The sequence below is a fragment of the Rattus norvegicus genome, chromosome 1 (genome assembly GCF_036323735.1).
Source record: "Rattus norvegicus strain BN/NHsdMcwi chromosome 1, GRCr8, whole genome shotgun sequence".
NCBI lineage: Eukaryota > Metazoa > Chordata > Mammalia > Rodentia > Muridae > Rattus > Rattus norvegicus.
Genome location: NC_086019.1, coordinates 81,260,330 through 81,332,418, shown reverse-complemented (window position 1 = coordinate 81,332,418; position 72,089 = coordinate 81,260,330). Strand labels below are relative to the sequence as shown.

The following is a 72,089-nucleotide window of genomic DNA, read 5'->3' as shown; positions in this document are numbered from 1 at the left end:
AATTCAAGCTTTTGGGCTAGTATTCACTGATCAGTGAGAGCATAGAACTGTTGTTGTTTTTTTTTTTGTGATTCGATTACCTCACTCAGAATATTTTTTATTTCCATCCATTTGCTTATTAATTTCATGAAGTCATAGTATTTAATAGCTGAGTAGTACTCCATTGTGTAGATATACCACATTTCTGTATCTCTTCCTCTGTTGAAGGACAACTGGGTTTATTCTAGTTTCTATTATAAATAAAGCTGCTACGAACATAATGGTGTATGTGTCCTTGTTATATGCTAGAGCATCTTTTAGGTATATGCCCAGGAGCGGTATAGCTGGGTCCTCAGGTAGTACTATGTCCAACTTTCTCAGGAACCTCCAGACTGATTTGCAGAGTGGTTGTACCAGCTTACAATCCCAGCAAAAATGAAGGAGCATTCCTCTTTCTCCACATTCTCACCAGCATCTGTTTTCATCTGAGCTTTTTATATTAGCCATTTGGATTAGTTTGAGGTGGAATCTCAGATTTGTTTTGTTTTGCATTTTCCTTATGATTAAGGATGCTGAACATTTCTTTAGGTCCTTCTCAGCCATTCCCTTACGAATATTGATGCAAAACTACTCAATAAAATTCTTGCATCCTGAATCCTAGAACACACCAAAATGATCATCCATCATGATCAAGTAGGCTTCATCCCAGGGAGGCAGGGATACTTCAATATATGGAAATCATCAAAGTAATCCACTATATAAACAAACTCAAAGAAAAAAAAACACATGATCATTCATTAGATGCTGAGAAAGCATTTGACAAAATTCAACACCCCTTCATGATAAAAATCTCGGAAAGATCAGGAATTCAAGGCCCATACTTAAACATAGTGAAAGCAATATACAACAAACCAATAGCCAACATCTAACTAAGTGGAAAGAAACTTGAAGCAATTCCATTAATACCAGAAACTAGACAAGGCTGTCCACTCTCTCCCTACTTATAATCCTCGAAGTCCTAGCCAGAGCAATCAGACAATGAAAGGAGGTCAAAGGGACAAAGGAAGAAGTCCAAATATCACTATTTGCAGATGACATGATGATATACTTAAGTGCTCCCAAAAGTTCCACCAGCGAACTAAGCCTGATAAACAACAAATTGGCTGAGTATAAAATTAACTCAAACAAATCAGTAGCCTTCTTCTATTCAAAAGATAAACAGGACAAAATGGCAACCAACAGATTGGGAAACATCTTTCCCAATCCTTCATTTGATAGAGAGCTAATATCATATATATATATATATATATATATATATATATATATATATGTGAATATAGATATATATATGAATATATATATATATATTCAAGAAGTTAGACTCCAGAGAATCAAATAACTCTATTAAAAATGGGGTATAGAGCTAAACAAATAATTCTCAGCTAAGGAACATTTCAGCATTTCAGTCTCTTTTTTTGGGTTATTTTGCTCTAAAATTTCTTACAAATGGTGTGTAGTACTCACATGTATGTGTTTCAATTCCTACACTTAAGAAAAAATTTGACTAATGGAGTATATTTAAAGAATAGTATGTTTATTACTCTTTGAGAATGTCTGATATGTATATATATGCACTTAGATCATAGTCACATGGTAAATCCTCTATTCATCCCACATTCCCAACTTTATACCTTCACATCCTCTATTATTTATAGTACACCAAGTCAATTTCTATTGATTATACAATCATACATTTTTGAGGCCACACACTGGATCATGGTTGACCCACTAGGGGCCACATCTTTATAGAAAACAGATATTTTCTATCAATTCCAGTAACTTTCCATTGCTCCTCAGTTAGTGCTGGTGTCTCCTAATCCCCACCCCTAATTTCTAGAAAGTTTCCTACACTAGTATTGTGCTTGCCTAATATAGGAATGTACAACTGTAGAGAAGTCATGAATGCAGTGGTCCTGCATAGCCAGTTGTTACTGTTTTCCTGTGATTCTCCATGATGTCTGGCTCTTATACTCCATTCATCCTCATTTTCATGATTTTACTTGAACCTTGTGCTGTGGTGAATGGTAAGAATATCCATGTCAGAGTCACTCATTCTCTGCACTGATAACCATAATCAACAGCACACAGAAAATTCTTTGATGAGTTCTGAGTGTTGTATTGAACTATGGCTATAAATATAGGAATTTAGAGGATAGTTTGACAAGCGTTCCTGTAGAGCAGTGGTTCTTATCATGTGTGTGACAACTATCAGAATATACATATTTCTGATGGTTTTAAGAATCATGAACCAGAAGTTTATTTTCCCTCTACCTCAAAACATTAGTTTTGCTACTGTGTGGTCTCTTAAAACTGTTGGACACATTTGTTGATAGGATGGACTTGTGAATGCTACATTTCATTGTTTATATGACTGTGAGGGTGTGTTGGGAGAGAACTCTTTTCTTCTTTGAGTTGCCTTTGTTTGGTTGTTTGTCAACAATAAAATAAATAACACATCTATCAGATGGCATTACATATTTCCTAAATTTGGTTGCCTTTCTGATAGCTAGCATTATTTGTGTGTCTGCCTTCCAGAAAACTTTTTTCTTCAATTCAATATTCTGAAAACAGTTTCTATAAATTTTAGTAGCATTTCCATTTCCATAATACAAAAATTGAGAAGTTTTATTATTTTGGCTAACTACTGAATTTTTAAAAAATGATATGATATGAGATAACTTCAAGCTCATAGAAACATTGCACAGAGTTAATAAAACACTTATCTATCCAATTTTACTTAGATTATGTTGCTGCATAATACTATTTCCTGTGTGGGGGTATTATGGAAGCTGAATGTTTGCCTGAACAATGAGGTGTACAATGATCCATATGTAGTACTATTGTAGCATATGTCACAGAAAACTTGCTATACATATCCTATAAATCACACATTACATCACATAACCCTGGTTGAGTTATTAAAACTAGATAATTTTTTTCTACAAAACAGCATTATCTTATCTTTTAGAACCTATATTTTTATCACAATGGTGGTGTGTGTGGTAGAAGAAAATAGAATATTCTCATGAAAATTCTAAGCAAAAATAACTGCAGCATTAGCAACTTTGATTCTTTAAAATATGTTTACACTGAAATCATGGAAAAACACTTCATAATAAGATAAGACAAATTACTGTCCAGAAGAAACAAAAATATGACCGTAAAATCCTCAGACATTTTAAGGTGGTCACTAAGTGACATTTTGGTAATATGCCTAGAATGCTAAGAGATCAAATATTTGAATCAGATAAGATTAAAAATATATTCAGTTTTATACAAAAAATAACAAAAAATATTTCTTGTTCTATGAAATGATAAATGGGTACAAAACTAAAGATCAGGTATCTGAATGAAACAAACTTGGAAGTGTAGACAGATACAGACTATCTAAATCCAACTGGAGGAAATTTGATGGTATCAAAATTATTTAGAAAACAATAAGTCAATCCCTCATAAGAATGTCACTAAAGTCAGATTTTGAGGGTTTCCCCACCAAATTCCATGTTATATATGTTACAACATGGAAATGTTGGAACTTTTAGAAAGTCAGTGGTAAGCACATGGTTTAGTGGCATGTGCATATTCTAGGGGACTGAAGGAGTCCACAACAGTCATATTTCTTTTTGGTAGAAAAATGGTGCTTTTCTTCTAGGAAAAGTTATTATAAATTAAGGAGAAAGGAACACCCCAGATATATATTTCCCTAAACATGTAAATTTATGCAAAGAACAGAATTTAAACACAATTAAAATATTTTAGTTAACCTTGTAGAAAGTGGATGTTATAGCACATGAAATGTAATAAGAGTAAAATGAACAGAAAATGTCACAGGGGATGATGACATGTTGTAATTACTTTATATTTTAAATTACACATTAATTAAACTTCATAATGATTATATTATGATACTTTCATTCATTTACATTATGTGATTATGTCATATTTATCTTTAATTACCTCATTATATCCCCATTTTACTCTTTCTGGGGTTCTTTTGATCTCAGTAATTCATAATTTGATTCCTATTTGTGCCTTGACTTTGCATGAAAGAAAATGTAATAATTGCCTTGTGAAGCTAATATTTTTAAAGGAACATGTTACTTTATTTTTCTGCAAAATTTGCAAGCAAATGGTCACATTTGAAGATATAGTAACAACATACTAGAAGCAATGAACAATGGTTAGGGGATGGAAATCTGCCTCACTGGGGAAAAGCTCATCATGATTTTGCAAAAAAGGAAAAAAAAGAAAGAAAAAGAAAAAAATGGAGTTCTATTCCTAACAAGTATACTAGGTGGCTCAAACATGCGTTTAACTAGTTCTAGAGGATCCAACGTCTCTTCTTGTAGCTGTATGCACCGGGCAATGGCCATGGTATGTGTACATGCACTAAGGCACAACACACCACATAAAATAAAAAATTAAACTATGATTAAAAAAAATTCAGGGCCTAGGAGATAGCTTGGTGACTGATAGCTCTTCTAGAGGACTCAGGTTTTATTTCCTGCACTAAAGTTTGTACACAAGTGTCTATAACTCCAGTTCTACTGAGTTTAAGGCTATTTTCTGTCCTCTGGAAGAATATTATGTGTGGTACACAGACAAACATGCAGGAAAGATGAAGATATGAGCACATGTATGAATATATTTATATTCATAATGTTTGGTCTCACAGGTGTAATTTTTATAAAAGTTGAGAATTACTGGATAACTCATATAATAGGATGATTCTATGTATTTGAAAAATTGCTTATAACTAGATAATAAATACTGTAAGAAACATTATAATAAAACAAATGAAAAAAAGTCTTTTAAAAGATGATTGATGTTCACAAATCCTGCCTAGAGAGAACTGGTCTCCCAGGAGTGCTCTCATTCCTAAGCCCACAGGTGAGATCACTGCATTCATCCCAGTTGCAAAGAGGGAGCCAACAGGAGTGTACAGGGCACAGGAACCACAGAACAGCTTGGAACCAGTCCATTTGATCTCCATCTGTTCCAGGAGATAAGGCTGTCCCACAGGCCTTCATACCCAAATTCTTCCCAGAGAAAGCTGGTCATTCCTCACATTCATAAAAGAAAGTTTACAAAAACTCAAAGCATGCACTGCATCACAAACAATAAAAGTGGGAGATTTCAACACCCTGCTTTTATCGATGGACAGATCATGGAAACACAAACTAAACAGAGACACAGTGAAACTAACAGTAGTTATGAACAAAATGACTTTAACAGATATCTATAGAACATTTTATCCTAAAACAAAAGAATATACATTCTTTTTAGCGCCTCATGGTACCTTCTCTAAAATTGAACAAATAATCAGTCACAAAACAGACCTCAACAGATACAAGAAGATTGAAATAATATCATGTATCCAACCAGATAACCACTGACTAAGACTCTTCTTAAAAAACAACAACAATAAAAGAAAACAAAACAAAATAAACAAGCAAACAGAAAGACGACAACAGAAAGCCCACTTACACATGGAAGCTGAACAACACTCTGCACAATGATAACTTGGTCAAGATAGAAATAAACAAAGAAATTAAATACTGTTTAGAATGTATTGAAAATGAAAGCACAATATACCCAAAGTTATGGGATATAATGAAAGAAGTGCTAAGAAGAAAACTCATAGCTCTGAGTGCTTCCAAAAAGAAACTGGGGAGAGCACACAATAATAGCTTAACAGCACATGCGAAAGCTCTAGAACAAAAAGAAGCAAATGCATCCAAACGGAGTAGAAGACAAGAAATAATCAAACTCAGGGCTGAAATAAATGAAGTAGAAACAAAAAGAGCTATACAAAGAAACAACAAAACCAAGAGCTGGTGCTTTGAGAAAATCAACAAGATAAATAAACCATTATGCAGACTAACTGGAGGGTACAGAGAAAGTATCCAATATAAGAGAATCAGAAATGAAAATAGACATATAACAACAGATACTGAGGAAATTTTAAAAAAATTATCAGATCCTACTAAAAAAGCCTATACTCAACAAAACTGGAAATCTGGATGAAATGGAAAATTTTCTAGACAGATACCAGGTACCAAAGTTAAGTCTGGTTCAGATAAACCATTCAAACAGTCCCATAACCCTTAAACGAATAGAAGCAGTCATTAAAAGTCTCTCAATCAAACAAAACACAAGACCAGATGGGTTTAGTAAAGAATTCTATCAGACATTCAAAGAAAACCTAATACCAATACTCTTCAAACTATTCCACAAAATAGAAATTGAAGGAATACTACCCAATTCCTTCTTTGAAGCTACAAGTATGCTTATACCTAAACCACACAAAGACCCTACAAAGAAAAAGAATGTCACACCAATTTCCCTAATGATTATCAATGCAAAAATACTCAAGAAAATCCTCACAACCCAACTCGGAAAACACATCAATTCGATCATTCACCATGATCAAGTAGGCTTCATCACAGAAATGCAGGGATGATTCAATATACAGAAATCAACCAATGTAATTCACTATATAAATGAACTCAAAGAAAAAACACATAAATATCTCATTAGATCCTGAGAAAGCATTTGACAAAATTCAAAACCTTTCATGATAAAAGCCTTGGAAAGATCAGAAATTCAAGGCCCATACCTAAACATAGTAAAAGCAATATACATCAAACCAGTAGCCAACATCAAACTAAATAGACAGAAACCTGAAACAACTCCTCTAAAATCAGGGACTAGGCAAGGCTTCCCACACTTTCCCTATCTACTCAATATAGTACTCAAAGTTCTAGCCAGAGTAATAAGACAAGAAAAAGAGGCCAAAGGGATACTTACTGGAAGGAAGTAGTCAAGATATCACTATTTGCAGATGATATGGTAATGTATTATGTGACCCCAAAAAACTACATCAGAAAACTCCTGAACCTGCTAAAATAAACTTCAGTAAAGTGGCTGGATATCAAATTAACTGAAACAAATCAGTGGCCTTTCTCTACTCAAAGGATAAGCAAGCTGAGAAAGAAATTAGGGAAGTGACACACCTCACAATAGTCACTAATAATATAAAATACCTCGGTGTGACACTAGCTAAGCAAGTGAAAGATCTGTATGACAAGAACTTTAAATCTCTGAAGAATGAAATTGAAGAAGATCTCAAAAAATGGAAAGATCTCCCATGCTCATGGATTGGCAGGATTAATATAGTAAAAATGGCTATCTTGTCAAAAGCAATCTCTAAATTCAATGCAATTCTCATCAAAATTGCAACTCAATTCTTCATAGAGTAAGGAAGAGCAATTTGCAGATTTATTTGTAACAACAACAACAACAGACAGACAGACAGAAAGACAGACAGACAGACAGACAGAATAGCAAAAACTATTCTCAACAGTAAAAGGACTTTTGGGGGAATAAACCCTGACATCAAGCTGTATTGCAGAGCAATAATGATAAAACACTGCATGACATTGTTACAGAGACAGGCATGTAGATCAATGGAATAGAATTGAAGATCCAGAAATGAACCCACACTTCTATGGTCATTTGATCTTTGACAAGGAGCTAAAACCATCCAGCAGAAAAAAAGACAGCATTTTCAACAAAGGTGCTGGTTCAACTGACAGTCACCATGTAGAGAAATGCAAATTGATCAATTCTTATCATCTTGTACAAAGCTCAAGTCCAAGTGGATCAAGGAACTCCACATAAAACCAGATGAACTGAAACTAATAGCAGAGAAAGCGGTGAAGATCCTTGAACACATAGGCACATGGGAAAATATCCTGAACAGAACATCAATGGCTTACACTCTAAGAACAATAATCAATATATAGGACCTCATAAAATTGCAAAGCTGATGTAAGGCAAAGGACACTGTCAATAGCATAAAGTGGCAACCAACCAATTAGGAAAATATCTGTACCAATCCTACATCCTACTGAGGGCTAATATCTAATATATACAAAGAACTCAAGAAGTTAGACTCCTGAGAACCAAATAACCTTATTAAAAATTGGGGTACATAGGTACACAAATTGTTCTCAAATGAGGAATATTGAGTTGAGAACACCTAAAAAAATGATCAACATCCTTAGTCACCAGGTAAATACAAATCAAAACAACCCTAAGATTCCACCTCATACTAGTCCCAATGGCTAAGATCAAAAACTCAGATGACAACAGATCCTGAGGATGTGGAGAAAGAGGAACACTCCTCCATTGTTGGTGGGATTGCAAGCTGGTACAACGACTGTGTAAAGAAGTCTCATCATTCCTCAGAAAATTGGACATAGTATTACCTGAGGACCCAGTTATACTTCTCATGGGCATATCCCAAAGATGCTCCAACATATAACAAGGACATATGCTTGACTATGTTTATAGCAGCCTTATTTATAATAGCCAGAAGCTAAGAAGAACCCAGTTGTCCTTCAACAGAAGAACGGATACAGAAAATGTGCAACATGTATCCACTATAGTACTACTCAGCTATTAAAAACAATGACTTCATGAAATTCATAGACAAATGGATGGAAGTAGAAAATATCATCTTGGGTTAGGTAACCCAGTCACAAAAGTATACCTATGGGGTGTAATCACTCTTAAGTGGGTGTTATCACAAAAACTCATAATACCCAAGATACAATTCACAGACCACATAAAACTCAAGAATAAGGAAGACCAAAATGTGCATGCTTCAGTTCCTCTTAGAAGGCGGAACGAAGTACTCACAGGAAGAAATTCAGGTTCAAGGAATGGAGCAGAGAGTGAAGGAAAGGCCATTCATAGACTGTCCCACCTGGGGGATCAATCCCATATCCAGCAACCATACCCAGTCACTATTGCTGATGCCAAGAAGTGCATGCTGACAGGAACCTGATATGGATGTGTCTTGAGAGGCTTCTGCCAGAGTCTTACTGATACACATGATTTCAGCTAACCACTGGACTGAGCAAGGGGACCCCAGTGGAGGCGCTAGAGAAAGGATTGAAGAAGCTGAAGGGGTTTGCAATCCCATAAAAAAACAATATGAACCTACCCAAACCCACCCCTCTCCAGAGTTCCTAGGGCTTAAACCACAAACCAAAGATTACACACAGAGGAACCCATGACTCCAGCTGTATATGTAGCATAGGATGTTATTGTCTGGCATCAATAGGAGGAGAAGCCCTTGCTCCTGTGAAGGCTTGATTCCCCAGTGTAGGTGAATTCCAGGGTGGTGAGTTGGTAGTATGTGTGCAGATCAGGAAACATCCCTGTAGAAGCAGGGGGAGAGGGAATGGAGGAGGGGGTAACCAGGAAAGGGATAACATTTGAAATATAAATACATAAAGTATCCAATAAGAATGAAAAAAAATGATGATTGACATTTTCAAACTGCAGTCTTGTCATTCTACAATATATAATATGATAATACAATATACAAGAAGATGAAAATTACCTTGGCTCAAGCAATATTTGGAGGAAGATATTTCTTATTATAGAAGGATAAAAACAGGGTGCAACTAGACTTGAAATTGCTGATGAGAACAAAGGGGAAATATATTGGAAAGCATATTTCTAGAAATATAAATATACTCATTCCCCATATTCCTGAGTCTTTGGAGTAGCTTGTAAAGATTACATGTACAGAAGAGATTGAGTAAGAGAAGACAAATGTGCATAGCAGGATGAGGATAGTTTGGGTGGCTCGGTCCTCTGGAGAGACTTTTAGAAAATGCTGAGCACCATGGATATGCTTGACTTGTCTTTTGTGACTGTAGAGGATACTTACCATGGAGATACTTGAGCAGGCCATGAGACTCAAACACAAGCCATCAGAGAAGCAGAGTAGAAACATATACAGTGCAGTTGCCATATTTCTAGAAGTAAACCATGAGCAGTATCCATAATTCACTATGTTAGTTACATTTTTGTTGTAACTGGGTCCTAACACTCTTGCTGGAGTCAAGATGTTTAGAAGCAGGTTCACAAGCCAACTAACTGAGCAGGAAGGACCAATGTACTTGGTGGCTTTGTGTTTAAACATCATCCACTTGGAGGTGCTGGGGCTGATTGTGATTGCTTGGAAACAACTCAGTAGGCACATAGCATACAGGGACATCCCCCTCACTATTCGGTAAATATAAAGTATCAATTTACATCCCATATCATCCAGGAAATCTTTAAATCCCAAGTCTGACAGTGTCTCTGGAACGCCTTTTGAAATGATAGTCAAGCAGTTAGCAAAAGTCAAGTGCTCTATAATCACGTCTTTGGGCATTAAACGCTTTCTGGTGACTATCATTAAGACATAATAAAACAGTATTATATAATTACCAAGAACTCCCAAAGTAATGTGAAAGAAGAGAAATATTCCCATTGCCAAGTTTTCAGGTGTCATTTTCATTCCTGTTAAAAATATAAATAAATTTATTATCATTGAGACTCTGGAATTAAACTGAGTGTCCATTATTTCATAGAGTTAACTTAAAGAATATAATTATCACTTTATTGAATTTATCAAGCTCTTTCACTGAAAAATGTTTAAAAGTTTTCTCTTTACATAAGTACATATTCTCCATTATTTCAATAAAAAATATTAGATATGTTTACAAAAATTTAATGATTTCTCTGGATGTTGTGGTTGACCTCTTTCTGGCCCATTTGTTAGTTGATTTTATTTTGTTTTTCTTTGTTTTGTTTTGTTTTGTTTTGTTTTTCAGGAAGTGTGGTGGCTTAGTGCCTACATAAGCCCAGGCATAAGAAATAAGTAAGTAAAGATCTCTGAAACACAAATCTGGGGTAGACTCAATCTTGGCCAGGGACACACACACACACACACACACACACACACAGAGAGAGAGAGAGAGAGAGAGAGAGAGAGAGAGAGAGAGAGAGAGAGAGAGAGAATATTAATTTACAAGCAGCTATACCCCATACATGTGGGGCAAGGGAGACATGAAACAATTTTCACAGAAGCCTGGAGAGTCATGGACCATAATGATTGAAGTGGCTGTTAAAATGGAGGAAGACAGATTTGAAGAAGATTTGAGATCTCTTGTTTACAGAAATGTTCCCAGGACAGTCACTGTTATACACAAAGAATGATGTTCTCAAAAATCATAAAAGAAAACAGGGAAGCTTAATGTATTTATTTCTTTTGACTAAACACAGTGACTGGGGTCAGCTTTCAACTATAGCAAGTTTAAAATATGCCATTATTATTTCTGAAGTTCAAATGAAATAATTAAAATTCATCATGAAAATATTTGAAAATAACATTCAGAATATTTAAAATATTTAATTTTAAAAAATTATCTTATTTTAAATGATGTGTGTTTTAAAATTGCATGTAATTATGGGAACAAAGTGATGGGGTGCTAATAAGAGTAGCAAAGAGAGACCATAACATAGTTTATAAATATGTATTAAAACATACAAAATATCATCCCGAGTGAGTTAACCCAGTCACAAAAGAACATACATGGTATGCACTCACCGATAAGTGGATATTAGCCTAAAAGCTCAGAATACCCAAGGAAAAATTCACAGATGATATGAAGGCCACAAAGAAGTAAGACCAAACTGTAGATGCTTCATTCATTCATTCATTCTTAGGACGGAGACAAAAAAACAAAACAAAACAAAAAAAAAAAACAAAAACAAAAACAAAACCTCACGGGAGGAAATAAAGGGACAAAGTGTGGAGCAGGGACTGAAGAAAAGGTCATCCAGAGACTATGTCACTTGGAGATCCATCCCATATGCAGCCGCCAAACACAGTCACTATTGCTGATGCCAAGAAGTGCTTGCTGAGAGGAGCCAGACATGTGTGTCTCCAGAAAGGCTCTGCCAGAGCCCTGCTGATACAGATGAGGATGGTTGCAGCTAACCATCCAAACAGAGGATTACAATATGACAACAGCTATATAATTTTGGCCATATATCCCAAGGAATCTATTTACTACCACAAAGATACTGGATCCCAATGTAAAGTACTACATTATTCACAATATCAAAGAAGTGATGTTCCTCCTAGAGGTTCATCAGTAGACAATGAAAGTGTGCTATCTAGGCACAGTGGAATTCCATTCATCTGAAAAGGAAAATGATATCATGAAAATTTCAAGAACTAGATAAACTTGCAAAGAATTCAGCAAGATAGCACAGAGTCATGGGAAAAAAACCCACATGTTCTTTCTGAAACAAGGATATGGATCATAATGTCAACATGTGTGTAAGTATTGAAAGAACGTGGATATAGGCTGTAAAACTAGAAAATGGGTCAGAGGTAAGGGTAAGAATGTTATGGAATCAAGAGGAGGGTAATACGACAACGTGTCTTTAAACTATGAGTAAAAGAGAATTAAAATCGGGGTCTTGGAGAGGTACCTTCATAGTCATTTCCATAGCAGAATCATTCCAGCAGCTGAAAGATGCAGTCAGTCCACATGTTGTTTATCAACAAAGACACGCATGATGATAACATGGTGTACACAAACAATGCTGTAGCATTTATTCTCAATGATGAAAGTTGACACATTCTAAAACATAGATGACCATAACAGACCCTATATTAAATTTTATGACAACTCATGCTGACTATTAATTGTGGTAACTACAATGCTCAATTCCAAATTCACAGAAAGTAAAACAATGAGGCCAGTAAGAGTGCTCAGCAGGTAAATATGCTTTCTAAGAGCCCAATGACCAAAGTTTAATCCAGAGTCTCAATCATGGATGGACAGACACAGTCCCCAAACATATCTTCTAACCTTCACACATATATGCTGTCTTGTATATACATGCCCTCCCCAACAATAAATGAATTTCATAATGAATGTTTAAGAAGACATTTGAATGATGATCAACAGGAATGAGAGTAGAAAGTAATGTTCAAGTATTGAGAGTTTTGTGTTTATGATGAAGATCAGCTGCAGAACAATAGAACCATTATTCACTCAACTGAACTGTATACTCAGACTGGTTAACATGACAATTGTTTATAGTTTGACATTAGTTCCAATGCTAAATGTAAGGGGATTGTGGTTAATACATGAGGAGTTCTGGTAACTAAGAGAGCAACACATGTGGCCATCTAAATTCAAAACTGTCTTTGTTTAATAAGTTAGTGATATTGAGTCTAAGGTCACAATGAAAAGTTTATATTTTTGTCTGTAAGAAAAATATGTCTATTAGTTAGGAATATAATTTCTGGAGTTTTGTTGTTTTTATTTTGGGTGGTTTTCACAGTAATCAATAATGTCTGAAATTCTAGATATTGCCAAGAAGTATGAATAAAGACAAGCATACCTGTGTCTATTTTCCAGAAGTACCTAGGGTGAAGTAGACAGGCTTCAAATGCCAACAGCCCTGCATCTGTATGTTCTTGCACATAATGTGAGCTGGATATATATAGCTACCAGTTTCTGGCTATATTTTATAAACTTGGAAGTAGAATCAGGAAAAAATTTGTCATATTTCCAAAAAGCCAAAATATCAAGACATTAAATATAATCCTAACATGTAGGTACTCCATATTTATAATTCATTCAATTTTTACCTAAATCTTCAAGCACCTACAAAATTTTTTTATGGTAAAAGCATCATCCTATAATTCTATAATTGATGAAACAATTTAATTTACTCATATCAGTATTCTACTTCACACATTCCTATGATCTTATTATTGAGACACAAAAGCAGAACGCAGAGCTTTCCAGATATATGTCAGTAACTGAATGGGAGGAAGGGAAAGAATAAAAGCACCCCAAGATATTTAGCATATTATTTGGAGGTAGCTCATGACTTTTCCAGTTTTTGCAATTCTGTGGGAGTAATCCCCAGTGTGATCTGTAAAGAAAAATACAAATTCCAAATAAATCGTTCTTTCAAAGCTAAGAACTATATAGAGTCATGTGAAAAGAGATAGAAATAAGATAAAGAATATGGAGATGATAAAAAAGATAAAGTTTGAGGCAAAGTGATGAAAGGAAAGAAGAAAATGTGATAATGGTGATAAGAGCCTCAGTAACAGCTTATGTGAAGAAGAGGATCATACAAGTTAGGGAGGACTGGACAGAGTGGACTCTGCCCGGAGTTGAAAATATTCACTTTCATCAAAAGCTCATTCAAGTTCCCTTTCCATAAACCAATATCAGATCCCTGATTTCCTATCCTACCTTTTCTGTCACCTTTCTTTGTCCTACCTACCTTCCTTCCTTTCTTCCCCCACCTCTCTCCTCTTTTCTCCCCTGGTTTCACTTTCTGCTTTCCTTTGATTGTTTCCTTCTTTTCAATATAGTATTTGAAGTATTTCAGAATACATATTTCAAGTGCAACTAATATAAAGAAAGGTACTTGGGGAAAGAAAATGAATACTATGCATCAACGAACAGGAGCATGGCTTCTTCAATGACTGCTTTTTAAAGCATTTAGCTCTTACAATTTCTATGCATTGGTCACTCACCTTGTTGCTCAATGATGCTATGACAGTGTGTGTCACCATGAAAGTGGATCTTTACTAAAGCAGTACTGAAACACTAGTCCTGATTTAAAAGTTAATTTTCTCCTGGTGTTTCTTCCCAGCAGATAGATGATTATCAACTCAACCATGACAGTATATGACAGTATTTCCACAAGAGTGCAAAGTAAATTTTAAACACCTTGGTCCTGAATTCCTGGTAGAAGACAAAAAAGAAGTGCAAATTACATAAACAACTCCAAGTACTTGATTAGGAAGCCAAAGGGGAACTTTCTGTCACTCCTTGAAGCACAAAGTTTATGGCAGAGAAGTGTGTAGAAGGAACAGAGCTTCATTGCTATTAACTTATAAGCAAGTTGCATGGCCTTGCCTCTGGAGAGACTTTATCTCCTACCCACCATCATACACAGTTTAAAAGTCTCATTTTTATTTTTCTCTAAAACCACTCTGAACTGGTGTTTATTAATATATCAAAGCAGTTGCTTGCTGTCAAATGCTCATAGCGTTGTAAGTACTTATAACAGAGTCCTGGCTTATCTCACTACTTCTCTCTCCTGCCCCATACCCTAAACCTTTCTAGTCCGTGAGTTTGTCTTTCATCCTCTCAGCTTCTCTTTTCTATAATCCTAGACATTTTGACCATGTATTCTTGAACTCTTGGTGCTCCTTTTGGTCCTCTTGCTCTTGGTTCTTTTTAAGAACTTAGTTCCCTTGGCCTTTCTTCTCTTGCTCACATTTGTCTATTTCTCTTCCTATGGTCAGGTTCAATTTCTACTAGCCATATCTACTATTATACGTTCCATACCTGCTGTACAACTTTACAAATGAATCTAGCTGTTATCGCTTTCATATCTAATTTAAAAATCTTCCCCTCAAAGAAACCTTGCAGTAGTCCTATCCACATTTTCTTTCAAAAATTTCCAACTATCATAGAGTATGAGAGAAAAGAGAGGACATGAGTGTGTGTGTGTGCATTCAGTCCTTCAGGTCTAGTTCTCCAAATGACCCATCAGTGTTGTGTGTGTCAAACTTTGTTGATTTCCATGCTATAGAGCACTCCATTATGTGTATATAAAATAATTTATATTAGAAACTGATAGGTAGTTCCTCTTAGTGTGAGCTATGATGAGTGAGGCTGCTGTGAATTCTGCTGTTATTGAATCCAATTATACATAGGCCTGCATAAGGAATAGTTTTCTGTAAGTACAATTAATTATTGGAATTTGCCTTTCACAGTATAATGACAAAATTTTAAAACTCTTGCAACAGTAGCCACATTTCTATTAGCAATACCAGAAGGCTGTTCTTTGATTTGTCTTTATTGACTCTTAATGGTGGTAGAATTTTAAATTGTTTTCAAATATATATTTTGGAAACTAAAATTCTATTTTTATATTTAAGGCCCTAAAACATAATGGAATGGAAATTTTTCTTTATGATATTTCTTTATGAAAAAATACATTGTCTTAAAAGTACCTACCATGGAGTCAGCTGAGGAGTCAAGAACACTTGTTACTTTTCAGAATACCTGGTTGATTTGCCAGAATTCACTTCTTGAGATAAAGGCACCATGCTCTTATTTATTTATTTCTTCAGTCTGTTCTTTCCAGTGTCTCTATGTAAAAGGAAATACACTCAAATGTTGGGTACCATAGAAACACAGTGGGTATTATGTGGTAAATAACTGTGGTTGTGTTTGCTTAGAGGTTTTTTTTTTCCTGTTGTTGTTGGTTTGTTTTTTATAACATTTTTTCTTTTATTGTGTGTTTTATTATTTACATTTCAAATGGTATTCCCTTTCCCTTTTTTCCGATTATAGGTCCCCTATCCTATTCCCCTCCCCTTCTTCTATAAAAGTGTTCCCTCCATATCCATTCCTTTCCCCCTGGACATTTCCCTGCACTGGGGGTACAACCTTGGCAGGAACAAGTACTTCTCCTTCCATTACTATCCAACAAGGTCATCCTTTGCTGCATATGCAAAGAGACATGGGTCAGTCCATGAATAGTCTTTGAGTAGTAGCTTAGTCCCTGGGAGCTCTGATTGGATGGCATTATTGTTCCGATGGGGTTGCAAGCCCCTTCAGTTCTTTCCATTCTTTCTCTAATTCCTCCAACGGAGATCCCATTCTTAGTTCAATGGTTTGCTGCTAGCATTTGCCTCTGTATTTGACATGCTCTGGCGGTGTCTCTCAGGAGACATCTATATTGAGTTCCTGTCTGCATGCACTTACCTTCATCAATCTTATCTAGTTTTGGTGACTGTATACATATGGGCCATATATGGGGAAAGCTCTGAATGGCTGTTCATTCAGTCTCTGCTCCAAACTCTGCCTCTATATCCCCACCTATGAATATTTTTGTTCCTCACTTTAAAAAAGAGTGAAACATCTGCATTTTGATCATCCTTCTTCTTGAGCTTCATGTGTTCTGTGGATTGTGTCTTGGGTAATTCAAGCTTTTGGGCTAATACACACTTATGAGTGAGTGCATACCATGTGGGCTTTTCTGTGATTGGGTTGCCTCACTCATGAGGACACTTTCTAATTCAATCGATTTGCATATGAATTTCATGAAGTCGTTTTTGGTAGCTGAGTAGTACTCGATTGTGTAGATGTACCACATTTTCTGTATCCATTCCTCTGTTGAAGGGCATCTGGGTTCTTTCCAGGTTCTGGCTAGTATAAATAAGGTTGCTATGAACATAGTGGAGCATGAGTCTTTGTTGTATATTGGAGCATCCTTTGGGTATATGCCAAGGAGAGGTACAGCTGGGTCCTCAGCTAGTGGAATGGCCAATTTTCTGAGGAACCTCCAGACTGATTTCCAGAACAGATGTACCAGTTTGCAATCCCACCAACAATGGAGGAGTGTTCCTCTTTCTCCACATCCTTCACAGCATCTGTTGACACCTGAGTTTTTGATCTTAGCCATTCTGACTGGTGTGAGGTGGAATCTCAGGGTTGTTTTGAGTTGCATTTCCCTCATGACTAAGGATGTTGAGCATTTCTTTAGGGACTTCTCATCCATTCAATATTCCTCAGCTGAGAATGCTTTGTTTAGCTCTGTGCCCCACTTTTTTACAGATTTATTTATTTATTATATATAAGTACACTGTAGCTGTCTTCAGATACACTAGAAGAGGGCATCGGATCTCTTTACAGATGGTTGTGAGCCACCATGTGGTTGCTGGGAATTGAACTCATGACCTCTGGAAGAGCAGTCGGGTGCTCTTAACTGCTGAGCCATCTCTCCAGCCCTCTGTGCCCCATTTTTAATAGGGTTATTTGGCTCTCCGGAGTCTAACTCTGGAGTATTGAGTTCTTTGTATATTTTGGATATTAGGACTCTATCAGATGTAGGATTGGTAAATATCTTTTCCCAATCTATTTCTTGCTGTTTTGTCTTAAGGACAGTGTCCTTTGTCATACTGAAGGCTTGCAGGTTTTTTTTTTTTGTTATCTCTTTTTTTTTCTTTATTTTATTTATTTTTTTTTATTAACTTGAGTATTTCTTATATACATTTCGAATGTTATTCCCTTTCCCGGTTTCCCGGCAAACATCCCCCTCCCCCCTCCCCCCTCCCCTTCCCTATGGGTGTTCCCCTCCCAACCCTCCCCCCATTGCCGCCCTCCCCCCAACAGTCTAGTTCACTGGGGGTTCAGTCTTAGCAGGACCCAGGGCTTCCCCTTCCACTGGTGCTCTTACTAGAATATTCATTGCTATCTATGAGGTCAGAGTCCAGGGTCAGTCCATGGATAGTCTTTAGGTATTGGCTTAGTCCCTGCAAGCTCTGGTTGCTTGGCATTGTTGTACATATGGGGTCTCGAGCCCCTTCAAGCTCTTCCAGTTCTTTCTCTGATTCCTTCAACGGAGGTCCTATTCTCAGTTCAGTGGTTTGCTGCTGGCATTCGCCTCTGTATTTGCTGTATTCTGGCTGTGTCTCTCAGGAGAGATCTACATCCGGCTCCTGTCGGTCTGCACTTCTTTGCTTCATCGATCTTGTCTAATTGGGTGGCTGTATATGTATGGGCCATATGTGGGGCAGGCTCTGAATGGGTGTTCCTTGTGTGTCTGTTTTAATCTTTGCCTCTCTATTCCCTGCCAAGGGTATTCTTGTTCCCCTTTTAAAGAAGGAGTGAAGCATTCACATTTTGATCATCCGTCTTGAGTTTCATTTGCTCTAGGCATCTAGGGTAATTCAAGCATTTGGGCTAATAGCCACTTATCAATGAGTGCATACCATGTATGTCTTTCTGTGATTGGGTTAGCTCACTCAGGATGATATTTTCCAGTTCCGACCATTTACCTACGAATTTCATAAAGTCGTTGTTTTTGATAGCTGAGTAATATTCCATTGTGTAGATGTACCACATTTTCTGTATCCATTCCTCTGTTGAAGGGCATCTGGGTTCTTTCCAGCTTCTGGCTATTATAAATAAGGCTGTGATGAACATAGTGGAGCACGTGTCTTTTTTATATGTTGGGGCATCTTTTGGGTATATGCCCAAGAGAGGTATAGCTGGATCCTCAGGCAGGTCAATGTCCAATTTTCTGAGGAACCTCCAGACTGATTTCCAGAATGGTTGTACCAGTCTGCAATCCCACCAACAATGGAGGAGTGTTCCTCTTTCTCCACATCCTCGCCAGCATCTGCCATCACCTGAGTTTTTGATCTCAGCCATTCTCACTGGTGTGAGGTGAAATCTCAGGGTTGTTTTGATTTGCATTTCCCTTATGACTAAAGATGTTGAACATTTCTTTAGGTGTTTCTCAGCCATTCGGCATTCCTCAGCTGTGAATTCTTTGTTTAGCTCTGAACCCCATTTTTTAATAGGGTTATTTGTCTCCCTGTGGTCTAACTTCTTGAGTTCTTTGTATATTTTGGATATAAGGCCTCTATCTGTTATAGGATTGGTAAAGATCTTTTCCCAATCTGTTGGTTGCCGTTTTGTCCTAACCACAGTGTCCTTTGCCTTACAGATAAGCTTTGCAGTTTTATGAGGTCCCATTTGTAGATTCTTGATCTTAGAGCATAAACCATTGGTACTTTATTCAGGGAATTTTCCCCAGTACCAATGTGTTTGAGACTCTTGTCCACGTTTTATTCTATTAGTTTGAGTATATCTGATTTGATGTGGAGGTCCTTGATCCACGTGGACTTATGCTTTGTACAGGGCAAAAAGAATTGATCGATTTGCATTCATCTACATGGTGACTTCCAGTTGAACCAGCACCATTTGCTGAAAATGCTATCTTTTTTCCACTGGATGGTTTAGCTCCTTGCCAACAATCAAGTGACCATAGGTGTGTGGGTTCATTTCTGGGTCTTCAATTCTATTCCACTGATTTAACTGCTTTTCTCTGTACCAATACCATACAGTTTTTTATAATCACTATTGCTCTGTAATACTGCTTGAAGTCAGGGATGGTGGTTCCCCCAGAAGATCTTTTATTGTTGAATATAGTTTTCATTCTTCCATACTTTTTTGTTATTCCAAATGATTTTGAAAATTGGCCTTTAACACAGTTTTCAACTGACATATTTGATATACTAATTTTTTTCATCAAAATTTTGTCATTTTATTTCCTTTTTTCCCTCCATCTTTAATAAATTGGGTAGTTCTTATTTATATTTCAATTTTTATTCCCTTTCCCAGTTTTCAGGCAAATATCCCCCATCCCCTCCCTCTCTCCTAATATATATGTGTTCCCCTCCCCTTCCTCCCCCATTATGCCCTCCCCCCAACAATCACATTCACTGGGGGTTCAGTCTTGGCAGGACCAAGGACTCCCCTTCCACTGGTGCTCTTACTAGGATATTCATTGCTACCTATGCAGTTGGAGCCCAGGGTCAGTCCATGTATAGTCTTTGGGTAGTGGCTTAGACCCTGGAAGCTCTGGTTGGTTGGAATTGTTGTTTATATGGAGTCTCAAGCCCCTTCAAACTCTTTCAGTCCTTTCTCTGATTCCTTCAACAGGGTTCTGTTCTCAGTTCAGTGGTTTGCTGCTGCCATTCGCCTATGTATTTGCTATATTCTGGCTGTATCCGGTTCCTGTCAGCCTGCACTTCTTTGCTTCATCCATCTTATCTAGTTTGGTAGCTGTATATGTATGGGCCCCATGTGAGGCAGGCTCTGAATGGGCGTTCCTTCAGCCTCTGTTCTAAACTTTGCCTCCCTATTGCCTCCCTATTCCCTCCCAAGGGTATTCTTGTTCCCCTTTAAAGAAGAAATGAAGCATTAGCATTTTGGTCAAAAAAAAAGAAAAGAAAAGAAAAGAAAATGGCTCTTTCTAACTCCATGAAGAATTAAGTTGGAATTTTAATGGGGATTGCATTGAATTTATAGATTGCTTTTGGCAATATGGCCATTTTTAAGATATTAATCTTGCCAATCCATGAGCATGTGAGGTCTTTCCATTTTCTGAGATCTACTTCAATTTCTTTCTTAACAGAGTCGAAGTTCTTGACATACATATCTTTCACTTGCTTGGTGAAAGTTCACACTGAAGTATTTTATATTCTTTGGGACTATTGTGATGTATGTCATTTCCCTCATTTCTTCTCAACCTGTTTATCCTTTGAGTAAAGGAACTCTACTGATTTGTTTGAGTTAATTTTATACCAGCCACTTTGATGTAGTGGTTTATCAGGCTTAGTAGTTTTCTAGTGGAAATTTTGGGGTCAGTTTTTTCCACTGTCATATCATCTGCAAATGGTGATATTTTGACTTCTTCCTTTTCAACTTGTATCCCTTTGATCTCCTTTTGTTGCCTGATTGCTCTGGCTAGGACTTCAAGTCCTACATTGAATAAGTAGAGAGAGAGTGGGCAGTCTTGTCTAGTTCCTGATTTTAGTGGGATTGCTTCAAGTCTCTCTCCGTTTGGTTTAATGTTAGCTACTGGTTTGCCATATATTGCTTTTTACTATGTTAATCTGTGGGCCTTCCTGATCTTCCCTGGACTTTTAACACAAAGAGGTGTTAAATTTTGTCAAATTCTTTCTTAGCATCCAATGAACTCATCATGTGCTTTTTATCTTAGAGTTTGTTTATTTAGTGGGTTACTTTGATGGATATCTGTATATTGAATCATCCCTGCATTTCTGGGATGAAACCCACTTGACCATGATGGATGATCATTTTGATGTGTTCTTGGATTTGATTTGTGAGAATTTTATTGAGTATATTGCATCAATATTCATAAGGGAAATTGATCTGCAGTTCTCTTTCTTTGTTGGGTCTTTGTGTGGCTTAGGTAGAAGCAGAATTTTGGCTTCATAGAAGAGATTTGGTAGTGCTCTGTCTGTTTCTATTTTGTGGAATAGTTTGTACAGTATTGGTGTGAGGTCTTCTATGAAAGTCTGATAGAATTCTGCACTAAACCCATCTGGTCCTGGACTTTTTTTGGTCCAGAGACTTAATAACTACCTCTATTTCTTTAGGAGGTAGAGAGTTGTTTAGATGGTTTATTTATTCCTGATTTAACTTTGGTAACTGGTATCTGTCTATTTTCCAGAAAATTGTCCATTTCCTCCAGATTTTCCAGTTGTGTTGAATATAGCCTTTTGTAGTAGGATCTGATGATTTTTTGAACATCCTCAGATTCTATTGTTATGTCTCCCTTTCCATTTCTGATTTTGTTAATTTGTACAGAGTCTCTGTGCTCTTTGTTAGTCTGGCTAAAGGCTTATCTATCTTCTTGATTTTCTCATAGAATCTGCTCCTGGTTTTGTGGATACTATTTGTAGTTCTTTTAGTTTCTACTTGGTTGATTTCAGCCCTGAATTTGATCATTTCCTGCCTTCTACTCCTCTTGGGTGTATTCGCTTCTTTTTATTCTAGAGATTTTAGTTGTGCTGAGAAGCAAATGATGCATGGTCTCTCCTATTTCTCTTTGCAGTCACTCAGAACTATGAGTTTTTCTTTTAGCACTGCTTTTGTTTTCCATTATTTGGGTATGTCGTGCCTTCATTTCCATTAAATTCTAAGAAGTCCAATTTCTTTTTTATTTCTTCCTTGACCAAGTTATCATTGAGTAGAGCATTGTCCAACTTCAATATATATGTGGGTATTCTGTCATTTTTGTTGTTATTGTAGACCAGTCTCAGGCTGTGGTGATTTGATAAGATGCATGATATTATTTCTATCTTCCTGTATCTGTTGAGGCCTGTTTTGTGACTGATTACTCTATTGTTTTAGGGTAAAATGTTCTGTATTCATCTGTCAAATCCATTTGATCCGAACCTCCATTAGTTTTATTGTTTCTCTGCTTAATCTGTTTCAATGATCTGTACATTTGTATGAATGGGGTATTGAAATCTCACACTATTATTGTGTGAGGTTCATGATATTTTACATTTTAGTAATATTCCTTTTACAAATAAGTTTGCCCTTGCATTTGGGGAAAAGATGTTCAGAATTGAGAGATCATGTTGCTGTATTTTTCCTTTGATGAGTATGAAGTGTCCTTCCCATTCCCTTTGATAACCTGTGGTTTATAGTCGATTTTATTGGATATTCGAATGGCTACTCTAGTTTGTTACTTGGGACCATTTGCTTTGTCAGTGAAGTATGTTTCCTGTATGCAGTAAAATGCTGGGTCCTATTTCCATATCCAGCCTGTTAGCCTATATCTTTTATAGGGGAATTGAATCCATTTATGATGAGAAGTATTAGAGACAAATGAGTGATGGTTACTGTCAATTTTGTTGTTAGAGGTATATTATGTTTGTGTGGTTCTCTTCTTTTGGGATTGTTCTGATATGATTCATTTGTTGTCTTTCTTTGGTGTAGTGTCTCTCCTTGTTTTGGAGTTCTTCTTCTATTATCCTCTGTATGGCAAGTTTAGTGAAAAGATATTGTATAAATTTGCTGTTGCATGGATTATCTTGGTTTCTCTACCTATATGGATTAATAGTTTTGATGGGTGTAGTAGCCTGATCTGGCATTTTTGTTCTCTAAGGGTCTGCTTGATAGCTATCCATGGTCTTCTGGCCTTTAGAGTCTATCTTGAGAAGTCTGGTATAATTATGATAGGTTTGCCTTTATATGTTACTTGGACTATTTAGTTACCACTTTTAATATTCTTTCTTTGTTCTGTGTATTTAGTGTTTTGATTATTATGTGACGGGTGTCTCTTTTCTGGTCCAAACTATTTGGTGTTCTGTAGGCTTCTTGTACATTTATGGCCATGTCTTTGTTTTGCTTAGGGAAGTTTTCTTCTGTGACTTTTTTGAAGGTGTTTTCTGGCCCTTTGGATTGGGAATCTTCACTCTCATCTATTTGTATTATTATTAGGTTTGGTCCTTTCATTGTACCCTGAATTTCTTGTATGATTTGGGTTAGGAGGTTTTTTGCACTTTTGTATTTTCTTTGACTCCTATGCCCATATCTTTTCTTGTTCTTTTACATCTGATATTCTCTGTTTTAATCTCTTATACAAGAGATATATATTCTTGCATCTGTAACTTCTTATTTCTTTCCTAGGTCTTCCAACTCTAGGATTGCCTCCTTTTGTGATTTCTTTATTTTTTTTTTCCACATTTTTAGATTCTGGATAGTTTTGTTCAATTCCTTCACCTGTTTGATTTTTTTTTTCTGTATTTCTTTAAAGGATTTATGTGTTTCTTCTTTAAGTGCCTTTTCCTGTTCACCTGTGTTCTCCTGTATTTCCTGTATTATTTATATCCTCTTTAAGGTCTTCTATCATCTGCAGGATATGAAATTATAGGTCAGAATCTTGCTTTTCAGGTGTGGTAGTGTATCCAGGACTTGCTGTGCTGAGAGAACTGTATTCTGATGGTGCCAAGTGCCATTGGCTTCTGTTTCTTATGTTTTTGTGCTTGCCTCTTGCCATCTGGTTAGTTTTGGTGTTAACTGGCCTTGCTATCTCTTACTGGAGCCTGCCTCTCCTGTGAGTCTGGTTATGATGGACCTCCTCCAGTCAGGCTGTCTCTGGATTTGGGACGGCTTCGAGAGTGCTTGATCTATGAGCCTTGTTATGACAGGCCTGCTAGGAGTTAAGCTCTTTCTGGGTATGGGCAGGTTGGAGCACCTGATCTACCCCAGGGTGCACTTGTGGATCAGAAGGAAGGTGTGTCTCTGAAAGACCCAACAAGCAGCTGAGAGAATCAGATGCAGACACTTGCACCTAACCAATGAACATAAGCTGCTGACCCCTGTGGTTGAATTAGAAAAAAAACTGGAAGAAACTGAGGAGGAGGGCAACCTTGTAGGAGGATCAGCAGTGTCAATTTAACCTGGACCCCAGTGATTTCTCAGACACCGGATCACTGGCCAGGCAGCATACACCAGCTGATATGAGGCCCCCAACACATATATAGCAGAGGACTGCTGTGTCTGAGTTCAGTAGGAGAAGATATATATACCTAACACTTAAAAGACTGGAGTTTAGAGGTCTGGTGGGGGTAGGGGAGTAGGGACATCCTTGTGGAGACAGAGAAAGAGGTGCAGGGAGGAGTTATGGGATGTGGCACAGTAAGAGGGTGGACCAGTAGGGGAATAAAATCTGGACTGTAAAAACAAATAATAAAATAAAATAAAATGTTTTAAAAAGCAAGCCCAATTAAAAAAAAACAAAAATAAACAAAACAAAACATTATGGTTCCATTGTAAATTTTCTATTTAAAGATAATTCTTATGGTCAAGGCCATGTTAACAACTTATCCTTAATTCTTAAAATTGACATGGTCATTTATGTTTTATTTGTATTCTGTAAGAATTTTTTTTATATACTGGAAGGACTTGGGATTGATTTAGAATTTCATGCATGAAAGATGAGCACTCTGGCACTAAATTACAATCTTAACTTTTTTATATGAATTTTAAATCACCAATACAGGTTGTAGAAGAATGATATTTGTAATCTTTATGTATTGATGACACAGTTGTTGTGTTGTCATTTTGTACATGGAATGGAGTCTTGTTTGTGTCCTGGAAATTTTACTTGAAGACCATAACATAAATATGTATTTGTCTTTGTTTTATAGAATATATTTTAAGTTTTAATAATTTCCTTCCTAAAGACAATATGTTTATTAGGATATATTTCTTATGCTTTACTAATTTTGTTGCTATTACAAATTATTTTCTAGAAGGCATTTTCATGCTGCACATGCCCTATGCATATAGAATATTTTTTTTCTAAAAAGGAACTGCTATATTTTCTACCAATTCTAGTTCGTAACATGAGTAAAAATGAATTAAAATCGGGATGCAATCATTCCATATATCCATCATCATCAACAGCAACAAGAGAATGAAGACAACATGATGTATTCAAAGGAACAGCATTTATCATTTGAAAAGAAATTTGACATGCCCTAAAACATAGAATACCACAAGAGATCCTGAGGTAAGCGCTTTGACCATTTATATTGCTATATCATTCTGTTTACCTGCTATAAATACAGTGACCAACTATAAATACACAAAGGCTAAAATTAAGAAGATGGGCAAGACTGCTCAGTAGATAAAGGTGCTTCCTTCCTAGTCCAATCCCCAGGGATCATTCCAGGGTCCAATATCATGGAAGGAAAGACCAAGGTCCTAAAACACAACTTCTAACTCCACACATATATGCTATCTTAACTGAATATGCTGTCTCTACTAATAAATAAATCATGTAATGCAAATTTATAAAGCCATTTAGATGATGATTGTCAGGGCTGCAAGAAGAAGGTGATGGTTTCAAGTACACAGACTTTTGAGATTGTGATGAAAATATACTACAGATCAGCTGCACAATATTAGTGTATTTTTTCTTGGACTGAACTGTACACTCTCAATGGTTAACACTAGAGATATTTATACTTTGACATTAGTTCTAATCTTAAATATAAATGGATTGTGGTTAATATATAAGATGTTCTGTTTATGTTGCATAGTCGAGAGCTACAATGATGACAGTTAACTAAAGTCAAAATTTCCATGTGCTTTTAGTTTAATGATATCAAATCTATGGTCACAATGGGGAGTTTGTGTTTTTGTGTGAAAGGAAGATTTAGAAATAAGTGTATAATATGGTAGAGTATTGTTTTTGTTGTTTTGGTTTGGGTTTCATATTTAACAGCAATCCTTGATATCAGGCAGGTGTATGATATCTTCTAAATCTCTAGTCAGGGGCTATCACACTAGGAATAGAGAAAACTAAACATACATGTGCTTGCTTTCCACAAGAAGACAGGCAAAAGTAGACTGGCTACATATGACAAGAGATCTATATGTGTATGTTTTTTTGATAACCTGTGATCCAAAACTTTTATGTGTATGTAGTGCAATTAGTAGTAATAAGGAAAACATAAGCCATAATTCAGAATAGGTGGAGTACCAAGAAATAAAACCTACCACTTATATGCATTTAATCCTTTCTTGTAATTCATTCAAGTTCAATGCTTTTCTTGATGCTTCAATGAAATTAAATTTGCTAATAGAAAAATCACCCTAAAATTATATCATTGATAAGAAAATTTAACTTGACACCCTCGGATCCCGGCCCACAGCAGCTCTCTGCTCCCAAACCCCGTGGGAGAGAGACCTCACCGCCAGGTCAGGTGGGCACTCCTGAGGCTGCAGAGCAGAAGAGACCACCAACAATGCCCACCCCTGCCCACATCCCTGGCCCAAGAGGAAACTGTATAAGGCCTCTGGGTTCCCATAGGGGAGGGCTCAGGAGCGGCAGGACCCCTGGGCCTCAGAGACTGCCGGAACCTGAAGGAAACAGACAGGATAAACAGTTCTCTGCACCCAAATCCCATGGGAGGGAGAGCTAAACCTTCAGAGAGGCAGACACGCCTGGGAAACCAGAAGAGACTGCACTCTGCACACATCCAGACGCCAGAGGAAAACACCAAACGCCATCTGGAACCCTGGTGCACGGAGGCTCCCGGAAAGAGCGGCGCAGATCTTCCCGGTTGCTGCCGCCGCGGAGAGGACTTAGGCAGTACCCCACGAGCAAACTTGAGCCTCAGAACCACAGGTAAGACCAATTTTTCCACTGCAAGAAACCTGCCTGGTGAACTCAGGACACACAGGGGCAAAATTCCTCTAGGACCGGGCACCTCCTGTGTTTACCGGAAGTCCCACACCCTCGGATCCCGGCCCGCAGCAGCTCTCTGCTCCCAAACCCCGTGGGAGAGAGACCTCAACGCCTGGTCAGGTGGGTACTCCCAAGGCTGCAGAGCAGAGGAGACCACCAACACTGCCCACCCCTGCCCACATCCCTGGCCCAAGAGGAAACTGTATAAGGCCTCTGGGTTCCCGTAGGGGAGGGCCCAGGAGCGGCAGGACCCCTGCGCCTGAGACACAGCCGGAACCGGAAGGAAACAGACAGGATAAACAGTTCTCTGCACCCAAATCCCGTGGGAGGGAGAGCTAAACCTTCAGAGAGGCAGACAAGCCTGGGAAACCAGAAGAGACTGCACTCTGCATACACATCTCGGACGCCAGAGGAAAACACCAAAGGCCATCTGAAAGCCTGGTGCACTGAAGCTCCCGGAAGGGGCGGCGCATATCTTCCTGGTTGCTGCTGCTGCAGAGACCCGTGGGCAGCATCCCACAAGCGAACTTGAGCCTCGGAACCACAGGTAAGAACAACTTTTCTGCTGCAAGAAAGCTGCCTGGTGAACTCAAGACACAGGCCCACAGGAACAGCTGAAGACCTGTAGAGAGGAAAAACTACACGCCCGAAAGCAGAACACTCTGTCCCCATAACTGGCTGAAAGAAAACAGGAAAACAGGTCTACAGCACTCCTGACACACAGGCTTATAGGACAGTCTAGACACTGTCAGAAATAGCAGAACAAAGTAACACTAGAGATAATCTGATGGCGAGAGGCAAGCGCAGGAACCCAAGCAACAGAAACCAAGACTACATGGCATCATCGAAGCCCAATTCTCCCACCAAAGTAAACATGGAATATCCAAACACACCAGAAAAGCAAGATCTAGTTTCAAAATCATATTTGATCATGATGCTGGAGGACTTCAAGAAAGACGTGAAGAACTCCCTTAGAGAACAAGTAGAAGCCTACAAAGAGGAATCGCAAAAATGCCTGAAAGAATTCCAGGAAAACATAAATAAACAAGTAGAAAAGAATAGAGAGGAGACACAAAAATCCCTGAAAGAATTCCAGGAAAACACAATCAAACAGTAAAAGGAATTAAAAATGGAAATAGAAGCAATCAAGAAAGAACACATGGAAACAGAAAATCAAAAGAAGAGACAAGGAGCTGTAGATACAAGCTTCACCAACAGAATACAAGAGATGGAAGAGAGAATCTCAGGAGCAGAAGACTCCATAGAAATCATTGACTCAACTGTCAAAGATAATGTAAAGCAGAAAAAGCTACTGGTCCAAAACATACAGGAAATCCAGGACTCAATGAGAAGATCAAATCTAAGGATAATAGGTATAGAAGAGAGTAAAGACTCCCAGCTCAAAGGACCAGTAAATATCTTCAACAAAATCATAGAAGAAAACTTCCCTAACCTAAAAAAAGAGATACCCATAAGCATACAAGAAGCCCACAGAACTCCAAATAGATTGGACCAGAAAAGAAACACCACCCGTCACATAATAGTCAAAACACCAAACACGCAAAATAAAGAAAGAATATTAAAAGCAGTAAGGGAAAAAGGACAAGTAACATATAAAGGCAGACCTATCAGAATCACACGAGACTTTTTGCCAGAAACTATGAAGGCCAGAAGATCATGGACAGATGTCATACAGACCCTAAGAGAACACAAATGCCAGACCAGGTTACTGTATCCAGCAAAACTCTCAATTAACATAGATGGAGAACCCAAGATATTCCATGACAAAACCAAATTTACACAATATCTTTCTACAAATCCAGCACTACAAAGGATAATAAAGGGTAAAGCCCAACATAAGGAGGCAAGCGATACCCTAGAAGAAGCAAGAAACTAATCGTCTTGGCAACAAAACAAAGAGAAGAAAAGCACACAAACATAACCTCACATCCAAATATGAATATAACAGGAAGCAATAATCACTATTCCTTAATATCTCTCAACATCAATGGCCTCAACTCCCCAAGAAAAAGACATAGATTAACAAACTGGATATGCAACGAGGACCCTGCATTCTGCTGCCTACAGGAAACACACCTCAGAGACAAAGACAGACACTACCTCAGAGTGAAAGGCTGGAAAACAACTTTCCAAGCAAATGGTCAGAAGAAGCAAGCTGGAGTAGCCATTCTAATATCAAATAAAATCAATTTCCAACTAAAAGTCATCAAAAAAGATAAGGAAGGACACTTCATATTCATCAAAGGAAAAATCCACCAAGATGAACTCTCAATCCTAAATATCTATGCCTCAAATACAAGGGCACCTACATACGTAAAAGAAACCTTACTAAAGTTCAAAACACACATTGCACCTCACACAATAATAGTGGGAGATTTCAACACCCCACTCTCATCAGTGGACAGATCATGGAAACAGAAATTAAACAGAGACGTAGACAGACTAAGAGAAGTCATGAGCCAAATGGACTTAACGGATATGTATAGAACATTCTATCCTAAAGCAAAAGGATATACCTTCTTCTCAGCTCCTCATGGTACTTTCTCCAAAATTGACCATATAGTTGGTCAAAAAACGGGCCTCAACAGGTACAGAAAGATAGAAATAATCCCATGCGTGCTATCAGACCACCACGGCCTAAAACTGGTCTTCAATAACAATAAGGGAAGAATGCCCACATACACGTGGAAATTGAACAATGCTCTACTCAATGATAACCTGGTTAAGGAAGAAATAAAGAAAGAAATTAAAAACTTTTTAGGATTTAATGAAAATGAAGGTACGACATACCCAAACTTATGGGACACAATGAAAGCTGTGCTAAGAGGAAAACTCATAGCGCTGAGTGCCTGCAGAAAGAAACAGGAAAGAGCATATGTCAGCAGCTTGACAGCACACCTAAAAGCTCTAGAGCAAAAAGAAGCAAATACACCCAGGAGGAATAGAAGGCAGGAAATAATCAAACTCAGAGCTGAAATCAACCAAGTAGAAACAAAAAGGACAATAGAAAGAATCAACAGAACCAAAAGTTGGTTCTTTGAGAAAATCAACAAGATAGAGAAACCCTTAACCAGACTAACGAGAGGACCCAGAGAGTGTGTCCAAATTAACAAAATCAGAAATGAAAAGGGAGACATAACTACAGATTCAGAGGAAATTCAAAAAATCATCAGATCTTACTATAAGAGCCTATATTCAACAAAACTTGAAAATCTACAGGAAATGGACAATTTCCTAGACAAATACCAGGTACCTAAGTTAAATCAGGAACAGGTAAACCAGTTAAACAACCCCATAAGTCCTAAGGAAATAGACGCAGTCATTAAAGGTCTCCCAACCAAAAAGAGCCTAGGTCCAGACGGGTTTAGTGCAGAATTCTATCAAACCTTCATAGAAGACCTCATACCAATATTATCCAAACTATTCCACAAAATTGAAACAGATGGATCACTCCTGAACTCCTTCTATGAAGCCACAATTACTCTTATACCTAAACCACACAAAGACCCAACAAAGAAAGAGAACTTCAGACCAATTTCCCTTATGAATATCGACGCAAAAATACTCAATAAAATTCTGGCAAACCGAATCCAAGAGCACATCAAAACAATCATCCACCATAATCAAGTAGGCTTCATCCCAGGCATGCAGGGATGGTTTAATATACGGAAAACCATCAACGTGATCCATTATACAAACAAACTGAAAGAACAAAACCACATGATCATTTCATTAGATGCTGAGAAAGCATTTGAGAAAATTGAACACCCCTTCATGATAAAAGTCCTGGAAAGAATAGGAATTCAAGGCCCATAACTAAACATAGTAAAAGCCATATACAGCAAACCAGTTGCTAACATTAAACTGAATGGAGAGAAACTTGAAGCAATCCCACTAAAATCAGGGACTAGACAAGGCTGCCCACTCTCTCCCTACTTATTCAATATAGTTCTTGAAGTTCTAGCCAGAGCAATCAGACAACAAAAGGAGGGCAAGGGGATACAGACCGGAAAAGAAGAAGTCAAAATATCACTATCTGCAGATGATACAATAGTCTATTTAAGTGATCCCAAAAGTTCCACCAGAGAACTTCTAAAGCTGATAAACAACTTCAGCAAACTGGCTGGGTATAAAATTAACTCAAATAAATCAGTAGCCTTCCTCTACACAAAACAGAAACAAGCCAAGAAAGAAATTAGGGAAATGACACCCTTCATAATAGACCCAAATAATATAAAGTACCTCGGTGTGATTTTAACCAAGCAAGTAAAAGATCTGAACAATAAGAACTTCAAGACACTGAAGAAGGAAATTGAAGAAGACCTCAGAAGATGGAAAGATCTCCCATGCTCATGGATTGACAGGATTAATATAGTAAAAATGGCCATTTTACCAAAAGCGATCTACAGATTCAATGCAATCCCCATCAAAATACCAATCCAATTCTTCAAAGAGTTAGACAGAACAATTTGCAAATTCATCTGGAATAACAAAAAACCCAGGATAGCTAAAACTATCCTCAACAATAAAAGGACGTCAGGGGGAATCACTATCCCTAAACTCAAGCAGTATTACAGAGCAATAGTGATAAAAACTGCATGGTATTGGTACAGAGACAGACAGATAGACCAATGGAATAGAATTGAAGACCCAGAAATGAACCCACACACCTATGGTCACTTGATTTTTGACAAAGGAGCCAAAACCATCCAATCGAAAAAATATAGCATTTTCAGCAAATGGTGCTGGTTCAACTAGAGGTCAACATGTAGAAGAATGCAGATTGATCCATGCTTATCACCCTGTACAAAGCTTAAGTCCAAGTGCATCAAGGACCTCCACATCAAACCTGATACACTCAAACTAATAGAAGAAAAACTAGGGAAGCATCTGGAACACATGGGCACTGGAAAAAATTTCCTGAAGAAAACACCAATGTCTTATGCTCTAAGATCAAGAATCGACAAATGGGATCTCATAAAACTGCAAAGCTTCTGTAAGGCAAAGGACACTGTGGTTAGGACAAATCGGCAACCAACAGATTGGGAAAAGATCTTTACCAATCCTACAACAGATAGAGGCCTTATTTCCAAAATATACAAAGAACTCAAGAAGTTAGACCGCAGGGAGACAAATAACCCTATTAAAAAATGGGGTTCAGAGCTAAACAAAGAATTCACAGCTGAGGAATGCCGAATGGCTGAGAAACACCTAAAGAAATGTTCAACATCTTTAGTCATAAGGGAAATGCAAATCAAAACAACCCTGAGATTTCACCTCACACCAGTGAGAATGGCTAAGTTCAAAAACTCAGGTGACAGCAGATGCTGGCGAGGATGCGGAGAAAGAGGAACACTCCTCCATTGTTGGTGGGATTGCAAACTGGTACAACCATTCTGGAAATCAGTCTGGAGGCTCCTCAGAAAATTGGACACTGAACTGCCTGAGGATCCAGCTATACCTCTCTTGGGCATATACCCAAAAGATGCCCCAACATATAAAAAAGACACGTGCTCCACTATGTTCATCGCAGCCTTATTTATAATAGCCAGAAGCTGGAAAGAACCCAGATGCCCTTCAACAGAGGAATGGATACAGAAAATGTGGTACATCTACACAATGGAATATTACTCAGCTATCAAAAACAACGGCTTTATGAAATTCGTAGGCAAATGGTTGGAAATGGAAAATATCATCCTGAGTGAGCTAACCCAATCACAGAAAGACATACATGGTATGCACTCACTGATAAATGGCTATTAGCCCAAATGCTTGAATTACCCTAGATGCCTAGAACAAATGAAACTCAAGACGGATGATCAAAATGTGAATGCTTCACTCCTTCTCTAAAAGGGGAACAAGATTACCCTTGGCAGGGAAGAGAGAGATGCAAAGATTAAAACAGACACACAAGGAACACCCATTCAGAGCCTGCCCCACATGTGGCCCATACATATACACCCACCCAATTAGACAAGATGGATGAAGCAAAGAAGTGCAGACCGACAGGAGCCAGATGTAGATCGCTCCTGAGAGACACAGCCAGAATACAGCAAATACAGAGGCGAATGCCAGCAGCAAACCACTGAACTGAGAATAGGACCCCCGTTGAAGGAACCAGAGAAAGAACTGGAAGAGCTTGCAGGGGCTCAAGACCCCATATGTACAACAATGCCAAGCAACCAGAGCTTCCAGGGACTAAGCCACTACCTAAAGACTATACATGGACTGACCCTGGACTCTGACCTCATAGGTAGCAATGAATATCCTAGTAAGAGGACCAGTGGAAGGGGAAGCCCTGGGTCCTGCTAAGACTGAACCCCCAGTGAACTAGACTGTGGGGGGGAGGGCAGCAATGGGGGGAGGGTTGGGAGGGGAACACCCATAAGGAAGGGGAGGGGGGAGGGGGATGTTTGCCCGGAAACCAAAGAATTATTATTAAGTATTAAATAAATTTAAAAAAAAGAGAGAAAAAAGAAAAAAAAGAAATGTAAATAAAGGGATATCCAATAAAAAATTTTTATTTGTAAAAAAAAAAAAGAAAATTTAACTTACTAGTATCAGTATTCTCCTCAACCATTCATTTTAATCCATCTCTTAAGACACAAAATTAGAACATAGCATTTTCCTGAAGTATATAAATTGGTAACTAGGAAGAAAGACAAAAAAAGTACTTCAGGATATGTAGCTCATGGCTTGCCCAGCTGTTGCAAGGTGTGATCCCAAGAGTCATCTGTAAATTAAATAAAGTATCCAAGTTAATCTCTCTTCTAAGAAACTAGGAAGAGACTTGCAAAATGAGATGGGAATAGTGTGAGAAAGATGGAGAAACCAGTAGAGATACATAGAGGAAAGATGAGAGACTAAGTCTAAATGCAGGAAGGAAAGAAGAAAAATGAGGTGATATTAGTGATAAAAGAGACTAAGCAGCAGCTTATGGGTGGAACAGGGTTCACACAGCTTGGGAAGAGTGGAGAGTCTGCTCTGCCTTTAATTTAAACCAGCCCAAATTCCATCCAAAAGCCCATGTGAGTGTGTACTCCCTAGACAATACCAGAGTCCCTTTTCCATTTTCTATCTATTCCTTGATATTTTTCACTTTTTTCTTTCTTGGTTCTTTCACATTTTTCCTTTCTTGCTTGCTTGCTTCCTTTCTTTCTTCCTTCATTGCATCCTACCTTTCTTCCCTCCATCCACTCCTCCATCGTCCAAATAGTAGAGCTATTTGAAGAAATATTTATTATGGATTTTAAGTACAACTAAAATTAAGAGAGGCATTTGTGAGGAGACTAAGAAGAATAGTTTCTCAAAAACCTGTTTTTTTAATTTATCGCATTCTTTTTTCTCCTATGTTCTGGTCCCTTACTTCCATACTGGTTGACACCATTATGGTAGCTGTGACCAGGAGAAGTGAGTCAGTACTAAAACTGTGATGAGACAATCTCTCTCAATCTCTCTCTCTCTCTCTCTCTCTCTCTCTCTCTCTCTCTCTCTCTCTCTCTCTCTTAAATATTCATGACCTCCTTTTATTCTTTTTGAGAAGATTGGTAATTTTCAACTCAGCTCAACACCTATGATAATAGCAACGGCCCAAGGGTCTGATGTAACTTTTAAACACCTTAGTCCTGAGTTCCCATCAGCAGTGTAAAACATAAGAAAAACAGGAATGCAGAATTCATGACCAACTCCAAGGAACCAAGAGAAATCTGAAAGGAATTTTTTCTGTCAGTATTTGAAACACAAAGTTTACAGCAGAGAGGCATGCAGATGTGCAAACTGAATCCAAGAGCACATCAAAACAGTCATCCATAATGATCAAGTAGGCTTCATCCCAGGTATGAAGGGATGGTTTAATATATGGAAAACCATCAACGTAATCCACTATATAAAGAAACTGAAAGATAAAAACCACATGATCATTTCATTAGATGCTGAGAAAGCATTTGACAAAATTCAACACCCCTTCATGATAAAAGTCCTGGAAAGAATAGGAATTCAAGGTCCATACCAAAACATAGTAAAAGCCATATACAGCAAACCAGTAGCTAGCATTAAACTAAATGGAGAGAAACTTGAAGGAGTCCCACTAAAATCAGGGACTAGACACGGATGCCCACTCTCTCCCTACTTATTCAATATAGTTCTTGAAGTCCTAGCCAGAGCAATCAGGCAACAAAAGGAGATCAAAGGGATACAGATAGGAAAGGAGGAAGTCAAAATATCACTATTTGCAGATGATATGATAGTATATTTAAGTGATCCCAAAAGTTCCACCAGAGAACTACTAAAGCTGATAAACAACTTCAGCAAAGTGGCTGGGTATAAAATTAACTCAAATAAATCAGTAGCCTTCCTCTACACAAAAGAGAAACAAGCCGAGAAAGAAATTAGGGAAACGACACCCTTCATAATAGACCCAAATAATATAAAGTACCTCGGTGTGACTTTAACCAAGCAACTAAAAGATCTGTACAATAAGAACTACAAGACACTGAAGAAGGAAATTGAAGAAGACCTCAGAAGATGGAAAGATCTCCCATGCTCATGGATTGACAGGATTAATATAGTAAAAATGGCCATTTTACCAAAAGCAATCTACAGATGCATTGCAATCCCCATCAAAATACCAATCCAATTCTTCAGAGAGTTAGCCAGGACAATCTGCAAATTCATCTGGAATAACAAAAAACCCAGGATAGCTAAAACTATCCTCAACAATAAAAGGATTCTGGGGAAATCACTATCCCTGAACTCAAGAAGTATTACAGAACAATAGTGATAAAAACTGTATGGTTATTAGTACAGACACAGGCAGATAGACCAGTGGAATAGAAGTGAAGACCTAGAAATGAACCCATACACCTATGGCCACTAGATTTTTGACAAAGGAGCCAAAATCATTCAATGGAAAAAATATAGCATTTTCAGCAAATGGTGCTGGTTCAACTGGAGGTCAGCCATGTAGAAGAATGCAGATTGATCCATGCTTATCACCCTGTACAAAGCTTAAGTCCAAGTGCATCAAGGACCTCCACATCAAACCAGACACACTCAAACTAATAGAAGAAAAACTGGCAAGCATCTCGAATACATGGGCACTGGAGAAAATTTCCTGAACAAAACACCAATGCCTTATGCTCTAAGATCAAGAATCAACAAATGGGATCTCATAAAACTGCAAAGCTTCTGTAAGGCAAAGGACACTATTGTTAGGACAAAACGGCAACCAACAGATTGGGAAAAGATCTTTACCAATCCTACAACTGATAGAGGGCTCATATCCAAAATATACAAAGAACTCATGAAGGTAGACTGCAGGGAGACAAATAACCCTATTAAAGAATAGGGTTCAGAGCTAAACAAAGAATTCACAACTGAGGAATGCAGAATGGCTAAGAAGCACTTAAAGAAATGTTCAACATCTTTAGTCATAAGGGAAAAGCAAATCAAAACAACCCTGAGATTCCACCTCACATCAGTCAGAATGGCTAAGATCAAAAACTCTTTCGACAGCAGATGCTGGCGAGGATGTGGAGAAAGAGGAACACTAACTCTTCCATTGTTGGTGTGGTTGTAGACTGGTACAACCATTCTGGAAATCAGTCTGGAGGTTCCTCAGAAAATTGGTCATTGTACTACCTGAGGACCCAGCTATACCTCTCTTGCGGATATACCCAAAAGATGCCCCAACATATAACAAAGACACATGCTCCACTATGTTCATAGTAGCCTTATTTATAATACCCAGAACCTGGAAAGAACCCAGATGTCCTTCAACAGAGGCATGGATACAGAAAATGTGGTACATCTACACAATGGAATACTACTCCACTATCAAAAACAATGACTTTATGAAATTCATAGGCAAATGGATGGAACTGGAAAATATCATCCTGAGTGAGGTAACTCAATCACAGAAAAGCACACATGGTATGCACTCATTGATAAGTGGATGTTAGCCCAAACTCTCAAATTACCCTAGATGCACAGAACACATGAAACTCAAGAAGGATGACCAAACTGGGAATGCTTCACTCCTTCTTCAAAAGGGGAACAAGAATACCCTTAGGAGGGAATAGGGAGGCAAAGTTTAGAACAGAGGCTGAAGGAACAGGAATGCCCATTCAGAGCCTGCCCCACATGGGGCCCATTCATATACAACCACCAAACTAGATAAGATGGATGAAGCAAAGAAGTGCAGGCTGACAGGAATGGGATGTAGATCTCTCCTGCGAGACACAGCCAGAATACAGCAAATACAGAGGCGAATGCCAGCAAGCAAACCACTGAACTGAGAACAGGACCCCATTGAAGGAATCAGAGAAAGGACTGAAAGAGTTTGAAGGGGCTTGAGACCCCATATGAACAACAATGCCAACAACCAGAGCTTCCAGGGTCTAAGTCACTATCCAAAGACTATACATGGACTGACCCTGGGCTCCATGCATAGGTAACAATGAATAACCGAATAAGGGCACCAGTGGAAGGGGAAGTCCTTTGCCCTGCCAAGACTGAACCCCCAGTGAATGGGATTGTTGGGGGGAAGGCGGTAATGGGAGGAGGATGGGGAGGGGAACACCCATATAGAAGGGGAGGGGGAGAGTTAGGGGGATGTTTGCCTGGAAACCCGGAAAGATAATAACAATTGAAATGTAAATAAGAAATACCCAATTTAATAAAGATGAAGAAAAAAAGAAAAGAAAAAAAAAGAAGCTGAAAGTGTCAGATGCAGATATGTGTGCCCAAGCAGTGAACAGAAGCTGCTTACCCTTCTAGCTGAAATAGCGAAAAGTTGGAGGAATCTGAGGAGGAGGGCAACCCTTTAGGAGGACCAGCAGTGTCAATTAACCTTAATCCTGAGATCTTTCAGACACTGGAGCCGAGATGAGGCCTTCAATACACATACAGCAGAGAACTGCCATGTCTGGGTTCAGTCAGAGAAGATGTAACTAACCCTCAAAAGACTGGAGGCCCCAGGTAGTTTAGAGTTCTGGTTGGGCGGGTGAGGTGGGGACATCCTTGTGGAGACTGGGAGGGGGAATGGTGGCCAGGAGTTATGGAATGTGGAACTGTTGGAGTTTGTGGACCGAGAAGGGAATAAAATCTGGAGTGGAAAAACAAATAAATAAATAAATAAATTTAAATAATGTTTGTTTCTAAAGACAAGCAGGTTAAATAGCTAACTGAGGTGCCTGTTAATATGTCAAAGCAGATGTAGGTTGCCAGACTATCACTGCATTGCAAGGACCTCTTACAAAATCTTGGATCCTCTCAGTACTATCCCTGCCATTTAATTTAACATCTGTAGGCCTTACATTCTTTTCCCTCCCCCAGCTTTTCTTTTCTACACACCCAGAAATTTTGTCCATGTGCTGTTGGCCTCTTGTTTCTACAAAAGGCTCTTCTCTTGGTTCTTCTTCATGCCTCTTTGTCCTCTTGATTCCCTTCTCCTTTTCTCCTCTGTCTTAGTTCTTCTATTGCTCTTCCCTAATTTTCCTTTCATAGAATATTCAGTGTACTAGTCATGTCTAATGTACTGCTTTCTCTCTTTGCTTGTTGCCTCTGGCTATTCTTTCCTTCATACCTACAATAAAAACCTTATCCTCAACCTTACCTTGGTGTGGCATGCCCACATTTCTTTAAGAAATTTCCAAGTATTATGTGATATGGGAGAATGGAGCTGTCATATCTTTGTGTGCATTACACCCTCCAGATTAAGGTTTTGAAATTATTTATATATTTCACTTGTATCACTAGTTGTTGGCTTCATGTAGTAGAGAACTCCAATATGTGCATTAAAGAATTTATATTGACAATTTTTGACTATATACACTTAGTGTAAACTATCATAAAATAATTTTGTTCATGTACAAAATATAATTTCCGAAAAATAACTACCCTGTGGTTAGAGAACTAGATCAGGAAAGAAGAGCAATTGGTCCTTTTTAGGGTATACAAATTCAATTCCCAGAATCCACTTGCTGGTTAGCAGTTAGATTTAAATAATGTCAAACAATTTTTTTCTGAAATGATTAAAATATTCAATGTGCATAAATGTTTGAGGGTTTACCTGTAATATACATATAAATATAAGCATTTCTATATGTATATGAATGTATGTATATGTATGTGTATAGCTATGTATTCTTGCTAATTCTGGGTTGGGATTTTTACATCAATTTTAACATATATGATCATATATCCTCATGACTAATTTTATATTTTAAATATGAGAAATATGTGTCATTTTTACCTTAAAATGAAAACTTTTATTAAAAGATTGATTTTTTACAGTTAAAATAGTACATATATGTGTCATGTTGACAATATGAAATTATTATCTCACATTTGCTTGTTTATATTACTGTGAGGGTGTTTCAAAGAAGTTCTTTTGAGAACAGAAGACCCACTTTGAACCTTGCTGATATCATCCCATAGGCTGATGTAAATGGCCAAAGAAAAAGAACTAAGAACAGAAATTCACATGTGTGCTTCCTGACTGTGAACTAGAAATTAATCCATAATTTATACCTATCTCTCTACAAATCCATCTTCCCTTACTGCTTCTATCTTACCATGATTAACAGAAACTTCAGACTGTGGTGTAAAACAAGCTGTTCCTTCTTTGAGTTGCATTTACCAGGTATTTTGTCAGAGGAACCAAAAAATAATAATAATAATATCTATCAAATGGTTTCTAAACAAATGACTATTGATTACTCCACATTATGAAAGAGTAAGTCTAAATATGGAAGTTTCAGCATTGTAGCACTGTACAACAAATAAAAGAATATGAGAATATCTAAGAATATAGAGATGACCAGGGCACACATCATACTCAGAGGAAGCTATCTCTTATCAGAGCATGGTAAAAACAGGCTGAAACTAGTCTTCATATTGGTGATGAGAACAAAGGGGGAAAATGTGGGAAAGCATATTTCTATAAATGTAAATACATTTACTCCCCATAGCACTGGATATTTGGAACAGGTTCTAATGACAGTCACAATGGAAGAGTATGAGTAAGAGATGACAAAGGTGCACAGCAGGATAAGGATAGTCTGTGTGGCTCTGTCTTCAGGTGAGGTTTTCAGAAAGTGAGCACTGTGAATATGCTTGACATGCCTCTTGTGTCTATAGAGAATACTCACCATGGAAACACTTGAGCAGGCCATGAGACCCAGATACAGTCCATCAGAGAGGCACAGTAAGAACATATATAGTGCAGTTGCCACATTGCCAGAAGCAAGCAGTGAGCAGTATTCATAATGCACTCTCTTAATAGAATTTTTTGTGTAACTGAGGCTTGACACACTTGATGGGATCATGATGTTCAGAGGCAGGTGCACAAACCAACTGACTGAGCAAGAAGGGCCAATATACTTGGTGGCTCTCTGCTTAAGCTTTATCCACCTGGAGTTTCTGGGGCTGATTGTGATTGCTTGAAAGCAACTCAATAGGCACATCATATAAAGGGACATCCCCCTTGCTATTCTGTAAATATACAATATTAATTTACACCCAATGTCATCCAAGAAAACCTTAAATCCAAAATAAGACATTGTCGGGGGAATACCTCTTGAGATGATATTCAAGCAGTTGGCAAAAGTCAAGTACTCTATCATCAGATCTTTGGGCATTAAATGCTTCCCATTTAATATCAAAATGACATAATAAAATAGTATTGAAGTGTTGCCTAGCACTCCCACTGTAATCTGGGAGAAGAGAAATACTCCCATTGCAAAGTTTTCAGATGCCATTTTCATTCCTATTGTAAAATTGTTAAATTTATGTAATAAATTTAATATATGTATATTTTAATATATATTTAAATATAATTAACATTTTATTCTCTTATACTGTTATACTATATTCTATTATATATAATATACTATAGTAACTCTAGTAAAGTATATTTTAATATAAATAAATAAAATAATAATACATTTTTTATTGTCTAAAGACCCTGAACATGTATTATTAGTATGCATTATTTCATTAAGTTAGCTTAAATAAAACATTCATCATTTTAATGTATTCATACAGCTCTCACTGACAAAATGGAGGGTTTAAAATGTTTTCTTTATAAATTAGATATCCTCTATTATTTTATGGGACATATTGTATAAGGTTACTCCAGTTTCATGTTTTCTCTGGATGTGATGGTGAAGGACATATTTCATTTTAGGACTCTAAAGACTAACCTGGCTACAGAGATAGTTCCAAGACTATTACTGCTACACACAGACAAACCCACTTAAAAAACCAAAACAGAAACCAAAATTAAGATTAGTGTATATATTCTTCTTTTGGCTGAAACTAATGATTTGTGCTCTATTTTCAAAGAGCAAAACTTTAAAACATGCCATTATTATTAAAATACACCTGAAATAGATTTTTGAAATTCATCAAGAACTACAACAGAAAATATTTGAAAATTATATTTGAAATGACTGAGAAGAAAAATTATACTTCATTTTAAGTTTGCGTAGTTTTCAATAAAGTGTTTGTTTAGGAGGACAAAGGCTTTACAGCTCTTAGAACTTGATTTGTAGACAGTTGTGAGCCACCAGTAGGAACTAGGAACTGAATATTAAAAACAGTAACAGTACTATGCACTCTTACAAATTAAGTTATTACTCTACCATGAAAATATTTAAAAATCAATTTGTAAAATCCAAAATATAAAATAAGTTGAAATGGGTTCATGATTTGGATAAATTCCCTACAAACAATTAAGAAATATCTGAAGTATGTGGAGAAATTTGCTCAACATCACCAATATTTAAGGGACTGCAATGAGAAGATGCAAATCATAGTTGAAATAAGAGATCACCATAAACTGTATAAATACATGTTAATAAAACAAATTAACATGAGTAAAATCAGGAGTTAAACCAGTTTAATATGTGGAGGAAGGAGCCCCAGTGTAGACTCTATAAGAAAGTAAAATAGTGTAGAGGTATAAAAATTAGTGTTGTTTGTCTTCAATAAAATTGAAAAGTAATTACCAAGTTCCAAATGTAGTGTTACTGAAACTCCCACATCTTAGGTTATCAGCTGTACATAACATCAATACTGTACAAGGATCTGGAGACAAGAAAGTAAACAAAGCCACAGAGGGAATGACCAATGTTGAGTAAGAAGGATAAGGGCAGGGTCAGTCATTCCATCCCAATGCTCTGCAAAGAAATAGCAGTTCTTAGGAAGAATCTCAGGAAGACACAACTACTTCATTCTTAATTGGTTGTGTGACCCAGTGATCAGACTTTGTGATCCTGAATTACTTTGTGTACAACGGATATCCACCTGCACAATGGAATTTTCTTTTCTTTTCTTTTTTTTTTTTTTTTTTTTTTGGAGCTGGGGACTGAACCCAGGGCCTTGCACTTGCTAGGCAAGCGCTCTACCACTGAGCTAAATCCACAACCCCTGCACAATGGAATTTTATCTATATCTTCTCACCATGCATTAAAAAGTAGTGTTAAATTACTCTAAAGCTGAAATGCTAAAATTCTCAGAGGAAAATGTTAAAAATACAAAATGTGGTAAAGGCAACCATATGAATAGTAAAGGAAATGAACCCAGAACTAGAGAGTAGTATTGTTTGACATTAAAAGTCTGCACATTAAAGGAAAATAAACACAAGCAGAGATATAACCTTCCAAATAGGAGAAAAATCATTTACTTCAATATTTCATTCAGAAACTTAAAATCTAGAGTATATAAAGAATATAGATTAACCATCTCCACAATCTTTTTAGTCAACAAACAGGGTAATGTGATAGACAAAGATTTCATTAAAGACAAGGTATAAATGGGCAGTAAAGAGTTTTAAAAAGCATTTAACATATTTGCCATCAAGGAGATCTAAATTACAAATATTTGGAGAATCTTTTGCTATTATTAGAATGATTAACACCAGCAAAATAAAGAATAATAAATGTTCATAATGGTGTGGAAAAAGTGAACCCTCATCCTATAATGGATGGAGGTGAAATACTCAGTTCACTATAGAAATAAGTACAAAGATATCTTAAAAATTGAAATAGAATACAATAAAACAGGCCTATGTAATTTCTTGACATAGACCCAAAAGAACAGTATGCCCTGTCACAGAGATACTACACGTCCATATTAACTGCTGCATAATTCACAAAAGCAAAGAAATCATGATTATCATTGGATAATGGAAGTATGGTGTCTACATACAGCAGAAATTTGTTAATCTGTAGTGGAAAATGACATCATAAAATTTTCAGAAACTATATAGAATTATAAAGGATTTAGAAAGATACTCTACATTTAGAGGGAAAACATCCCAAGTTCATTCTCAAATAGGGACATGGGTTACAATGTAAATGTTCAGAGAAAGTGTGTTGGGCTCTGGAAATCAAACTATGCAGAAGAAAAGAGCTCTTGAGGAATGAAGGGGAAGAGAATGGGACAAATGTCTCAGTAAGTTCAAAAGGATCATAAAGGATTTATAAAGGGATGAAAGTATGTCAGGGTAATAGAGAAAAAACTTTAAGAAAAAAAATTTAAAAAAGTTTTTAAATATAGTGAAATCTAATACTCTGTATGATCATTGAAATTGTAAAAAAGAAGCCAAATTAAAACATTAAAAGTGTTTTACATAGCAAATATTGGTCTTTAATACTAATAGTTTTCACAGTCAATGCCATGTTCAAACTTATACACAATTCTTAAAATTGTCATGGTTATTCTTGTCTTATTTTTCTTCTATACTGGAAGGACTGAGGATTGAAGTCAGAATCTCATGTATGAAAGATGAGCATTGTGCAAGTAAACTATAATCCTACTTTGTTATTAAGAATTTATATCATATGCCAGGTTATAGAAAAGTAATGTTTGTAACGTCTATTTCTTGGTGTTATAGTGCATGTATTGTCGTTTTGTGAATGGAAAAGAGTTGTGTTTGTGTCCCTGACATTTTAATTGAAGAACATTGCATAAGTATACATTCCTCTTTGCTTTATACAATATATTATAAATTGTAATAATTTCCTCCCTAAAATAATGTATTTGTTGAGACATTTCTTACATGTTATTAATTTTTTTACTATTACAATATCTTTCTGAAAGAAGTTTTCATGGTATAGATACCCTATGCATATAAAGTGTTTTTTCATCTGAAAGTATGCTAATTTATCTGGCAATTCTATTTCTCAGTATGGGTAAAAGTGAAAGAAAATTAGGGTCTTGAACAGTTACATTCTTAGGTCACTATGAATGTCAATTCTATATTCAAAACAGCTTCAAAATGCAGTTATTTTATATGTCCATTAAAAACAAAACAAAAACCCAAAAACTGATGACAAAATGTTGTACAAAAACTAGAGTATTACAGTTGTCCTTTAAAAAGAAGTTTGACAGATTCTAAAACACAGAAAACCAAAAGAGACCCTGAGTTAAGTGCTATAACCAGTTATATTGCTGTGTAACTACAGTGATCAACTACAAATATACAGAAGCTACAATTATGAGGGCCAGCAAGACTGCTCAGCCAGTAAAGATGCTTTCTACCTAATTCAGTATCCAGAGTTCATTTTAGGGTACCATATCATGGAAGGAGAGACTCAGTTCCTGAACATATCTTCTAACCTTTACACATGTATGATTTGAACTCACATGTCCTACATAACAATAAATGAATCATGTAGTAAAAAATTAAAACACAATAGAATGATGATTGTTAGGGCTGCAAGGAGAAGGTAATAGTTTCAAGGACACAGACTCTTGGCTTTGTGTTGTATATGTTTTAGAGATCCACTGTAGAACATCAGTATCATTTTTCATTAGACTGAACATCACTATCACAGTGTTTAAAATGATAAATACTTATAGCTTTACATTAGTTCTTATCTTAAATATAAGTGGATTATAGTTAATATATGACACGTTCTAGATATGTTGTAGGGTACAAGCTAGAGTGATAGCGGTCAACCAAAGTAAAACCTGGTATGGGCTTATAAGTTACTGATATTGAATTTTAGGCTCAAAATAAAGAGTTTTTATTTTGGTCTAAAAGGATGCATTAAAAACACACTAGATTGATGTATAATATGGGAGAGTTTTTGTTGTTGTTGTTGTTGTTTTTGTTTGAGTTTCACTTATTAAGAGCAATACCTGGGAATAGGAAGGTATATGAGAGCATATTAAAATCTAGACATTAGCTATGACAATAGGAACACAGAAAGCCAAATTTACTTTTGTTTATTTTCCAGAAGAGGATAGGCATAAGTGGACAGATGACATGTAAAAGTAGCACTACGTGTCTGTTCTTGCAGAAAACATGGTGAGCTGGAACCATGTAAGTAAAAATTTTAGAGTATATATAGTGAAACTTAATAATCAGAAAAATATCTGACAAATTTCAGAATATCTGGAGTAAAAATAAATAAAATGTACTCCTTCTTTTGATTTACTTCTTTATTGTAATGCATTCAATTTAACTAGTTTTCTTGATGCTTCCATAACATTTAATTTTCCTAATAGAAAAGTCACCCTATAATTCTATCACTGATAAGAAATTTTAACTTGCTAGTATCAGTATACTCTTTAAGCCATAATTTCAACCCAGTTCTTAAAGACACAAAATTAGAATGTAGCTTTTCCCACAAGTATATAAGTTGGTGAGTACTAGGAAGAAAAAAGAATAAAAGTACTTCAAGATATTTAGGATAAGATGAAGATGTCTCTTGTGCCTTGTCCACCTGCTGCAAGACCCTCGATATGATCCATAGAGTCATAAGTAATGAAAATATCCAAATAAATCTTTCTTAAAAAGAAAACAAAACAGAAAGAGTCCTGTGAAATGAGATAGAGATAATGTGAGAAATATGGAGGAAGCCACAGAGACAGAGAGGAGAGACAAAGGCAAAGTGAAGAAAGAAAAGAAGAAATTGAAGTGATATCAGTGATAAGAGAGACTCAGCAGCAGTTTAACGGAGGAACTGAGTTCACACAACCTAAAAAGAGCTGTAGACAGTCTATTCTGCCCTGAGTTGAAAACAGCTTCAATTTCATTCAAAGGCCCATTTCAGTTCCCACTACCAACACAATATCAAAATCCCTTTCCCTTATCCGATCTATGCCTTGAGTTCCTTCTTTCTTCTTAACTCCATTTTTCCCATTGTCCTTCCTTCCTTCCTTCCTTCCTTCCTTCCTTCCTTCCTTCCTTCCTTCCTTCCTTCCTTTTCTTCTCCATCCTACCTTCCTCTCAACACAGATGTTTTAAAACAACTCATAATATACATTGCAAGTACAACTAAAATAAGAAAGGGACTTGGTAAGAAACTAAGATATTTCCATGAGCAAAAGCATGACTTCTGCAAAACCCCCTTTCTAATGTTTTTAGTTCTTATTATTCTATGTTCTGGTGACTTACCACAGTGCTGGTTGATACTATTGTGGTAGTCATTGCCATGAGAAGTGAGTCTCTGTGAACTGTGGTAAGACACCCTCCCTCACTTAAAAGTTGATGATCTCCTGGTATTCTTTCCCAGAAGACTGGTGATTTTAAACTCAGTTCTAGACCCATGATGACAACATTTCCACAAGGGCTTGAAGTAAGTATTAAATACCTTAGTCCTGAGTTCTTGTCAGAAAACAAAATTAAAAAAATATAGAAGTGCAAATTACAGTAGCAATCTCAAAGAAGTAATTAGGAATCAGGATGGGAAGTTTTCTGTACATCCTTGGAGTACAAAGTGCTTGGCAGAATGGCATGCAAAAGAAATAGTTCTTCATTAGTAATAAAGCACAAACAAACTGCATGGCCTTGTTCCTGGAGGGCCTTTATCACACAGGCTCTCAAAAGTTTCAACATCTCAAGATGGTTTGGTTCCAGAGTCACTTGGAACAAATGGCTAACTGAGGTTCCTATATATGCCAGAAGAGGTGCTGGCTGCCACACTCTCATAGTACTACAAGTACCTCTTCCAGTGTCCTGGCTCCTCTAAGCACTCTCACCCTATGTCCCTAAACCTCTCTAGACCTTGACCTTCCCTTTCCTTCTCATATCTTCCCTTTCCTATAAAACTCAGATATTTTGTCCATGTGCTCTTGGGCTCTTGTTTCTTCTCAGGATTCTCCTTTCTTGGTTCATCTCAATCCTTTTTTTTTTTTTTTTTTTTTACTTTTCTTGGTCGTCTTTTCTTGTTATTCTGGTCTCCCCCATTTCTCTCCTCTAATGGCCCTGTTCAGTTTACTTGTCATGTCTAGTCTATTACTTTCTCTCTGTTCCCTGGACTCTTCCAGATGATTTCCTACATGTTATCTACAATGAAAAGCTTTGTGCTGTGGTCATATTCACCATTTCTTTAGAAAAAGAAAGTCCAAGTATTAGGGAGTTGGGGAGAATGGAGGTCAATGTGCATCACATTCTTCCAGTTAATGTATTGAAATGGTTCATCCCTCTGTGTGTGTGTGTGTGTGTGTGTGTGTGTGTGTGTGTGTGTGTGTAACTTTAGGTTGACTTTTATGTTGTAGAGAATGTCATTGTATTGTGGGTACAGAAAATAATTTATACACATTGGTTATATAGTTGGGAAATAATCTTAATATGAACTATTATGAAGATGGCTGCTGGAAACCTTGCTTAATTGAATTCAGGTACACATAGAAATGCAATCCAAAATAGCAGTTTCCATAAAGCATCACTATATATTGGGGTTTGCCTTTTTTAATTTAATTACAGAAAATTTAATAATGATTGTAACTGTAGCAGTACTCCCCATCACAGTGTGAAAGAGTTGTCTTTTGATCTGTTTTTCTTTAGACTTTTGATGCAGAAATTTAAATTGTTTTTAAAATATATATTGCAAAATTAACATAATTCCATTTTCCTATGTTTTCGACTAACACATGAAGAAATTAATTTTTTCTTTCTAATTTTTGTCCCTAGAAAATATATTTTCACAAATATAATTATCTTGAGGCCAGAGAGTAAGATGAGGAGACAAGAACTACTGTTGTTTTTGCAGAGGACTCAGTTGATTACCCCAAAAAAATCTTCCATCCAAGGTGAACATGAACCCTCTTCCAAACTTCATGGACACTCATCATACATGTGGTGCAAATACATACACATATATTAGCAAATATTTATACATGTAAAAGTAAATATTTTTTTAAATGATAGCTAACTTATCACTAGACAGCTTTCTCCTTTTATATTCCATCTGTAATTACATTCAGGATTCTACAAGTTTGGGGTGCATAAAAGAGAAATTTCTTTTTCCTGTGTTATCTATTCTTGGAAATAAAAGATTTCTGTGCCTAAACTCTATTGTACAAATCACTGAAGAAATTCTCTTCTAACAACAGTTCAGGCAAATTGTTTTGGAGATTTAGAAAAGAATAAACATTTATTTCTCACTTATTGATACAAAAAGAATTTATATACACTTTATAATTTACTTGAAATAGATTTTGATTATTTAATTAAATGAACTTAAGAATTGTATAAGTAGCTGGTTCTGTACTTAAGGTATAAAACCTAGGATCTTTTAAGGAATGTAACTGGCAAGATAAAAGCAAAAGAAAAATATAAATTTAAAAGTGGGAACTATCAAAGGGATCTCTGAATACATAATGAATCATATTTTCTCAGGGTATAGAGAATTGGGGTAAAACATCTAGCAGGAAGTAGCCTCCACATATAGTGAGTTGCTTCCATAGAGCCAAAAGCAGACTTCACCTCATAGGATACATCCTTCAGTAGTAATATGTAGTCTCTACAGTGAAGGAAGAAATCTACCCTACAAGTAAGTAGTCTTCACAATGCAGTCCTAGTACACATGAATTTTTTTAAGAGTCTCACTTTAAAGAACTAGAAAAAGAACCAACATACCCCAGTCCATTTATTTCTTCAGTCTGTTGTTTCCAAAATCTTGACATGAAAGGAAAGATATCCCAATGATTTTCACCTTGGAAACACAATTGTTGCTCCTGTTGGAAATAGGTCAGTCTTTCCTGTGATTGTGATCAGACTCTGATTCTCCAACCTATAAATATATTATTTCTTGGCCTCTTTTCAAACAGAACAGTTGTTGAAGATATTCAATAACTCTGTGAACCTGAGACTGTGTTGTTTACTCAAAAAACCTGTTTCTATTTGTGATATGTATCAGCCCTTAGCACACAGCTTCAATCCCTCTAACTGGAATAAAGACACATTTATTCACACCTTCAGTCCCAAACAAGAAAAATAGTTTGTAGAAATAATCACTCATGATAAAAAGTGATGTTTAATTGGGTGGCAGACAAAGTAATAAATCAGAGAAAGATTAGAGAGAATTGAATATGTCTAACTCTCAGGAAATTAGAGAGAATAAGAAAGGGCAATTTTACTAGAATAGTTATTGAGAGACAGGTTGCAAAGAAAGAAGATACACACAGGGCAATACAGAATGAAACAAAGAATGAGAAGGAGCCAGAAGATTGGAACATATTGCTAGATAAGTATGAGGCCAAGCAGAGCAATACAGGAGAGGTTGAGAAAAAAAAAAAAAAAACAGATTGACTCATTTAGAGTGGAGACAAGTTTAAGCCAGAATGGCAGAGTTAAACCACCCAGTCAGAGCTCAGAAAGAACTGCAAAATGTAGACTTATTTATCCATAAGAGTTTTATCCTCAGAATTTAAAAACATTCTAGGTTGGCAGACAATCCTGAGAGCTCAGAGGAGACAACTACTTCTGTCCACATTCCTGACCCAAGAGGAACCGGGCTAATGTCCTCTATTTCCTCTGGGCACAGTAACCTAGGAGCAGTCAAAGGCAGGACCCTTCCGGGTTCTGCCTGTGCCAAGAGCAGAAAGACAGTCACCAGGAGCACCAACACACCTGAAAGCAGAGGTAGGAACAACTCTTCTGCTTCAAGCGACACATCTGGAGGCTTCAAGACACACAAACCCAGGAGCAGCTCTCTGTTCCTAGATCCAGATGAAACAAAGCAGGTCTACAGGAGTACTGACACAGGTTTACAGGAGGGTCAAGCCACTGTCAGAGACAGCAAGACAAGCTAACCCCAGAAACAAGCTGATGGCGAGACAAGTGCAGGAAGTTGATGGCAAGAGACAAGTGCAGGAACTTAAGCAACAGAAACCAAGACTGCTTGGCATCGTTAGAGCCCTGATCTCCCATCAAAGAAAATACTGGATATTCAACACACCTGAAAAGCAAGATTTAGATTTAAAATCACATCTCATGATGACAATAGAGAACTTTAAGAAAGAAATAACTCCCTTAAAGAAATACAGGACAACAGGTAAACAAATAGAAGCCCTTGAAGAGGAAACACAAAAGTCCCTTAAACACTTACAGGAAAACACAACCAAATAGGTGAAAGAATTGAACAAAACCATCCAGGGTTTAAAATGAAAATAGAAACACTAAAGAAAGCACAAAGGTTGACAACTCTGGATATAGAAAACCTAGGAGGGATCAGTAGTCATAGACGCAAGAATCACCAACAGAATACAAGAGATAGAAGAGAGAATCTCAGGGGCAGAAGATACCATCGAAAACATTGACACAACCTTCAAAGATAAATGCAAAAGGCTCCTAAGGCAAAACATCCAGGAAATCTAGGACACAATGAGAAGATCAAACTTCAGAATAATAGGTATAGAAGAGAGCAAAGATTCCCAACTGAAAGGGCCAGTAAAGATCTTCAACCAAATTATATAAGAAAACTTCCCTAACCTAAAGAAAGAGACATATACATACAAGAAACCTACAGAACTCTAAATAGATTGGACAAGAAAAGAAATTCCTCCTATCACATATTAGTAAAAACACCAAATACATAAAACAAATAAAGAATTTTAAATGCAGTAAGAGAAAAAGGTCAAATAACGTATAAAGGCAGACCTATCAGAATTACACAAGGCTTCGCACCAGAGACTAAGAAAGGCAGAAGAACCTGGGCAGATGTCATACAGACCCTAAGAGAACACAAATGCCAGCCCAGGTTATTATATCCAGCAAAATTCTCAATTGTACAGATGGAGAAACCAAAATATTCATGACAAAAACAAATTTATGTAATATCCTTCTACAAATCCAGTCCTACAAAGGATAATAGATGAAAAACTCCAACACAAGGAGGAAAACTACACCCTATAAAAAGAAAGAAAGTAATCTCCATGCAATGAAACTGAAAGAAGAGAGACACAAACATAATTTCCCCTCTAACAACAAAAATATCAGGAAACAGCAATCACTCTTCCTTAATATCTCTTAACATCAATGGACTCAATTTCCCAATAAAAAAGACATAGACTAACAGACTGGATACATAAAGAGGATGCAGCATTTTGCTGCATATAGGAAATAAACTTCCTTGACAAAGACTGACTTTTGTCATGTAAAAGGCTGGAAAACAACTTTCCAAGCAAATAGTCCGAAGTAAAAAGCTGCAGTAGCAATTCTAATATCATATAAAATCAATGTTCAACCAAAAGTTATCAAAAAGATAAGAAAGAACACTTCATATCATCAAAGGAAAAATCCAGCAAGATGAACTCTCAATCCTAAATATTTATGCTTCAAATACAAGGGCACCTACATTCATAGAATAAACTTCACTAAAGCTCAAAGCACACATTGCACATCACACAATGATAGTAGGAGATTTCAACACCCCACTCCCATCAATGAACAGATCATGGAAACAGAAAGTAAACAGAGACATAGAGAAACTGACAGAAGTCATGAATCAAACAGATTTAACAGATATTTATAGACTATTTCATCCTAAAACAAAAGAATACAACTTCTTTTCTGCACCTCATTATACCTTCTCTAAAATTGACCATATAATTGGTCACCAAACATGCCTGAACAGAAAAAAGAAGATTTAAATAATCCCCTGCATCCTATCAGGTCACCATGGACTAAGACTGGTTTTCAATAATGACAATAATGACAGAGAGCCCACATGTACATGCAGGTTGAACAATGCTCTACTTAATGATAACTTGGTCAAGGAAGAAATAAAGAAATTAAAGACTTTTTAGAATTTAATGAAAATGAAGGCACAACATACTCAAACTTATGGGACACAATGAAAGCAGTGCTAAGAGGAAAACTCATAGCTCTGAGTGCCTCCAAAAAGAAATTGTAGAAAGCATACATTAGCAGTTTAACAGCACACCTAAAAGCTCTAGGACAAAAAGAAGTAAATATACCCAAGAGGAGTAGAAGGCAGGAAATAATCAGTGCAGAAATCAACCAACTAGAAACAAACAAAAAAAAAAACTATACAAAGAATCAACAAAACCAGGAGGTGGTTTTTGAGCAAATCAACAAGAGACATAAACCCTTACCCAGACTTACCAGAGGGCAGAGTGAGTACCCAAATTAACAAAATCAGAAATGAAAAAGGAGGCATACCAATAGAATCTGATAATACTCAAAAAATCATCAGATTGTACTACAAAAGCTTATATTCAACAAAACTGGAAAATCTGGATGAAATGGAAAATTGTCTAGACAGATACCAGGAACAAATGTTAAATCAGAATCAGTTAAACCATCTAAACAGCCCCATAACTCCTAAATAAATAGAAGCAATTATTAAATGTTTCCCAACCAAAAAAAGCCCAGGACCAGATGGGTTTAGTTTATAATTCTATCAGACCTTCATAGAAGACCTCATTCCAATACTGTCCAAACTATTCCACAAATTAAAACAGAAGGAGCACTACCCAATTCTTTCTATGGAGCCACAATTACGCTTATACCTAAACCACACAAAGACCCAACAAAGAAGGAGATGTTCAAGTCAATTTCCCTTATGAATATTGATGCAAAATACTAAATAAAATTCTTGCAAACTGAATCCAAGAACACATCAAAATGATCATCCATCATGATCCAGTAGGCTTCATCTCAGGGATGCAGGGATGGTTCAATATATGGAAATACACGAACATAATCCACTATGTTAATGAACTCAGAGAAAAAAGAACATGATCATTTCATTAGATGATGAGAAAGCATTTGACAAAATTCAGGATTCCTTCATGATAAAAGTCTTGGAGAGATCAGGAAATCAAGGCCCATACCTGTACATAGTAACAGCAATATACAGCAAACTAGTAGCCAGCATTAAACTAAACAGTGAGAAACTTTAAGCAATCCCACTAACATCAGGGATTAGACAAGGCTACTCACTCTCTTTCTACTTATTCAATATAGTACTTGAAGTCCTACCAAGAGCAATCAGAGAACAAAGGGATATGAATTGGAAAGGAAGAAGTCAAAATATCACTGTTTGCAGATGATATGATAGTATACTTAAGTGACTACAAAACTTCCACCATAGAACTCTCAAAACTGGTAAACAACTTCAGTAATTGTTCTGGCTAGAACTTTGAATACTATATTCAATAATAGGGAGAAGATCTGCAGTCTTGTGTTTTACCTGATTTTAGTGGGATTGCTTTAATTTTCTCTTGGTTATTTGTTTGCTATATATTGTTTTTATGAAGTTTAGATATGTGCCTAGAAATCCTTATCTTTCTAAGACTTTTAACATGAAAGGGTTCCTCAATGAAAGAATGGATACAGAAAATGTGGTACATTTACACAGGGGAATACTACTCAACTATTAAAAACAATGACTTCATAAAATTCAAAGGCAAGTGGATGGAACTAGACAATATTTTCATGACTGAGATAACCCAGTCACAAAAGAAATCACATGGTATATACTCACTGATAAGTGGATATTTGCCCAAGAATTCAGAATATCCAGGATACAACCCACAGACCATATGAAGGTTAAGAAGAAGGAAGACCAAAATGTGGATGCTTCAATCCTACTTAGAACGGGGAACACAATAATCAAAGGATGTAGAGGGAGGGATGGACCTGAGAATGAGAGAGGACAGGGAGGGAAAGTGGGCGGGGGCAAAATGAAGGGATAGGAGAGAAGTACAAAGGGTCAGGAAATTGAATAGAAATACGTAGCACCTGGGTGTGGGGAACTGGGGTAGCCTCTAGATAGTCCCAAATGCTAGGGAAGTGAGAGCATCCCAGGACCCAACAGGAATGATATTAGCTGAAATACCCAAAATGGAGATACAACCTGTAGAGACCATCTCCACTAGATAGGCATGGCCCCATGTAGAGGGATGGGACCACCTAGAATTAATTCTGTCTAAAAAAATTGCAGGGACAAAAACTGGAGCAGAGACTGGAAGGAAGTCCATTCAGAGACCACCCCACTTAGGAATCTATTCCATGTGCAGACACCAAACCCAGACACTATTACTAAGAGATGTTTGCTTACAGGATCCTGGTCTGGCTGTTCCCTGAGAGTTTCTACCAGCACTTGACCAATACAGATGCAGATACTCAAAGCCAATCACCGGACTGAGCCTGGGGATCCCAATGGAAGAGACTAAGGGAAGGATTGAAGGAGCTGAAGGGGTTTCCATCCCCATAGAATGAACATTTTAAACTAACTGGACAACCCAGAGCTCCCTTTGACTAAACCACCAATCAAAGCGTATACATGGAGTAATTTACAGCTCCAGCTACATATGTAGGAAAGGATGGCCTTATCTGGCATCAATGGTAGGGGAGACCCATGGTCCTGTGGAGCATTGTTGCCCCGGCATAGGGGGATGTGACTGGGGTGAGGTGGGAGTGGGTGAGTGGGTGGAGGAGCAACGTCATAGAGACAAAGTGGAGTGGGGCTAGAATAGGGGATGTTGGGGGAGGGGACACCAAGAATGAGAACAACATTTGAACTGTAAATAAATAAAATAACAATACAAAATCCTGAAGTCTAAATTCCTCTAAATCCATGACAATGAAAATTTTAAATGTTGAAACCTCCAACTACACTTCTCTGTGAAGAATATATGCTGTATGATAGGGTTAGAATGCCAAATTCGGGTAATGGATTACCCACAGGGCATGCTAATGATTGACTCTTCAGTGTAAAGAAGCATCATTTATGTACATTAATGTTCACTCTTGCTGCTGATGCTCTGAATTTTAATAAATTAAAAGCATTCCTATGAAAATATGCATTTTCCTCAAAAGTCTCAACACTTTTTCCACTGTAAGTACTTTCTTCCTGCATTTAAATTTCTTTAGACAAGATTGATTCCAACAATCAGAATACTTAAAGAAATCCAGTGGCTATTTTTTATATCACCAGCACTCAGATGCTATTGCTTATAGAAAAATATTTAGACTGAACCAAAAAAGAGCATCCTCCCACCACACGTAAAACATAAAATCTATGGAACAAGGAAAGAATATTAAAAGTAGCAAGGGAAAAAGTGCAGGTAACATACATTGATGAACCTATCAAAATTATACCCACCTTCCTAACAGAGATTGTGAAAGCTGGAATGGTCCAAACAGGAATCTTGCAACCTCTAAAATAACAGGGATGCCAACCTAGATTATTATACCCAGCAATCACCATAGATGTAGAAAACAAGATATTTAAAGATATATCCTAATCAAACAATATCTATCCACAAATCCATCCCTACAGAAAATACTAGAGAAAACTGCAACCCAGGGAAGATAATTATATCCAAAAGTAAACACAGGAAGTAAGCAATTCCATACCAGAAAAAGTGGGAAACATACACAAAACACACAAAAATTTATACCAATCAAAATAACAAGAAATAGCAATTACTGATGATTAATATCTCTCAACATCAATAAACTCAATTCCCTAATAACAAGACACAGACTAAGAAAATGAATATGAAAACAGGATCCATCATTTTGCAAAGCAAGAAAAGCTTTAATTTTTTGGTTTCCACCCCCAAAACAAACAATAGGTACTGAGAATACAGTGATCTACCTTCAGTTACTAAGTCGGTTTGTGAACAGACTAGGAGAAAAGAGCAACTTTTTACAAAAACAAACACCAAAACAAAAAAGAAAAGAAAAAGTAGAACCACAAACTCCTGATTACTGCCCAGTCCATTTTAATCCCTCCCAAGATTCCAGTCCTCATGTCATGTTTATTAAACATTATATTTTCCAAAAAAGTAAATACGTGCACCTCTCTCTATGAAGAAAGACTTGCCTGGTCCAGTCTCTATCTTTTTTATATTGTTCTTTAAATTTCTGGAGGTTCTGGCCTTCTGTCTTATCCACTGTCAATTGTTTGACCTTGTTAATGTTGTGTTTGGGATCAAAAACTCTGTGGGAAACAGAAAATTTTATGACTGTGCAATGAGTCATATGTGAAAACACAGAAGAAGAATTTGTTTGAGATAAATGCCAATTCCAAGATCACTGTGCTATAATATGCCATTTGTAGGGTTCCTTGCTCACTCCCAGGCCCTGTCTGCCTCTGAGTCTGCATGTTCCTGTCCATATTATTTGCTGACAGGAGTGCCTTTCAATTGAAATCTCCATTCACAACACCATCTATATAAGGGAATGAGAAAACTTAAATGACTTCCCACCAATTATCAGTGCAGAGGTGATCACATCATAGGAGCAAAAGGAGAAAAGCAATTAGAAGTAATTAGGAGACAGCTATACTAGACTCCTGATACAGCTGTCTCCAGAGAGGCTCAGCCACAGCATGACAAATACAGAAGCAAATGCTAGCAGCAAACCATTGAACTGAAAATGTGGTTCCTATTGGAGGAGTTAAAGAAAGGTTTGAAGGAGCTGAAGGGGCTTGCAATACCATAAGAACAATACCAACCAGAGCTCTCAGGGCCTAAGCCACCATCCAAAGAGTACACATTGTCAGACCCATGCCTCCAGCTGCATATGTAACAGAGGATGGCCTTGTTGGGCACCAATGGGAGGAGAAGCCTTTGGACCTTCCAAGTCTGGACCTGCAGTGTAGGGGAATGTCAAGTTGGGGAGGCTGGAAGGAGGGGGTGGTTGGAGAGGGGGAACATCCTCATAGAAGAAGGGGTAGGAGGGTGGAATAGGGAGCTTTTATTGGATTTTAGAAAATATCCAACAACAAAAAAAAAAAGAATTAGGAAGAAGCCATCTCCATGAGCCCGTAGTGTCACAATGAGGAAGCAGAAGGCACAAAGAGACTGCTAAGAGTAGGAAGGTAGATCATGTCCTTGATGAATGTAGGACAACTGATAGCCTTTTCCACTGTCCAGATATCCTTGGAGATTTCTTTAAACTCTGAACAAAAAGTGAATGAGTGTCATGAAAATGGAGATGAAATGAATGTTCTGTGTCACCATTTCTTCAAGCCACAGTTTCTAAAAGATAGACTACTAATGTACAGTTATCTTTTCAGTCTTCATGAACTATACTCTAGGCTATTCCATGTCCATAATCTAATTTGGATGGATAGCTAAATCTGTAGTCTCTCATTGTGGTACTATTTAGCTCTGAACTGCCTTTTAATTATCATACATACAAGCACATATTTTCCTATATAGACTTAAGAAGTGATTATGGTTGTTGAAGTATTCACTCATTCATTCATTCATTCATTTATATTCCAACAAAAGTTTACACTTTCTCCTCTCCTCCTAGACATTTCCCCCTACCTCTGTGTCTCTCTTCCATCCACACTTAATATGTTACTATTCAAAAAACGCCCTCCTCCATGGACATCACCTAGGCATAGCATATCACCTTACTCTAAATCTACTCACTTCTTCTATTAAGGGAATGGGATGCAACACAGTAGGAGGAAAGTGTCCCCAAAGCAGGCAACAGAGTCAGAGACAGCCCCTTCATGCACTATTAGGAGTCCCATAAGAAGATCATATTACACAAGTGTAATAAAGATACAGAGGCAAAGATCACTTTTACACAGGCATAGTGGTTGGTGGAAAAGTATCTTTGAACCCCTGTGAGTTCAGGTTGATTGATTCTGTGGATTTTCTTATGAAGTCCATGACCCACCTGCTTTCTACAATACTTCCTTCCACTTTTCCACTGGCTTCTCCAAGTTCATAATATTTGGCTCTGTGTCTCTGCATCTGTTTCCATCAGTTGCTCACTGATGCTTCCATGGTGACAATTTGGCCAGGCACCAATTTATGAGTATAGCAGAATAACATTAAGAACCATTTCATTAACATTTTCCCATTTGTATTTGGTTCTATCTTGGTCACAAGGCCGTAAAGCCTCTGGGTACTGGTCATCCAGGCAGTGTCAAAGGTGGGCTCTCTCTTATCATATGAGTCTGGACCAGTCATTTTTGCCACACCCACATTTTCTGTAGCACCTTTATCTTAGAATATTCTGTAAATAGGACAAAATATAGTGCCAAGGTTTTGTGGCTATGTTGGTGTCCCAATCTATCCATAGTAAGTCTTGCCTAGTTACAGGATAGGGCTGATTAAGGATCCATATTCCCCATTTCTAGGAGTCTTAGGCCACTCTCAAAAGTTCCTGGAAGTTTCCATTGCACTAGGTTTCAAACTCATCTCAGTTATAGCCCCTGGTTCCAGTTGTCTCTTCCAGTATTCTCTCTTTTTATTCTCCCCCTGCACCAAATTGGGCTTTCCTCTTACCACCCTATTCCTCCATCCAGAAGGGTTTTCCCATCGACCTGAATGTTTATAGATCCATTTCCCATTAACAGTGAGATACACGTGTCCTACACTTAATTTCTACTTTTTTTCAGCTTCTCTTAGTTTGTGGAATGTAGGATGATTATCCTTTACTTTATGGCTAATATCTACTTACAACTGAGTGTTTATCATGTCTGTCCCTCTGATAGTGAATTACCTCAGTCAAGATGATCTTGCCTCATTCAATTCATTTTTCTGCAAATCTCATAAGGTCAATATTTTAACAGCTGTGTCATATTACATATGTATTACACATTACACAAATGTATAAATGCTCCTCGTTTTGTTATCTATTTTTCTGTTGAGGGACAATTTAGGTAGTTTCTGGTTTCTGGCTTTTATGAATAAAGCTGATATTGACTGAGGAAGAATCCTTGTGGTACAGTGATGCATCTTTTGGATATACCCAGGAATGGTACAGCTGGGTCTTCAGGTAGATTGAGTTCCGATTTCCGTTGAAACCTCCATATTGATTTCTAGTGTGGCTGAACAAGTTTTCCCTCCCACCAGCACTGGACGAGTTTTTCCTAGCTTCTCATCCATGCAAGCATGAACTGTCAGTTGTGTTATTGTCATTAGTCATCCTGACAGATGTAAGAATCATTTTTATTTGTAGTGCTCTAACAACTAAGAATGTTGAACCTTTCTTTACGTCCTCTTCAGCCATTTAAGATCACTCAATTGAGAGTTTTCTTCAGATCTGTACCCCATTTTTAATTGTGGTTTTTTTATTGTATTGTTTAAACTGGATTATTTTTTAATGGGATTATTTGGCTTATATGGCTTTTTTATTTCCTTGAGTTCTTTATATATGTTGAATGTCAGATGTGTGGTTAATAAAGATATTTTTTCAATTCTGTAGGCTGTTGTTTTGTTCTTTTGACTGTGTCCTTTCCCTTGTAGAAGCTTTTCTGTTACATGAGGTCCCATGTACTAATTGTCGATTTTAGTGCCTATACTATTAGTCCTTTATTTAGGAACTTGTCTCTGGTGACAATGCATTTAAGGTGATGTCCCACTTTCTCCTCTTTCAGGTTTCATGTTGAGGTCTTTAATCCTGTTGGTTCGAATTTTGTATAGAGTGATAGACATGATTGTATTTGCATTGTACCACATTCAGAAATTCAGATAGACCATTACACTTATTGAAGCTAATTTTGTTATTTTGCATTGAGTAGTTTTGGCTTTTTAGTAAAAATTAACGTCCACAGGTGTATGGATTTACGACTGGGTGTTTGATTTGATTCCATCCACATGGTCTCTCCACCTCTCTTTTTCTTTCCCTGTTTCTTTTTCTTGGAATCCCCAGACTGGGATCAGAAGCCCTGTCCTTTCCTCTTCTCCTGACCAGTGATTGGCTGATCAGCACCTTATTAACCAATTAGAGGTGATGGAAAATAATCTTTATATATCACTCATAAAAGAGATACTTCAATAATCATGACAATGTTAAGACCTGAATTGTAACCAGATCTCTGGGAACAACAAACAGCATCTGAATACACAAGTATGAAAACAATCTCCAATTTTTATAGTGTGTGTGTATGTGTGTGTGTGTGTATGTGTGTGTGTGTGTCTGTGTCTCAAGTTGACAATAAGGACTTATAGTCCTTACATTTATTGTTGATATGACTGTGAATCTATGAACCTCTAGGTAAAGACTTCAATACTAATAGCATAGGAAAAAAACCTAAAGAGTGAAACTGCATGACATTAAAAGTTTTCTGTACATTCATCCATCCCCCCACCCACTCCCTCCCACCTTCCCTCCCTGACATTCTCCCACAGTGGGGCGTCAAGCCTTGACAGGACCAAGGGCCTCTCCTCCCACTGATGCCAAACAAGGCCATACAATGCTACATATAAGGCTGGAGCCATAGGTCCATCCCTGTGTACTCTTGGGATGGTGCTTTAGTCCCTGTGAGCTCTGGGCTGTCTGGTTGGTTGATATTGTTGCTTTTCCTATGGGGTTGCAAACCCTGTCAACTCCTTCAGGATTTTCTCTAACTCCTCCATTGGTACCCTGTTCTCAGTCCAGTGGGTGACTGACAGCATCTGAATCTGTATTTATCAGTCTCTGGCAGAGCCTCTCAGAAGACAATTATATCAGACTCCTGCCAACAAGCACTTCTTGGCATCTGCCCTAGTGTCTAGGTTTAGTCGCCTGTATGTGGGATGGATTCCCCATGTGGGACAGATTCTGGATGGTGTTTCCTTCAGTCTCTGCTCCACATTGTCTCCAGATTTCCTCCTGTGACGGTTTTTGTTCCCTCTTCTAAGGACTGAGGCATCTACACTTTGTTTTTCCTTCTTGAGCTTCATGTGGTCTGTGAATTGTATCTCGGGTGTTCTGAGCTTTTAGTCTAATATCCAATTATCAATGAGTGCATAACCCTAACTAAGCAAGTGAAAGATCTGTATGACAACAACTTCAAGTCTCTGGAAAAAGGACTCAAAGATTTCAGAAGATGGAAAAATCTGTCATGCTCATGGATTGGCAAGATTAATAGAGTAAAAATGGACATAGTAGTAACTGAAGAAACAGCTATAACACTCCTGGGCATATACATAAAAGATGCTCTAACATATAAGAAGGACATATGCTCCAATATCTTGATAGCAGCCTTATATGTAATAGCTAGAAGCTGGAAAGAACCCAGATATCCTTCAATGGATGAATGAATACAGAAAATGTGGCACATTTTCACAGTGGATTACTAATCAGCTGTTTAAAATAATGAAATCTTAGGCAAATGGATGAAAGTAGATGTGTTTTAAATAGCACTGTGAAGACTGTATTGTGAGCATAATGAAACAGAGAGGGGAGGCTCCTCTTAAATACTATGAGAAACTTGTTTCTTAAATTTTGCTTTGCAACTTTATGCATCACCTGGGGGTTTATTCTTGATCTGTAAACAGTGAAGATTCATCGGAAGGGAAATAGGTGAGAGGGCAGTGAATTTACAATGAAAACCTAAGACTTGGGTTTGTTACCACAACTGAGTAGAAAAAAAGACAGAACAAATGGTGGGCCACTGTCATAAACTCTTATACAGATTTGAGGTAGAGAGTAGTGAAAGTTTGGAATATCTAGGATTACGTACACTGTTGTATAATGTTACCAATAACAAGTACTTTGTCTCCAACAAGGCAAATCCCAAGAACTGACAGCTAAGAATTCTATTGTCCATTTGTGCTGTGGAATATAGGGGAAAAAACACAAAATTACACCCCCCTACACACACACACATACACACACACACACACACACACACATACACACACACACATACACACACACATACACACACATACACACACACATACACACACACACATACACACACACACACACACACACACAGAGCAATACACACACAAAATATACAAAGAGGCATTTATGTTCCAGTGCCATTTGTTTATTCAATATATATCAGGTACAAAATATAAGCTGCATTTTTAGGCATTAGGCATTTGTCATAACAAATTGTCAAATGACTCATCCTCTTCACCTTCACATGGCAGTAGAATGGGACAACAGATAGAAGAAACACGTCATTATTTATAATGCCAGGAGCCATCAAAGAGAAGCTAAAAAGTAGCAGGTATCTTCCTGAGATGTTTTCACCATGGGTTGTAAGTCTAAGATGGTTTCACTTCTTTAGACAAGGCTGATAAAATTATGTTTTAAGAAACATTCCTGCTATTAATATACTTTCCTTAGGTGGCTTCTGCCAATACATGTTAAATCTTTCACTGAATCAATGCTGTTTAGAAGTTACATGTTATTTCTTGTGCAGATGAGGCACTGAGACTTAAGCCTTGCTAGCATTTGGAGTTTAGTCAGATTTATGGTAATTCCTCAGGTGACAGTGGTATGTGGATGACTGATAGAAGCTATTGTTACACAGGAAGCAGGTATAAGGCTTTTCTCTGGTGTGAATTTTGTCATGATCCTGCAGGTTGGTCTTGTGACTGAAGGGTATTTTGCATGAATGTCAGGTGAAAGGTTTCTTTTGCTCATGGATGACCTCATGTACACAGAGGACTAAGAGGTTATAGAAGCCTTACTGATACTTGGCACAGAAAAAGTAACCTCTTCTACCTGGGTTTTCTCTTGTGGACTACAAGATTAGAGGGCTATTTGAAAGTTTGGGGATATTCATATGTATATGTGTTGAGGTCTCTCTGGAGTCTCTCTTGGAGAAATTCACTTGTAGAATTTGCCCCATTATTTAGGAAAAGTTGTAGAGGCACACAGGGAGGAAGGTCTGATTGGGAAAGGAACTCTAGTACTTGCACTGGGACATCTTCAGAAGAAGGTGCCCTTGACAAATATTCTAGGGGCCTGGATGTGTCTTGAGGTGCTCTTCTAAAACAGTCAACAACTCCATAAGGGACTGTACTCTCTTCAGCATCAGAATACTCTTCTGTCTGGGAATCCATCTCTTTTGCCGGAATTCTAACATCATGATTTACTTCACTAGCATTACAGAAAGTGTTGAGGCTATCTTCATTGTCTTTAGTCTGGTCTAGCCTGAAGAATAATCTTGGTTTTACCTCCATAGCAATTTCTTCAGAGGAATGGGCCGTTAGGGACTCTACTGGGTACCCGAAAGTGCCTTCACTTGTCTCTCTGTCACTCTGGGTTCTTGAATAAGAAACAGCTATATCTTTAGGCACAGTGTACTGATCTGTTTGGGTAATGAGAAGAGGACCCATCTCCTCTCCAGGACTATGAACACCACTATTTCTTTCACTAGCATTCCAGGGATTGTTGCAGCCATCATCACTGCTCTCATTTCCTATGAAAATAAGACAGTCTATGAAACTGTATGCCAGAAGGTATTCCCTCACAACACCCCTCTTCTCTCCAGTGGCCAAACTTACCTGTTGCAAAGAACATGTCTTGATGTATCTGCAGGTATGTCCTTGAATTCTCTTGTGTTGGCATTGGCGTTGCTTGCTGTTTCATATATTCAATGACTTCTTTTAATGGCATGTTCTCGGAAAAGAGGGCTTCCTGCCCCTGCATAGAGACATGGACCTGTAAACAAAGCCAAATGAACATTGTAAATAAATCTGTGGATGACAGAAAACCTGCCCTCAGTCTGCTTGAACAGGATCACTGGCCTATGGGCTAGCTCATTTATTTAGTCCTCATATCTAGTGGTATTGTCCTGAAATTCACGAATTCTCTTCTATAAAGTCACTATTCACACTATGTCTGCAAATATTGAGTCACTTTCCAGAGGAAAACAAAAGATTAGTTTCCTAAGAGCTTTGGCCACAAAGTTCTCTTCAACTATTCAACACATTAAAAGAAGATCAGATGGCATTTGGCCAATTTGCAAAGGAGGATGATCCTCTTCAAAAAGGTTGCTCCTTCTTGCAGGCATAGTCTCATTTTCCCATCCAAGATATTATAAGTATTACAAAACATTTGGCTTAGTGAAAAACTACCAAGGATGGGTAGGAAAAAGCAAAAAGAACATGAATTTGGAGACTGGGAGGGACTAAAAGTGCCCATAAAATGTCTGACACAGAATCCCCTGAGGCCTGCCACCTCTGGAGTCCCTCTTATCCATTGAAGGAAGCTGTCTGTTTTGACAAAGTTTATGTTTGTAACAAAAAAGTCTCTATGGCTGATATGCTTTGGTTTTTTTTATTCAATTTGTAGTTCATTGTTACCACTCCTTCATCTGCCCCCAGGATCTTCAGCCATTAGTTTTGGCTCCTTCAAGTTCTTTCACTTTGGTGACTCGTATTCTATTGAAATCTAATGCATTGTTATCACTCATTCCATTATCAGTAATTGGTATTTTGTGTCTGGATTCTTCAGGATCTCTCCTTTAGCTCTGTAATAGCTGCCATATTGGTGTTCTGGCTTCTGACTAGTAATTATTACTTTTTGTCTTGCAACCCATGATGTTTGCCATTTTCACTCTCAAGTAGTTGAGCCTTTCCCATCCCCCACCTCCAGCCATTAGTCATCTGTCGCCCGTCCAGACCTAACTAATTGTAATTTCACTTTGCTGTATGAGTGGGCTTTATTTCTAACACCTACAATTCTTTGTCCATGTCACTGAATACTAGCCTAGACAACCATCCTTAACTAAAGGTGACTTTAACATCATAGCTTTTCAGGCTTGCACAAGAAGCTCATTTCTTTATTATTGGATGGTTAATACAATTGACTGAAACAAGTCCAATAAAAAGCATTTGATTCCAGAAGATGCACACTGCCTTAGTTCTTAGGAACAGGACTGGACATTATGGAAGCAGTTTACTTGGATTTCAGTTTCAATCACAAAATTTTCAACTTAAAGCTCAAAGGAGTAAAAAATGTAGAGTAAACTGTGAAATGGCAACTTATTTACAGACTTAAAATTTCAAATACACAGAATATGTGGTAGTCAACACATTTAATTCAATGCCTGGAGAACAGACAGAGTATAATTTCTTTGAGTTTCCAGCTAACAACTGAGACACAAGAAAATGTCAGAAATGAAAAAAATAAAAAAAGCAGAAAACTAACTAATCAACCGTAAAAACAAACCAACCAAAATGTAAATTAAAAATCTAAAACACTTATACGTGACATTCAGAAATGTCTGTCAATGACTGAGAATTATTCACATCTAAACAATGAAAGAACACACAGTGCAATTATATCTGTATTAAATGTTTCCAGTTTGGAAGATATGCATTGAAGTACCAATATTGATCAAGATCTTTCTTGCAGGTGTGTGAGTATTAAATATGAATGTGAGAACAGTATGTCAACATCTGAGAGCATACTCCATCATTCTGTCACCTCAGGTTTCATAGAAGAATATCCTATTGTCATGTTGTAGACTATTTGGAAAGTGATATAGGCACTTTAAATCCCAGATTCACCCTCTCAGTTCTTGGGATCTGATCCACTGCCGTCAGATGTGTGTGTGTGTGTGTGTGTGTGTGTGTGTGTGTGTGTGTGTGTGTGTGTGCTGAGGTTCCAGCTCAGTCCTCATGATTGTATTGTAAGTACTGCCATGATTCAGCCATATCACAGACGCAAAGTATCTCCTCTAAACACTTAATGCCTTACCCAATTGTCAATTATGCAGTCCTTTTGCCATCATGTCAAGAAACTGCATTTATATGGATCTTTGTCAAAAAATTGATGATACTCTCTGCTTTATTTTTGCTAACTCATAACAGTACAAATTCTTCCTTGTAAGGCATTTGGTGGAGTGAGTGTAATTTCACTAATAACAAAAGCTACCAGACCTGACTAATTTTTCACAAATCCAAATGACTAATTTTCCTCCCAACATATCCATCTCTTATCCCAGGTACTCACCATGGTAGGAGGCTTCAAGCACTCATCAGTCAGCCCCTCCATGAATCTCCTCATGTTTCTTCCACTTGATTCCCACTTCTCTTTCAAGGCAAACTTGTCCTTGCAGTACCCAGTGATGAAAAACTGTTCCAAGACCAGTTGAGAAATTATCTGCTCCTTGCTCTGCTTTTCTGGTTGCAACCATGAGGTAAAACTTTCCCAGAGTGTTTGCAGCTCCTGCTTTGCCAATGAGCCATTGCCATTTGGTGGAAAGTTGAGTTGAGCACTTGGTAAGGTGTAGATATCTTCTCCAAACTGCACAACAGAATGCTGGTTAGGAATAAACTCTTGATTGTCTAATTGAAGGACATTTGTTAGTGACTCAGAATAAAGGATTTTTCTGACCTGTGAAGTCATTATGGAAAGGATCCTGAGAAAGTTTCGACTATGGCAATTCAATATGTATCTTGTGACTTTAGGATCTGTTTTGGTAGTTGGTGGTGTCCAAAAGCTATAGATTCAAAAGAGAAGAGAGAAATAATAAAAGTGAAAAATCAGTGAAATTCTGTCATAGACAATTATATGGTTACCTGAAAGAAAATAATTCATACTAGTGTTACAAAACTGTTTCCAAAAACAGAGCATAGAGAGGATGTAAAGTATAACAATGCTTGACACAACAGGAAGAAAAGTTCTGTGTCAAAAATGGAAAGACCTATCATACGAACACAGCAAAGTGTACAGTGGCTCAGGCCTATGTGCAACTGGAAAAGATGAAGTTATTGTTGCTGAACCTCAAAATTTAAGGTTTACCCTTGTTTCCCATTATAAAGTGCCACAGAACAGTACTATAACATTAAATTCATACAGCAGCAAAAACATCCATAAATGCACACATACATAATCCCCATCCTTGAATAGCTTTCAAAGTATAAAATGCCAAACCCTTTATCACAATGGTTGTCCATAGCAACCTCCTTTGTAACAGGTCCCCAGAGAAAGTAGGCCCCACGTGTTTTGCACACCTGGCTCAATGATAGAAATACCGATTAGACTGTAAAATCAGGTTGTAGACTTTACCCTTTTGAAAACTAAAACAAAGGCCTGATCCATCAATGTCCATAAATAAGGGGAAGTTTTAGTTTAATAACCTTGGTTTTTTTGCTTTGGCAATTCTGCTATTTGCTAACTCTTTCTGTTAACTGAAATATGTCAACCTAAAAGGTTTTGTGCTTAAGAGCTCACCCAAAGAGGGGTTCAAGGGCACAATGGGATTCTGAACATCCAGTGTATATCAAGGCAGGCTAATAAATAATTTTTATTTGGCTTAAACACAAGTCTCACCAATCCTTTTTTACGAATTGCCCATAATTCTGGAGGTTCCACAAAGATCCCAAAAATCAGACCATTTGGACATCTATACTCTCAGAACTCCTTTGGCTTGGGTAGAGTTCAGTGGTCTGTAGATTCTAAAAGATGCATATACTGGGATGTTGAACTCCCTCGGGTTCCCTTTGTTCATCCTCTCTCCCCTTCCCCTGGGTCTTAGAGATACTTGAAAACTCTACCTCAAAAGGAAACACTTTAGAAATTCTCCTGGGGGGTTGGGGATTTAGCTCAGTGGTAGAAAGCTTGCCTAGCAAGCGCAAGGCCCTGGGTTCGGTCCCCAGCTCCGAAAAAATGAAAAGGGAAAAAAGAAGAAGAAGAAAAAAAAAAAAAGAAATTCTCCTGGTCTGTGACCTCCTAAGCTAGGGATGGTTAAGGCAACTACTATTTGGACATATAGGAGAGATCAACCAAGGCTGCTGATGCAGTGCCTAGATTTCATGGATACATCACTGAATATCTTTATCTCTCGGTGTATGAATGTGTAGTGGTGTCTTAGGGCTTCCCTTGTTATGAAGAAACACTATTACCAAGGCAACTCTTTTTTTTTCAAAGAAAAAATAATGATGTTTATTTTGCATACTACTATAATAAGAGTGCATATGTCACAGTAAACTGAGAATATATGAAAACCTTGAATCAAAGATACTCTTAAAAGACAATGTGAAAGGCTTCTTATAGCAGCTGATGGGAAAAGATACAGAGATCCACAAGCAAATATTAGGTGGAACTCGGAACCTTAGAAGATGTAGAGGAAGTGCCAGAGGGATCAGGGATACCAGGAGAACACAGCTCATAGAATCAACTAAACAGGACTCATAGAGACCGAAGGAGCAACCACAGAGCCTGTATGGGCCTGAGCTAGGGCCTCCTCTACACATGAATTTTGGTTATGTAGCTTGGTGTTATTGTGCGACTCTTAGCAGTGGGAGTGGTGGTGTCTCTGACTCTTTAGCCTGCATGTGGGACAATTTTCCTCCTACTGGATTGCCTTTTCCAGTCATGAGGAAATGTTTCTAGAATAATCACAACTTGATATACCGTATTTGGGAGGTCTGACCTTTTCTATAGGGAAAGGAGGAAGAGTGGATCTGGAGGAGTGGGAAGGTGGCAGGGGAGAGACTCAGGGGAGAGGAGGAAGGGATTGTATGAGAGAAGAATAAAAAAAATGAAAAAAAAATGTAAGAAGGATCACACTGATTAACAACAGCAAAGATAGCCTTAGATTGAACAGACAGCTGCTGGCACATTTTCTTGTATGATATTGTGCTGTGTGTACAAATTCTTTTATTTTCAATAGTCTTTTGTAATAGTTATCAGAAATCATGTGTAAAAACACTTGCTTCAAACGTTTCCTTTTATCTACTCTTTCCTTCTGTTAGGGTTTGTGGGACTCTTTTGTTTCTGAAAACTTTGACATTTTTCTCCCATTCTCTTCATTTTCAAAATTATTCCATGAAAATGTGTTTTATTAACCATCCCACAGGTTTTGGACCTGGGTTTTGTACTGGTTCTTGGTTTGTTCTCTTCTTTCATTTTTTTTATTAACTTGAGTATTTCTTATATACATTTCAAGTGTTATTCCCTTTCCCGGTTTCCGGGCAAACATCCCCCTCCCCCCTCCCCTTCCTTATCGGTGTTCCCCTCCCAACCCTCCCCCCATTGCCGCCCTCCCCCCATAGTCTAGTTCACTGGGGGTTCAGTCTTATCAGGACCCAGGGCTTCCCCTTCCACTGGTGATCTTACTAGGATATTCATTGCTACCTATGGGGTCAGAGTCCAGGGTCAGTCCATGTATAGTCTTTAGGTAGTGGCTTAGTCCCTGGAAGCTCTGGTTGCTTGACATTGTTGTACTTTTGGGGTCTCGAGCCCCTTCAAGCTCTTCCAGTTCTTTCTCTGATTCCTTCAACGGGGGACCTATTCTCAGTTCAGTGGTTTGCTGCTGGCATTCGCCTCTGTATTTGCTGTATTCTGGCTGTGTCTCTCAGGAGCGATCTACATCCGGCTCCTGTCGGTCTGCACTTCTTTGCTTCATCCATCTTGTCTAATTGGGTGGCTATATATGTATGGGCCACATGTGGGGCAGGCTCTGAATGGGTGTTCCTTCAGTCTCTGTTTTAATCTTTGCCTCTCCCTTCCCTGCCAAGGGTATTCTTTTTCCTCATTTAAAGAAGGAGTGAAGCATTCACATTTTGATCATCCGTCTTGAGTTTCATTTGTTCTAGGGATCTAGGGTAATTCAAGCATTTGGGCTAATAGCCACTTATCAATGAGTGCATACCATGTATGTCTTTCTGTGATTGGGTTAGCGCACTCAGGATGATATTTTCCAGTTCCAACCATTTGCCTACGAATTTCATAAACTCGTTGTTTTTGATAGCTGAGTAATATTCCATTGTGTAGATGTACCACATTTTCTGTATTCATTCCTCTGTTGAAGGGCATCTGGGTTCTTTCCATTTTCTGGCTATTATAAATAAGGCTGCGATGAACATAGTGGAGCACGTGTCTCTTTTATATGTTGAGGCATCTTTTGGGTATATGCCCAAGAGAGGTATAGCTGGATCCTCAGGCAGTTCAATGTCCAATTTTCTGAGGATCCTCCAGACTGATTTCCAGAATGGTTTTACCAGTCTGCAATCCCACCAACAATGGAGGAGTGTTCCTCTTTCTCCACATCCTTGCCAGCATCTGCTGTCACCTGAGTTTTTGATCTTAGCCATTCTCACTGGTGTGAGGTGAAATCTCAGGGTTGTTTTGATTTGCATTTCCCTTATGACTAAAGATGTTGAACATTTCTTTAGGTGTTTCTCAGCCATTCGGCATTCCTCAGCTGTGAATTCTTTGTTTAGCTCTGAATCCCATTTTTTAATAGGGTTATTTGTTTCCCTGCGGTCTAACTTCTTGAGTTCTTTGGATATTTTGGATATAAGGCCTCTATCTGTTGTAGGATTGGTAAAGATCTTTTCCCAATCTGTTGGTTGCCCAGGCAACTCTTATAAAGCCAAATGTTTAACTGAGGCTGGCTTACAGTCCATTATCATCCTAGCAGGAACTATGACAGCATGTACGAATTAACTTTGTTAGAGAAGAAGCTGAGAGTTTTATTGCTTGATTCTATGTAACCAGGAGGGAATGGCTTCCAGTCAGCTATTATGAGGGTCTCAACACCAGCGTAAGTGGCTGCCTGTAATCATTTTTACACTGTTTTTCTCCCTGTCCTTTTATGTCCGAACTAAGCAAAGCTAGAGCCCTGCCCTGAGTAGATTCCTGAGAAGGGCTTGACCTTTTCAAAGAACTTGTCCCCGGGTAGACTGTTGCCTCATTGTCTAAGGAGAATATCTTGCAGTTTAATGATTCACCTTATGTTCTTGGGCACTTCCCAGTACTCCCCCCCCTGCCCTAAGCTTCAGTTCCTGCTTCAATTCCTGCTTCAGAGCTTTAAATGCTGTACATTCCTCTCAATAAATGAGACCTTGACAACAGAACCTTGCTTGGTCTCCTTCTCTCCCCGCCCCCTTGACCCTCAAGGTTGCGCCTCTTCGGGACCCTGAATAACTGGACCTGCTGGACGGATCACTTTTATGTGCCTGTCAGTTTTGTTTTCATGATTAACTATGGCTTTCTCTAGTTTAGGATCTTCCTCCTTCTCAGCTTAAGACCTTCACCCCCTCCTTTTGCTTTTGGAGACCTGAATCTTTGAGTTTACAAGGTCATCTAGGGAAATAAGCAAACAAAATTCCATCTTTACTGCTTCAGGAACTGGAGCTTGTTTGATTGCTTCATTCCTACTTATAGTCATGGGGAGGGCCTCTTACCAATGGCCTCCTGGTGCCTGAGAGGAATGCACATAGGGAGAAGAAAGTAATTCCCCAATGTAAGAATTCCCCTTTCTCTAAGTCTGTTCTCAGAAGTCCTGGGAAAGAAGAAAAGTTCCTTATTTCTGAGGCCAAAGGAAAAGCTTTATTATTCCTTTCTCTTTCATGATTTATGTTGTCATTTTAACAAATATCCACATATTGAGAAAAAGAAACATCAACAACAAAATCTTACAACTCAAACCAAATGAACAAATTCCAGTGGGCTGGCTAGGCAGAGGGATTGCTGCCAAACATTGTAGCTTAGAGACAATGAATTTCCCCCTCTTTCCAACACTGACCAAAGAGACTGTAAACAATTTTCACTAGATCCTTTTGAAAATTATTAAAATAGCTTTGAAAAAAATTTTTTTCTG

The 72,089-nt window shown here is 37.6% G+C and overlaps 2 protein-coding genes, 1 long non-coding RNA gene and 1 pseudogene across 3 annotated transcripts; all 4 read right to left on the bottom strand.

The window, feature by feature from the left end:
• Positions 1–9,308: 9,308 nt before the first annotated feature.
• On the bottom strand, positions 9,309–10,426 carry Vom1r44 (vomeronasal 1 receptor 44). The gene has a single exon (NM_001008902.2). It carries the CDS (start codon positions 10,400–10,402, stop codon positions 9,461–9,463), a length of 942 nt encoding a protein of 313 aa, NP_001008902.2. The 5' UTR covers positions 10,403–10,426; the 3' UTR covers positions 9,309–9,460.
• Positions 10,427–40,406: 29,980 nt separating this feature from the next.
• Vom1r43 (vomeronasal 1 receptor 43) lies at positions 40,407–41,330 on the bottom strand. The gene has a single exon (NM_001008932.2). The coding sequence runs from the start codon at positions 41,322–41,324 to the stop codon at positions 40,407–40,409; it is 918 nt and encodes a 305-aa protein (NP_001008932.1). The 5' UTR covers positions 41,325–41,330.
• A 6,366-nt stretch (positions 41,331–47,696) lies between these two features.
• LOC134482887 (uncharacterized) lies at positions 47,697–55,204 on the bottom strand. Its single transcript, XR_010059580.1, has 2 exons — positions 54,885–55,204; positions 47,697–49,533 (listed from the first exon to the last, which is right to left on the bottom strand). It is a non-coding gene; the product is annotated as an uncharacterized LOC134482887 (long non-coding RNA).
• A 7,780-nt stretch (positions 55,205–62,984) lies between these two features.
• Positions 62,985–66,886, bottom strand: Zscan4l-ps1 (zinc finger and SCAN domain containing 4 like, pseudogene 1; annotated as a pseudogene).
• Between the last annotated feature and the right edge of the window lie 5,203 nt (positions 66,887–72,089).

Bases quoted from the DNA above. Each gene is read 5' to 3' on its own strand.
- Vom1r43 (NM_001008932.2), bottom strand. From the start codon at position 41,324: ATGAAAATGGCATCTGAAAACTTTGCAATGGGAGTATTTCTCTTCTCC.
- Vom1r44 (NM_001008902.2), bottom strand. From the start codon at position 10,402: ATGAAAATGACACCTGAAAACTTGGCAATGGGAATATTTCTCTTCTTT.